This window comes from Magallana gigas, chromosome 10 (genome assembly GCF_963853765.1).
Source record: "Magallana gigas chromosome 10, xbMagGiga1.1, whole genome shotgun sequence".
NCBI lineage: Eukaryota > Metazoa > Mollusca > Bivalvia > Ostreida > Ostreidae > Magallana > Magallana gigas.
Window position 1 is genome coordinate 10,608,837 of NC_088862.1, and position 60,948 is coordinate 10,669,784.

General features: G+C 33.2%; 4 protein-coding genes and 1 long non-coding RNA gene across 5 annotated transcripts in view; 3 read left to right on the forward strand and 2 right to left on the reverse strand.

Moving 5' to 3' along the window:
- The window catches only part of LOC105337038 (ficolin-2-like), a 7,298-nt gene extending 3,038 nt beyond the window's left edge, over nucleotides 1-4,260 (reverse strand). The window contains exons 1-3 of the mRNA XM_066073243.1: nucleotides 4,125-4,260; nucleotides 1,269-1,365; nucleotides 613-777 (exon numbers count right to left, since the gene is read on the reverse strand). Coding sequence (XP_065929315.1) covers nucleotides 613-777; nucleotides 1,269-1,365; nucleotides 4,125-4,253 — 391 coding nt within the window. The 5' untranslated portion in view covers nucleotides 4,254-4,260. The remainder of the gene's footprint in view (nucleotides 1-612; nucleotides 778-1,268; nucleotides 1,366-4,124) is intronic.
- Nucleotides 4,261-18,952: 14,692 nt separating this feature from the next.
- Nucleotides 18,953-39,322, forward strand: LOC105337026 (telomere-associated protein RIF1). Its single transcript, XM_066072770.1, has 28 exons — nucleotides 18,953-19,101; nucleotides 19,276-19,400; nucleotides 19,719-19,877; nucleotides 20,348-20,489; nucleotides 21,820-21,914; nucleotides 22,310-22,499; nucleotides 22,739-22,831; nucleotides 24,168-24,300; nucleotides 24,530-24,681; nucleotides 26,069-26,135; nucleotides 26,464-26,640; nucleotides 26,970-27,080; nucleotides 27,431-27,588; nucleotides 28,071-28,154; nucleotides 28,497-28,570; nucleotides 30,264-30,441; nucleotides 30,836-30,940; nucleotides 31,301-31,450; nucleotides 31,978-32,074; nucleotides 32,415-32,545; nucleotides 32,901-33,098; nucleotides 33,698-33,900; nucleotides 34,302-34,407; nucleotides 34,955-35,140; nucleotides 35,351-35,430; nucleotides 38,138-38,233; nucleotides 38,617-38,683; nucleotides 38,947-39,322. The coding sequence occupies exons 2-28, from the start codon at nucleotides 19,303-19,305 to the stop codon at nucleotides 39,301-39,303; spliced, it is 3,687 nt and encodes a 1,228-aa protein (XP_065928842.1). The 5' UTR covers nucleotides 18,953-19,101; nucleotides 19,276-19,302; the 3' UTR covers nucleotides 39,304-39,322.
- LOC117691678 (uncharacterized) lies at nucleotides 36,330-37,714 on the reverse strand. Its single transcript, XR_004603355.2, has 2 exons — nucleotides 37,007-37,714; nucleotides 36,330-36,913 (listed from the first exon to the last, which is right to left on the reverse strand). It is a non-coding gene; the product is annotated as an uncharacterized lncRNA (long non-coding RNA).
- A 205-nt stretch (nucleotides 39,323-39,527) lies between the features above and the next one.
- On the forward strand, nucleotides 39,528-47,347 carry LOC136272270 (telomere-associated protein RIF1-like). The gene is made up of 7 exons (XM_066073602.1): nucleotides 39,528-42,734; nucleotides 43,624-43,755; nucleotides 44,047-44,097; nucleotides 44,721-44,866; nucleotides 45,344-45,555; nucleotides 45,875-45,982; nucleotides 46,180-47,347. Exons 1-7 carry the CDS (start codon nucleotides 39,528-39,530, stop codon nucleotides 46,521-46,523), a joined length of 4,200 nt encoding a protein of 1,399 aa, XP_065929674.1. The 3' UTR covers nucleotides 46,524-47,347.
- Nucleotides 47,348-47,629: 282 nt separating this feature from the next.
- LOC105337025 (protein Abitram) lies at nucleotides 47,630-59,705 on the forward strand. Its single transcript, XM_011441580.4, has 5 exons — nucleotides 47,630-47,788; nucleotides 48,096-48,147; nucleotides 51,975-52,101; nucleotides 54,330-54,476; nucleotides 59,506-59,705. The coding sequence occupies exons 1-5, from the start codon at nucleotides 47,683-47,685 to the stop codon at nucleotides 59,620-59,622; spliced, it is 549 nt and encodes a 182-aa protein (XP_011439882.3). The 5' UTR covers nucleotides 47,630-47,682; the 3' UTR covers nucleotides 59,623-59,705.
- The last annotated feature ends 1,243 nt before the right edge of the window (nucleotides 59,706-60,948 follow it).

Here is a 60,948-nt window from a genome sequence, read left to right on the forward strand (position 1 = left end):
TTTAATAAAATTACACATACCTGTGAAAGAAATACAGTTGAAATCGATGAAAGGGAATATATCCAAGATATCTTCATTGAACAATTATCCCTTTTCACTCATAAAATTTCACAGGAACGAAAACAAATATCTTACGGAGATTTATATTAATGGGAAATGTTTACATCTTTTCTCCATTCGGAATACACTCGGAATACATCGCGCAATATTTTAACGTTATCATCCGGGCTTAATAATGGCTGATGCAATGCAAAATCTCCGTAGACTTTCAATTTTGGGATGTGTATTGAAACCTGAAGCGGTAGAGGGGGCGTTTCAAAACAGATAATCTGGACATTTTTCATATTAGTGGATGAACGTAGTTTGAACACAAAGGTATTTACTATTATTGAAATATCAAGCAAAAAGTGGTGGAAGCAAAAACTCGGGACAGAGTATAGAAGAAAAAATAATAAGAAGAAATCTGAAAATTTTTCAGAATAGTAGTAAGGTCTTCCGTTTCCGAGCGGAAGACCTTAATAAGGGAAGTGTTATTTATGATCTTACTAACATTTCCAAAATATCTTGATATGCCTATTGTGGATTTGCTTAAAGTATTATTAATCATATTACCAACATTTCCAGAATATCCTGATATGCTTATGGTGTATTTGCTGGATTCGTCCATCACATCTACATGTGTATATTTGACATAGCGAGTCTGGTCTGTAAAATCACTCATGTCCATCCGCAGTTCAAATGATCCTTGACTTAGAAGATGATGGAGCTTCTCATTGCCTTGTATCAAAAAGAAATTATATCTCATCAACCTTATCAAATCAAGTAATAATTTAATAATTAAAGTTATTTCAGTCAAAGGGTAAATATCAGAATACACCCAGCCTTAAATTCACCCACTTCTAACGAAGGAGAAAGAGTTGAAAATAAAACGGGGCAATATTTATCTGCATAAAGTATAACTAGTGTTGTGGGTATCATAGGTTGTATTTTTTAGTTTTAGTTCTATATATCCTGAATACAACCCGACATTGTGAGGCATACAAGTTGTAATCATTTTAATAAAGTGATTTGCAAAATCATTTAATTTGAATACTACTTTGTATTTAAATTATATGTTTTAGTTCATTTGCCAATTTAACATAATTGAGTCACGGGATCCTTTACAAAAAGGACAAATTATGATATATTTATGACAGATAACTGAGTAAGATTGTTTCTGCAAAAAAAAAATTGAAAACATTTATTAAAACTGTTTATGTGTTTTATACCAAACCAAAATTCAGCCGTTAGATTCCCAAAGCCGTTTTTATACTCCGCCCATGATCGATAGAAATCTTCTGAGCCGTCAAATCTACGCTGGAAAACCTATTTGAAATAATCAAAGTTATTTTCAATTCATATGCACATTCAGAATTTTTTTCGAGAAAAGGGGGATCCGAGAGATCTGTTGATTTGCAAGGTCGGTCCGAGATATATTTTCCAGAATTTCAACTTGAAAATTTTGGTAATTTGAAATTTCCCAATGAAGGACCGGGATATATATATAACAGTCCTGGGGCGAGGGGTTAAAAGGCATACTCTTGATAATTTCACTTTATAAATTAGAAAAGGAATTAAAATATCCGAAGGAAGGTGGCGATAATATGGACTCCTTACGTTTCCTTTTGTAGATTTGTGTGGAATGAATTTTCTTTGAAAGTAAGGTTTTATTGAGACGTAGATTCGGTTAAACATTTATTGAGTCTTGTGTCTGCAAATTATCAGTCTTGTTCTCTACTCATTTATGAATTATTTAAAAAATATATAAGTGCATCATATGCATTAAAAATAAGGATTTCCTTTTCAATTTAATATATGTTAATATACCAACTATCAGATTTAAAGAAACACATCAACTTTTATATAAAAACCCTAACATTTAACTAGTCTTCTTTAATATGAATTCTTTGTTTTATCATATTTTGGTTTATATTCGGTTAAAGTGATCACCAGTCCTCTTTAATTATGACTTATCACAAGCAACGTCTATCAACTGATTGACACAGAAAACAGAATCAATTATCACTGGTCTGATACAATATACAGGTGTCTGCAAGTTGTTTCACTTTTACTTTCCTGATGACAAAATGTTTGACAATTTCAAAACTTGCAATCTTATAAGAAAAGAGGAAGAAACTCCGAAAATTCCAAACTAAGCTCAACATTTCTGCTAAATTTCGAAAAAAAAAGTAACAATAAAAGTTTGCACTTTAAACAAGCTGGTTACCTTTTATGCATTCTTGCACTCTTATTGGAGCATTATACTTTTGATATTTTATAAGATAAAAGTACCAATAAAGTTTGTAATTTCAGAAAGCTTGATAGGGTATATTGATTGAATAATGATTAATTCAGACACTTTAAAAATTTATGTTATCATTCTTCGGTGTATCAGAACAATTATGCCTGATGCATATTAATTGCTACTGAAATATTAATTTGATGCATTTTGTATCATATTCACACCAATTAAAAATGGTCACTCACATCATGTTTTTAACAATTTTACTTTCGTACAATTGATTTCAAATTAGTTTTAATATGTTAACTTTTCTATCACTTTTTGTCCGGCGTCCGTATGTCTGTCTGTGCGTCTGTCCGGCCATCCGTCTGTTATTATTCACGGATGTACATATCCTCCTGTGCGTCTGTCCGGCCGGCCGACTGTTAACTTTCCACAGATTTTTAGTATCCAAACTTGAGACGAAATATCGCGAGTTTAAGGGGATACAGGTTTGTTTAAATAAAGGGCCATACCCTTTTCACAGGGACACAATTCAAAATTATTAAATATTTTTTAGCATTTTTATTTTAAGGAAGCAGTCTTCTCGTTATCAAACATAGTTCTTATAATAAGAAATTCATGAAATTTTGACACAGTCAAACGGATCATATTACCGAATGATTCTATCAGTTTAATCAAATTTGACCTTTTTGTTTTTGCTTAAAGGTCAGGTCAAGGTCACTACCATTTTCCTCAACGTAAAGGATGATAAAAATAAGTGTAGCTCTTAGTAGTTCTGTAGACATTTGTTTAAGATTTGAAGATTCTATTCATATGAAATGATAGAATATAAGAATGTCTATCAGCTTATACTACGAAATTGGAATATTTATACTAAAATTGATATTGCTTAGCCTGAATTTCCTCTAATTTTCTTAAATTTTGAAGAAATTTTGATTATTTTTTTATGCTTCCAATGATAAAATATTTCTGATTTTTTATGTATAATGAAGACTTTATATAAAGATATAAACTGACAGAAAATCTAATATATTGACCATTTGATAAGAGAGAAAAACTGATTTTAGTGATTTTTTTCACAAAAATCAATGCACAGAATGGGCACTTTAAAAAGCTTAGAAAAATGTAATTTGATAGGCAAATCATATTTTAAAAACATATTCTGAAACCCAAGTATCATATCATTAGTTCACATGAGTAAAAAAAATTCAACATTAATGTTATTGTTTTTAAAATGCTAAAACAGACTCTTTAATCTGCAGCAATTCTGAATTGCGAAACACGTGATATTTTCCAACGCCAATATTACGCCAAAAATATAGTCCTTGTTAGATTCTAAACATTGATTACTTTTTCTATGCCAAGATGTATGATAATAAAAAGAAAGAAAAATATACTATTTTAATTTCCTTTCATCTTGATTTAATGAACAATTAATCAAATTTACGTTTGTTGGTTACAAGTATCATTTACATTACTTATTCATGTAAAAAAGTTGTGAGTACAATACTTATTTCTTTTCAATGAAGCTTGCTTACAAGCTTTTTAAAAATCAAATTTTTCTGACATTTTGTGGCAGTTGTGCTTAACATCAGTTCATAATTGTTTGCAAATTAAAAACAAAAAAGCATATGCCTTATATGTACATTGTAGTCAAATTTTAAAAATTCAAAAATGACCTTTCAAAAACTCAAGATTGAATTTATTTGTCAAACAATTGCAATTTTCGTCCAATAAAGTTTTTAAAAGTGAAAGGAATCAAAAATTAAATGGACAAATAAAAAATAAGGTGGATCTATTAAATACATGTAAATGCGCTATTTTAAATAAAAACACTTACAGTCCAACCTCCTCCATCAATGTCCATTACGCAAAATGCTGTCACGTGACCAACGACTGGAAGTTTAATTCTGTATAAACCATTCGGTAGAAATGGTGATATACTACTATAACCTGTGCAGTCGGTCATGTCAATATCGTCTAAATGTAATATAAAAAGACAAAATGTTCATAATTTACTATTAAAATATATACAATAAAATGGGTTTTATGTGATGCATACAAGAATAAACTGGAAAATTTCAAAAAAAAATGTTTACGCACACTAATTGATTTAAACAAGTATGATTGAGAAGTTATCTAATAGTTATATAAAACTTTCATTATAAATCGCCGGGAAAAACTGAATTTAAATATTCTTTTTGGGAATCTTTGTAATATAAAGAAAAATGCAAGTTTCACTAACTCATACTATCTACAGTTATTAAATAAAACTATTCAAAAGTTATGACACGTGCCTTTGATGCAGTATGAATGATTGCTTTTAAGCTGCACACACTTCTGATTCGCTGTACATGCACGACAACTATTGATCTCATCCATCTGAAAAATCAACAAACCCTAATAGCGGAGTTGATCATAAAAGGTTGACTTGAAAGTTGGGTTCAAACAAATGGCCACAAATCAACAGTTCTTTTTTTAACAAAAATATGTCAAGAATAAGTAGACATATCTTATTTAAATCGGAGTCAATGCTTTTCATTGAAATTATTGTACAATTACATGAACAAAACTGTGTAGGCTTTAAATATACATATGTATAATGTCATCTGTTTATGTATAAATAATATAGAGTCGTATAACTTTTTAAAATCTTTCTGTAATTTCAAAAAAAGAACCTCTGGTGTCTTATTGCCTTGTGAGCAGCTTGTTTTAAAAAGAGAATGAAATAATATCATGTGTGATCAACATTCTTCTTATAAAAAAAATCTTATGTTTGTCATCAATCCATTTTTGTTGTTTCATAGGATTACAGATTTTGAAGAGATTTTCAAAGATTTTCTCTAACCATTCCTATGTAACAACCCCTTCCCCTCCAATTGTGATATACCCTACCCCACCGGATCATAATTTTAACAAACCTGAATTTGCATCATCTCAGGATGCTTCAATACAAATTTCAATTATAATGCCCAAATATGTTATAAGAAAATGATTTCTTTTAAAAGCTAAGAAAATTTCAAATTATATGACTTAAAAAAGGAATTGACTTTTCATTTAAACAGCTTTAAACCCAAAAGGCTTTTAAAGATTTAGTTAAGAGGAAGTTAAAATAGGTAATTAAAAATTCCAACGGATGGACGGACAGTCAGACGGACGTCAGACAAAGAGTGAACAGAAAAGCTCACTTTATCTTTCATATGAGATGAGCTTATTAAACAATAAAGATAAAACAACTTACTGAATAATCGATCGGCAAGATTAATTTAAATAATCAGATATGTCTGCATGCAATATCGTTGGTGTTAATGACCACTAACTGATTAAAGAGTTTTGTTCATTGAAGATGGGTTTATGCTACACCAATATACTGCGTATTCTCTGATAAAATTATTATTAGTCATATACAATAGTTAATGAACCAGAGAATAATTTTGGTTATTCATTATTCATGGGATCTCAGGCCTGTAAAATTGTAAAAGCAGTTAAAAGTTTGTAATAGATCGGTTCATGATTGCAGCTGATTACATGATTATAATAAAACATAATTGTTGTTTCGGGAATAGTAGTTTTCATCAAACATTAATTCTGTTGCATCCACTCAATATATTTGTATATGAATGTACATGAAAGAATGCCCAAATCCAGTTCAATCAATGTCTTTTTAAAACATGTACAGAATGAAGGGAATTTTAAGGAGGCTGGGGGGTCAAAATATAATTTTATATAAAACCATCAGATTTATTTGAAAATTTTATATGCGATTTCTGAAACTATCAACTACTATTTGATAAAGAAAAATTTCATATATTTTAATATAAAATTTCATCATTTCCCATTATCTTTATATGGAGCTCTTCTTTTAAAGGAGATCAATATTGTCTAAAATGGCAGCCAGCCCCCTTAACATGCATTTTCCAGATATCTACATGAACTATCTTTTCCCTATTTTGACCAGATGCAAACACACCCAACAAATCACAAAGGATATCCTCGCTCATTATAATAATGGATTTGATAAAAGTAAGCTAGATGTAAAGGAGTAGTAAATAATCAATAAATTTTAAGAATAAAATCGCTTATATCGACAGAGTTCCCATCTAACATTCTAGAGCCTTTTATTAGATTCATGAATTTCACATTTTAAGTAAAGGTCTTCTTGCCTATCATCGGCTTTTACACGGTGTGTCTGCTTATAAAGTTTAAAGATGAAGAGCTTGAAGATACATGAAATATAATGTGAATTTCTATGTGGGGGGTTTTCTTCCAAAAATGATACTAACCATTAAAAGCAAATCGATTTTTATACTGCATACAATTACATATTTGAATTTTCTTTTAAAAAACTCTTTACATGATTTGCAGGGACAAAAATGCCACATGGTAACTGGCATAGTAACACAGCTCAATATTTAAGCTGTTTTTCTACATTTAATATAATGTTAAAGCTTTTTTTTCAAACTTATAAGATTATCATATGTTCTTACCTGCTCAATGCTTGCTTTAGCGTAATCTTGTGACGATTCTGATTTTTCTGTAGATGATACTACCTCGCACAACAAGTGCTTCCTTTGGTAATTTATCCCTTTACAAAGGTTTGGTCTAGCTAGACATTCTTTTACGCACTGTTTCTGACCAACAGTCGCTACAACTGTCACCACAGGTCCAGAAAACCGTTCTCCGTGTAGCATTTCGACAGTGGATCCATGGACATAGAATATAGTACATACTGTTAATATGAAAAATAACTTTCTTTTTACGTTCTGTAACATTATTTCAAGAAGGCTTAAAATAATGATTCTTGTCTTGTTTTTCTGTTTTATTAAGCAGCTATAGCTTTATAGATCCAATCAGATCAAATCATTTTTTTAGAAATTAGTTGACGTCATTGTTCCAGGAAAACTATGATTTATTAATCAGTGTAAAATTAATGTAATTCCAGATAATGAAGGCATATTTCTTTTACAAGTATTACTCGATGAAAGGACACACTATTTAAGCTACGTGGTGCAATTATTTTTAAGTACCAAGGATGGTGGAAAATCTAATATATTTCTGGGTCCCTTGACAGACACTGTTTTGATGATAACCATATGTATATCATCGAATAATGCATATACAGAGGATGGAGTGAAATACGGCCCTAGCTGCAGTAAATTAGCTTCGCCTCGTGAAATAGTTGCTCTCTTGGGGGACAGTAAACTTGATCAGTCTCTTCCTCATAGCCAGTAAATAGGTATATAATATTTGCATCCATTATGAGAGAGAATTACATCATGCAGGTTTAGGAAGCTAGGTGGTCACCAGCTTAGCCATTAGATCTGCCTTTAAAACGAGATGATTTTGGTCAATAACTATAATTTGATAAAAATCAAAATAGTTAAGCTTCACGTTTTGAACATTTGTAATATCTTATACAGAGATTTTCGTTAAAATGCCACGACAAACCAGTGGTGTGTATTTAATGGCCTAACCATGTTTTTGATTTACTAACGAGAATCTAGCAAGTATCATCATGATTATTTGAGGAAGGGGGGGGGGGGTAAAGAAATAATTTTTTTCACTGTAAACACTGTAATGCATTTTTTTATTCAAATATATTTATTAATAAATATCAACAGTCTCTTGACTATGAAAATGAAATTCCACACAATATATTTCAAGAAAATAAAATTGAATATATACATTTCCCAGTGTCTCTGTTTGCGATAACACTACGCGTATAATTTAATGGGAAACACATACTAGTTCGATACATTTTATCAATGATGTACTGTTTAGAAGTAAGGGAGGAAGTGGAGATCATAAAAGCAACGTAAACATGTCCATAATCAAATATTTAATGGTATATTTCTTGACTGAAAATCAAATATAAGTAATAAGATATCATTCATTGAACATTAGAGAAGATCAATGGTAAAGACATTAACCATCTAATCCGTCTAAACTTTTAAGATATGAGTTGTTTAGCTATAACAATTACTAAGTAAAAAAGAAATTCCTACATTTTACAATTCAAATTTGGGTATTTTCTATATTTTATATAAAGCTCTTTTTGAAAAGGAGATTAATACAATACAAGGCCACGACCATCGATCCCTATTAAGGTCGCATCGTGGTTGAATTTATCTTTCGGTCTTTATTGGATTTGATCACGCTTCGACGATAATGGTCACCCCATAATACTCAAAGAATGATTCTTTAATTTACAACGTTGAAAAGTGAACATTGCTAATGTAAACTCTTTGAGCCTGAAAGGCTGTAAAGTCAATGTCTTTCTTATTTTAAACAGAATCAACAGCAAAATAGATTTAAACACTAGAAGAGATTTGCGAAGAGAGAGAGAGAGAGAGAGAGAGAGAGAGAGAGAGAGAGAAAATTAATACAAATGTTAAGATATTGAATACATCTAAATGTTTAAATGGCATGGTTACATTCAATCCTAAAACTAAAACAATTTTCTTCTGAGATATATGTTTAAGAAAGAAGTATCATAATTACTGCCATTTGTTAGAGAAAGTATGAATCATATTGATCAGCAATATTTTGTGCCCTTAAAATTTGCAAAAACGACAATTGCACCCTACCGGTACCATTGCAAATACTGTTTTATGTTTTCTCTAAGCGTAAATGGATCTTCATTTACCCTATTAAAAAGATAGCCTAAGATTAAACTCTGAATTTCATTTATTTACTTAATTAAAGATTAATATGAAAAAATATATCAGAAAAATCTTCTTATTCAAAAATTTGTGGTAAACAAAATAATACCAAAAAATTTTGATTAATTTCCCGGTAGAAATTTAAACTTGTTTTTCCACAAGTTCATTTGACGCTATTGCGCCGATGTCAAATACTTTCATATTTTTGGACCCACTTTTCTTACCATTAATCGAACGGTTTTCAAGGAATAATAGTGGTCTAACCAGAGTTTATATGTAATTCCTTGCCCATATTTGTCGTTTGTTCCAGCTAGATATAATCCGTTTGGATTTGTGCAATGACATGTTCTGTGCCACCAGCCCGAGAAGAACTGAATCTCACAATTTTCATAGTTCAAGGTCATTATCTTGATCTTTTGTTGTAAACTTCATATTGTTGATGATCTATGTACCGGCGGTTAAACAGTCAGCTACCCCCCCCCCCCAAAAAAAAAATTGGATTGACTTACTGTTAGGAGATTGGGTAGTCAACAAGATGCTCATAAGATCATTCTTGATTAAAAGGGGCATCGTAACAATTTAAGTCAGTTTTTCTTTTTCTTTTTTCTTTTATACAATGATTTAACAATGCATTCCAAAATAAAAACCAAAATTTGATTGTCAGTTGTAGAGTTTTTAGCAATATACAGAGCTTATAATTCTAAGTACGTTGATTTAATTCACTGTTAAAAGTTTTCAAACTTACTAGACTTTTACCTGTGCGTGCACAGGTGGACATTGCATATGATATAGGGCATTTACAAAATATATACATCGTAACACCGTATATTGTTGACATTTGCATAACGAAACTTCAAGCCTACAATAACGCTATTAATTTCACTACACTAGCTCTGTTGAGTTGGAATAATCTAACTGTGTCTCGAGAAATGCCTTCATCACAGTCAAAATGCCTCCATCGTCGGAACCCACGAGTTTTCTATCCGTTAAACTGCAGTGTAACGGATAGGAAACCCGTGGGTTCCGACAATGAAATGCCTCCCATATACCCGTAATGTAGCAGAAAATTGCTGAATCGCTCCAAAACGATTTTGTAGAAAATTAAGTTGCATTGAATATAACAGTCAAATTATTTTGAAGCTGTAAATACCTTTCCTCGAAAAGTTTAAATCAATAATTGCAGAATCCAACATATTTCAACAACGTTTTTTTACACATCTTGTTGACATTCAAAACTCTCGGGATTTTTTCTAGTAAATGCACTGTCTTAAAGTTATCTCCCGTATTTTCTTTGATGAACAAAAAAAAAAATTTCCAATGAAAATTAACACACATTTGTTTTATCAATTTCAAGTTTATCCATGCAAATACGATATTGTGGAAACATAATATAAAGACCCTCTAATGGTTTAGCGTGAATGTAATGCGCATGCGCAAGGTTATAAAATCCAAAAAATTCAGATGATTTCCGGATTTGTTTGAGGAATTTTCGTTGATTATTAATTAAAGAAGCCTGATTGAGAAAAAATAAAAACAAATTGGTAATCTTCAAGTACCAATGATGTTTAAAATATATATATATAAAAAAAGACAGTACTCTTCCGATTTATCGGTATTTAAGCTAAAAAATTCGAGTCTATAATTTTAATATAGTAGTATAGATTTTTATATCTGCTAACTCATTTTCTTTATTATTAGTTGCTTTTCAAAATTTTTTTTTTAAATATATTATGTCGATAGGTCGAAATCAAATAATAAGAAAGGACAAATTTATAGATGCAATTTTCACATAACGCGCCACTTTTCGTCTTTAGCTCGAACAACAGACACACTGAATCGCCCTTCTTCTTTATACATCTAAACAGAAGAAGTTCTGTTGCGCGCAAATGACAACCATCAAATCCTTACTTTATCATGGTCAAAAATAGCATTTATAGTCAAACAATTGTCACAGCCACCTAGCTTTCTTAAAGAAGACATTTAAAACCCAACTGATTACTAAATTATTTCAAACAGGAGCCAGGATATCTAAAAGTTACCAGAAACATTCTGTATGTCGTGTGGTTGATGACCAAGATGTCATGGGGAAACATCGTGGTGTACAGAGGAGAAGGGGGAAGCTGGTGAAGATCTTGGCCAGTTCATAAGGTACCGTAGATACGAAAATATACTAATGCTAGTAACTGTGGAAACTTGGATTTATGAGGTCACACAGACCCACTGTTGTAAACAATGCATTAGAACCAGTGTAATTTTACTGCAGTTTATAAAGATAATTCCTAATTTTAGCTATTTCTTGCTTATATGAACGTGCCTTCATTTTCAGATGAACAGTATCTGATTTCGTAGTATAGACGACTTAGTTTAACTAGTCGTTAAGGAATAAAATTATCAGCTTTTCACCAAAGTGATATCAAGATGAATATCTTACGTTCTGCAGTGAAAATTTAACGAATGAAAATGTTACATTATTGTTCGATACGTATAATGATTGAGCAACATTAAAGAGAATATAATTTTTTTTACGTGTAGCTCTTCCTATATTCTCTGTTTTAAATGAAAAATAAAATGACGGAAAGGCAAGCACTAGGTCTACAAAGGTCAGTAGGGAAAAATCAAACATAACATTTACTTTGTGCAACCAAAAACGTGCGCGTCTTTTGATGGGGCCTCTTTGAAGTATATGATTTAAACATAATTAATTCATCCAATGTATAAGTTGCCTCATATTGGGGACAATTTTATCAAATACACGAGGGAAACGGGTTTTTGATGTCAAATGAGTGAAATGACAATGTTGAGAACCTTTGAACTACAATGCTACTCTGAGATATCTATAATTAATTCCAACACAAAAACTCGTAACGTAATTTTACCTAATGACGATGCAACTTTGCCCTATACCTGCAAAAATTATAATTATGCAAAATAAGAATAACTTAGTCTAATAAAAACAAAGCATTTCTAAGAACAGAGTGTAATTTAATGGACAAAAAAAGTCATAATATATCATTTCCTCTCTTTGAAGTATAATTTAAATTTAATTAATTCATTCCATGTATAAGTTGCCTCATACTGGGGACTATTAAATACACGACGGAAGTGTGTCCTTGAATCGATGGTAAATAATTCGGTTTGTTCTAGCTATATATTTTACAATATTATGAAAACAACTCTAAAAATAGCAGTTTATCAAAGGATAAGTTGACATTCGCCGTCTCTTTTGTATTCCTGCAGTTGTATAATTTTCCAAATTTATTTGGATTTTCTAGCCGCTGAATAAGGTCCACAAGTAGTTGAATGTGCTTGCCTTACCACCAAGTTTTATTTCATTTCAAAACAGAGAAATATAGATAATTCGATGACCTTAACCTTAAACATAGAAACTTTGTTCAAGGTCATTGCACACTCTTTACCCAAAAGCACTCTGTAGGTAAAGAATGAGCCAGATTGGGCCAAGATGAGATAAGATAAGCCCGTACAAGTGATATCTGACGATCATACAGACGAAAGTACGGACGGACAGACTGATCACTAAAGGACATCCGTAGAGTGGGGCCCTAATTATAATCCAAGTGATATTGAAAGATATTCGCAAACGTTTGAAATTAAAAAGTAAAATCCAAGTAATATGCACATCTCTGATATATGACCTAAGGAAAACTCGGTTAAAAAGCCTCACCAGTAACTGGTGTCTGGACTGGTTGTAAAATCAGATCACGAACTACATATTGTAAAATTCCTGCTGAAATGAGACACGTTTATATAGGGAAGAGTGAAAGCCGCTTGTGGGACAGAAGCTATCATGTTAACGTATGTACCAAATAGTGTGATAAGTAACATCACTTTCAATATTTCCATATTAGGCTAATTTTAGATCACATATGGGGATAATAACAATGTTGAAGATAGTATCTGTGAAGGTACGGCAAGCAAATTTAAATCAGACTGACGTGTTACTGAAATGAAATTGTAATGTACATTAGTTTGATATGAAGTTGTGAACCCAATACAGTTACACGGTTAGTTTGTTCAAACTGATTAAAAAAATCATTTTATCTAAAGGAAGTCAAGCATAAAAAACGATCTTTTCAGACCTAAGTCAGCCGCATGAATAAATTAATTTTGCACAATTACGGATATCCTATGGAATTGTAGCCCTCTCCAGTAAACATCAGATACACACAAAATCGGAGGAGGCTACATTATCGCAGCTAGGTAGACATGGATAGTGGCTATACATGTATCTTTTTATCATGTGTACCATGAAGTAGAGCAACAAGAATTTGCATTTCACACCATTTGAAAAAACAACAAAACAGTCCTTTCCATATAGGCATTGTCAAGTATATCTTTTTTTAATTTATCATGCATCGACTGGTTTCTAATACATGTCTTTTGCCAGATGCTCGCCTAATTGTCTACGGACTTTTCCAGGTTTTTTTCTAGATTACGACAAAGAGCACACGACGGGTGTGACCGGTCAGACCAAACACATTGCAGAGACAATCATAATAAAACTTAACATTATTAGAAACCATTAAATAAAAGAGACTTTCAAATTTAAGGACATTTATATGTTTATGGCGGTTCTGTATCGTGCCAACGCCTTCTAAAGCACAATAATATGGTTTGGCTTAAGACATTTCCATAAAAAATTACCTCAATGAAAAAATGACAATAACAAACCGTGAACCATCTCAAAAATCCATAAAACGAAATACAAATTCAAAGCAGAGCAACACGGACCTCCAAATAGATAGAGGTAGGATCAGGTGCCTAGGAGGAGTGGGCATCCTCTGGTTTGATTGTGCGGCTCGTTGGTCGGGACCATCTTTTGGACAATATTTTCCTTAGTTACTAGTAGTTTAAAGATATAAGAAACTTCATGCAATATTTAAAATTCAAGGTATTTGTTCTTCACCCAGCCTTCTTAATTAATTAATCCACACTTCATAAAAAGTAGTTTAAATGTCATTTGAAACGATCCTTAACACTACAACTCTTTTTCATAAATGTAAAGCTTCAAGTTGGTATAAATGAACGTAAAATCCGTGTAAAAAGATTGTTTTTTGCCTTACTGAGAAGTAACCGTGGACACTTGGATTTATGACGTCACACAGATCCACTGTTGTAAAAAATGCATTAGAACCAGTGTAATTTTACTATAGTTTATAAAGATGATTAATTTTAGCTATTTCTTGCTTATATGAACGTGCCTATATTTTCAGATGAACAGTATCTGATTTCGTAGTATAGACGACTTAGTTTAACTAGTCGTTAAGGAATAAAATTATCAGCTTTTCACCAGAGTTATATCAAGATGAATATCTTACGTTCTGCAGTGAAAATTTAACGAATGAAAATGTTACATTATTAATAAATAATCCTAAAACTTTTTGAAACAGAAACATCCTTTTCTTCTTAGATACGTATAATGATTGAGCAACATTAAAGAGAATTTATGCATTTTTGCGATTTTTTCTTTCGTGTAGCTCATCATATATTCTCTGTTTCAAAGCAATATAGGCTGTATTTTTAAAAATTTTATTTTGCTGCAAAAACCTGCTAGTATACTTAGTCTGCAGATAACTTAAACTTTTATGATAAATAAGATTTAAAAATCATTAATTTTTGTCAGAAGAAAGATATATCTTCTAAGGAATATATAGCAGTTTAATTTTTGTACAGGACGACAATAATTCAATTTTGCTTCTATTAAGGCTTCTTAACGACTCTCCCCACAAAAATAAGGCTAACAGAAATTTAAAAACCATGATTTTTTTTGGTCATTTTAGTAGAAAATAACATTTTCGTAAAATAAAATTTCAGTATGAAAGTTGCAGCTCATATTGCTGAAAAATGAAATGTTGGAAAGGCAAGCACTAGGTCTACAAAGGTCGGTAGGGAAAAATCAAACATAACATTTACTTTGTGCTACCAAAAACGTGCGCGTCCTTTGATTAAGCCTCTTTGAAGTATATAATTTAAAATTAATTAATTCATCCAATGTATAAGTTGCCTCATTCTGGGGACAATTTTATCAAATACACGAGGGAAACGAGTTTTTGATGTCAAATGAGTGAAATGACAATGTTGCGAACCGCTACTGTAAGAAATCTATGATTAATTTCCACACAAAACCTCGCAACGTAACTTTACCTAATGACGTTGCCACTTTGTCCTATACATGCAAAAATTATAATGCAAAATAAGAGTAACTTAGTCTAAGCAAAATAAGCATTTCTAAGAGCAGAGTGTAATTAAATGGACAAAAAAGACATAATATATCATTTCGGCTCTTTGAAGTATGATTTAAATTTAATTAATTCATTCGATGTGTAAGTTGCCTCACACTGGGGGCTATCAAATACACGAGGGAAATGTTTCCATGAATCAATGGTAAATAATTCAGTTTGTTCTAGCTATATATTTAATTACAATATTTATGAAAACAACTCTAAAATAGCAGTTTATCAAAGGATAAGTTCAAATTCACTGTCTCTAGTATTCCTACAGTTGTATAATTTTCCTAATTTATTTGAATTTTCTAAACGGTGAATAAGGTTCACAAATGGTTGAATGTGCTTGCCTTATCGCCAATTTTTATTTCATTTCAAACAGAGAAATATAGGATAAGCTAGTCGTCACAAAAATCGCATTTATTTTCCATTCATCATGTATTTGCCATATTCGTTTAATAATATCGATATGAAAAATCGAGTTACTAAAATATAACGGTAATATCAATACTTGTTTTGACCTTTATTTGATTTTTAAAAAAATTACCTTAATATAATTAATTATTTGGTATCACTGGTGTATAATTATGTACTGAGGGCCATTTTCTTATACACGTGGAGGTAATTATTCCTAAAAGAAATAAGAATACATAAAAATGTTAAAATATATATATAAATAATCACCAAAATACAGTTAAATGGTTTTATTCGTTTATCTATATCAATTTGCCCTAAACTTACAAAAATTATAATGCAAAACTAATGCAAAACTAGCATAACTAATTAAAATAAGCATTTCTAAGAGCAGAATGTAATTTAATGGACAAAAAGAAATTATATATAATTTCGTCACTTCTGTATCAAAGTATGCAATATGTGATAAATAAAATATTAAATTATGATCCAATCAAATGACAATGGTGTCCAGGTAAAGTTGATTATGTGTCCATATCACTGACCATACGACTGGAAAATCCCGTATGCTTACACAGACTACTCCCTCCATGATTGACCTTTCGAACCCAAAGCTGATCCCCTCTTTGGGCTCTGATTATTTGCGATGACGTACCGCGATAATTTTCCTCGATTGACGTCACAACGTCTCCATTATGCATGAGCTCCAACTTCATGGTCGTGCGGCGCTTGACTGTCATAGTAACAGTCACGTGGTAGATTCCAGGAAAAGGAAATGTATACATTCCGGATTCTGTATCGTATGATTTCGAGTTGTCGTGAAGAACATTGTCAAATATCAACGCTTGTCCTGGTCTCGGAGAAAACTCATCGCGGCTGAACTCGGCAAAGAAACTTGGCGCTTCTAAGTTTTCTTCCTTGTGTTCCATTTTCAAATGCCTTCGACTCTTTCAAATAAGATATATTTCGTCTTTAAGACAGAAGAAAAAAAAACCTAACCCACTCAAGTGTTATATGCGTCCCTCCGGCTCAATGCCTAATAAACACACTCAAATCCAATCAATCCAAATAGCACAGATATATGTCCAATAAATCTTACATATACCGAATACATTTACCTATGTCCACATCATTTCATATAATGAATCATGATTTAAGTCTTCGGAAAGAAAAATGTCGGTAAACAAAATGCTCTACCCCTATTTTCTTATCAGGTTGGTATTTTTATAATAATAGGCCAGGGTATATTGAACTGATTGACGAGACTGAATTATATATCATGACAAGGGGGTCTGTTTAATGGGTAAACCATGACAGTACTGCCATCTAAACACCATTGTAAGTTTTGTTACAGATTTAGGCCCCCTCAAGTTTATTTCTGTCAACAACGCTAGCTCGTAGTCCGGAAACATCGCCCTGATTTTTAACAACAGTGTTTGATCTATTGTTGAGTCCTTTATTGACATTAGGGGTATTTACGTAAAATCAACAACGGAAAGCGTTTGTTCGTCTTAGGTCGATTAAGTTAACTTAGTACACGAATTTTGCCGTTAGACGCTCAAGTGATCAATTTTCATACTCATTTTTTCACATTTTTCATTTGGGTAATTTTTGTTGGAATTCATGTACTTATCATTAATTTTCTTCAAGAGCAGTGCATATGGACACAGTTTAATATGTTTCGAGATGAGGGCATATTTAAATGAGACCGTGGATCTATAAGCATGCAGTTCTATCAATCTCTTTTGCTGATAATCAATTAAAGAAGAGGAATATATTTATTTTCGTAGATTTCAGGTGGAAAAGAAATATAATATACCAGGCAGTTCAATTTATCTAGCACTGAACATAAATATTAGTTAAACAACTCAATCCGCTTCGCGTGATATTTACTCCATCGTTCCTTCTCTTTTATGTATTTATAAAATTTTAAATAAAGAAATTGGAGTAACACGAGATTGAGTTGTTAAATAATTGAAATGTACCATGAAACTCAGGAAACTGTCGCCGTACGGTAAACTGATGTTTATATTTTTGTACATTGTGAACGGTATATGTTATTTCGAACAGTTTCGGATAGCAATCTTTAATTGTTAATCAATCCATATACAATACATTGGACCTTAATGAATAATGAAGGATTGTTGTGACTGTACTTTTTAAAGAGGAAGGGAGGGGATGAGAATAAAGTTAGTATTACGAAGTACGTGTACACAAGCAGTATTTTTTTTTTCAGAGGTGACCGCTTTTGGACCCCAACTGTCCAAGTAGGGTTAGGGCGAAATCCTGCATGGATGGGGTCCGGCTAGCCGGGGTGCGAAGGGAAGCTCGAGATCCTGAATTATTGAGATTTTAAAGAGAACTTGAAACGAAACCTTGAAATCAGCATCAATAATGATGTTCTTGTTAACTTATATTCAATAAATTTTGTATTGTTTTGAAGAAATATTTAGAAAGAAAATGCAATTAATCATTTTTTTTTTACTTTGTCAACTTCATCTTATATATATGGTTCGAAAGAAAAGTGGTTGAAAAAAGAGAAAAACAAAACAAAACACAAACCAACATATATCAAAGAATCAAGAAAATGCATCTGAAAAAATAAGCTAAAAACGGCGTTTTATATGAGGCAATGTTCAACGACTGGCATTACGGTGAAATTGGAACTATGGACTTCACCTGGGATTTTTCATTACTATAGTTATATATAACTGTTGTAGTATTTCTCAAGCAATTTTATACCTGATCTGCAATTAAAAGGAATAAAAGTTTTTAATTTACTGTTACCATTTGATGCAAACGTATTCATCATCTCTTTTAAATTTCAATTTAAAGAACTGTGGCTATTTACTTTCCCCTTTACTCAAACTGTGCTTTGTCAAGCAGTGTAACAGTTGCTTTTTTTTTTCATTTTGAAACCTATTGAAGCGCAGAGGCGATTGCTATTAAATGCCAATTTATTGATTAGTATTATACGAATCTAAATCTCGAGCTTTTGACTCGTTCAATATTTCAAAAAAAAAAATGTATTACGATAAGAAAAAGTAGCCTACTGGTACAAGTTTATCGGGATTTGCAAGGAAACAATTACAATGCTTTAAAAAATTGAGCTTCAGAAAAAAAAATTTTAAGCACGGGTTTACAGTGCTCCAGTGTAAATGTAGCTTTCTCACTGAATTGGCATTGCTGCATTCTCTATCCCATTCAATTTAGTTTTATTAAAACAAACATCCAAACCTGCAGTAGGAACGTTTAGTTTTAGGAACGAGCTAACAAAAGTTGTATATTTTCCGAATTGCTCCCCTTTGTGAGCTCTTTTATCAAAGAAGAATAAATATAATATTGACCAATCAGGAAATAGGGTTGAAGGTCCGCGGCATGACGATTTCGCGCGAAATGCTGATTAAGAAAAAATACTAAGAAAAGAAAACAATGAAGAATTAATTTAAATGTAATTACCATGAGCCAAATTACAAAGTGTTCGCAGTGATTTAATTTGGTAAGTTTTTATTTACTTCAAGTTGTGTGCCATTATCAATGTTCCATTGTGGTGCATGGTGTAAATATCCACAGCATGAACGAAATGTGCTGATCAACACAAAGTTCTCTGTCCTTGTTGTATATTTTATTTCATTTGTACTGGGAATACTTACAATACATCATTCTTTTGTAGTGGTAGTTGAAGTAATACACAATTAAAATGAGTGAGGATATCAACATATCAACTCTTTTACAAACTTTGGACTCGAAAGTAACCTCACAGGAAGAAAAGGATGCCGCTTATTTACAGCTAGCCAAGTAAGAAGTGTTGTTAATACAAGATTAATTCAGCAGGATGTTTTATTTTTGCCCTCATAATTAATGCACATACATATTGAGATATTTATTCAATTATTTTCATAATAATGTTGATTTGTCTGACAGCATATTTAGACTATTCTCATTCCCCAATAAAGTTTTGTATACAATAAATTTATGTATGTGTAATTAGAAGTGTTCAAAATATATCTTTTGGGAATTTGTTTAAAAAGATTTAAAACGACTTTATTTTAAATCAAGAGACAAGAAAGGAACATTTTTTTATGCGATACATATTTTCTTTAATACTTATAACAGTCAGTTGAAGGAAGACAGTTTGAGCTTAGTCAGTCTGGATGTTGGTAAAAACTCTCAGAAGTTCTGTGATTTCATCAAGATAGACCTGGAGAAGAACCGGGCTGATTCCAATGGACTTCAGATCCTGGGCTTCTGTCTGCATGACACGGAAGCTGTGGGGTAGGGAAATTGAAAACGTCTGTCATTACAAAATAAATTCATAGTCTACTAGATTTTGTTGGGATTTGATTCTTGAAATTATTTTTTTTCCCGTTGTCTATTACTAGTATAATATTTAACACAGTGACTGACATACAACAATTCTAGGTTCATGAGTACCAAAGAAGTTTTTGTACTTGGTGAAGAATAACATATAAATATATTGCATTTAACCACTATTTTTTGTCACAAATTCATCTAGTCAAGCACATAAGACTGTCAAATGTTTTGTTATGAAAAATGCATTGAGTGATAAACTTGTTAGTATGTTTATACATGCATTGAAACTAATTTAAATACAATTTTTGCAACTAAACTTAACACTAAGCTCTCCCTTGACAGTTCATACATCTGAATACAATTTAAAAGTTATTTTTACCGATGCATGCATACATGTATGAATTTTAAGTGCTGTTTGTTTTGTGTTTCAGCAACCTGTCTAAGGAGTTTTGTTCCCAGATTTTATCTTCTCTCTGCCAATGCATTGAAAAATCGGAGGACAAAAATGTTTGTGCGAAATCACTATGGTGTCTTCACCAACAAAACATTGGGAAGGATGTAGTTGGTCAAAAGGTGGGTGGATCATTTGTTGTGTTTTTGTCGTATTCTCTCTGACCTCGCCCCCACCATTTTCTGGTATCAAACTCGCAAAAACTTAATCGGCCGTAATGAATTCAGGTACATGTACACCATATAAAATGATGGGTTATTTTTAGGGATAGGCGGTTTAATCATGTAAGAAAAATTATAGAAATAAAGCAATTATTTGAAGCACCAATATTTGCTAGAACTTGTGAAATAGAAGTAAAAGCAGAGTTCTTGAAATCTTTTTTCCACTGTCAGTCATTTGGACTGACAACCATCAGAAGTTTGTCAGTCCAGACTGATTTCTATCAGTCCAAACATTTTCAATAGAAAGATGAAAAACTACAAGTATATTTGCCTTATAGTTTCTCTCATTTTACCTTAATTGATCTGATTTCTCCTAACTTTCACATTCTGGCTCCTGATATCATTCTTATTTATCACTTCATTAATTATTTTTATTTCCTTCCCTTTCTCATTATCAACTTTCTTCTTGTTCTCTTTCTCGTTCTCTTTCTGCACATCTCATATGTTACTATGGCTCGGTTGTCAGATAGCGGAGTTCTTATTTCTCGAAAAAGTTTATAAAATTTAATGATTACATTGGGATTTTTGTGTGTATTTCTGTGTATTGCAATGAAAACATTCACTGAAAACCCTGTTTCGGTGTATGCAATGTACATTGAAAAACGTAACGAGAAAACACTCGCCATCTTGGATTTATAGGGGTCCCTCAGTTCACGCTATGTTTAAAACAAGTTCTCCAATTTCTCCCATGATTTCTGATGACATCTAGGTTGGAAAATGATTGAAAGACTTATTCCTATTGTCTGACTACAGTACATGTGTTAGCTGCATTATAAACACACCGTATCAATACGTACGAAATACTCGCCAAACTTATCGAAAGCAACGGAAGTAATAATTACTGAGGTGTTCCGAAAATGTATAATAAGTCGAGAGAGAGCGAAAAAAAAACGCGAAAAACTCCTCTTGATTTATGCGTACGGATCTCCTTAGTGAGTATGAAAATTAGTTAAATTTTCGCAAGTTACTCTGTCTATATCTACCGGTCATTTGGACTGACAGGCAACCTCAAGTAATCGGTCCTTGGTTATTTTTATCGGTCTTGCCGACAGGACCGAAAGATTTCAAGAACTCTGTAAAAGTGAATTTTTTGATGTATAAAAATAATGAAACATGGATTAATGACAAAGATGTATAAACTATATTATTGGCTGAAAACTTGACAGTTTGATATTTCACTAACAGGTGTATGGAGGAGATAAAGTACTGTATATTAAGGTTTGGTTTGTAGGTGGAAACTATGCTGTCTGCAGTGGAACATGCACTGCTCAAGTGGAAGATGCAGTCCTCAGTAGTGGAGCATGAGGCTTCCCAGGTCATTTACAGGTATGGTTTTATGTTCTCATGACTTGATACCAAATGGCGAAAATGGCTGAATTCACATTTTGTGTTCTCGCTATTTGATACAAAAACTTTAGCATCTTTGAATTGAGTACTACTTTAAAATAAGAAATCCATGGTAGCAGAAAGTTAACACAAAATTTATTGTGGATGATGTATGTCCTTTTTCATACATTGCATGCTCATAAATGTGTGAAAGAGTAAATGTTTTACTTTTTATTGGTATCCGTATTACTTGGTTTTAATGTACACTTGTTTTATCAGCAATCAAAATGCTCACTCGGTTGATACTGTCAATTTCTCAATTTTTGCAATATATGAAATGTTACCAAATTAAATCATAAGTAAGTAAATATTAAGTACTATGTTTGTCTCTATAGGTTATTAAAAGACTACAGGAAGGAGATGGACAGCCTCACTCTGAGATGGGGGAAGCTGTTACTTCCCTTGATGGCTCACAGGGCCACCAAGATCCACGAAAAAGCTCTGGAGGTGGTCAAGACAGAGTTACCATCCCTGCTTCAGCACCAGAGGGAGCTTGTACAGGCTCTTATTCCAGAGTTCAAACTTGTAGGATTTTTTCCTCTTTATTCTTTCGAATACTGTGCATCTTTTCTTTGTTGTTGACCACTTGTAGAAAGAATTTATGCAGTCTGCTAGTTAAGTTGTATAAAATGGATTGATAGAGTACATTTCAGTTTTGGGTTGGTACATCATATAATGTATTGCTATGAAACAAAGCCTGTGTACAGAATAACATTAAATTTAGAAGAAAAGGGGATTTTGATGAATGTATATTATATTTTCAGAGGATAAGTTCTGAAATGAAATGGTTTTTCACCAGTCAACGGGAAATGCATGCTCTGGAATGCTGGGAAATTTATGTTCAGATATGTGGGAAGGTACGTTGATCATTAGAATTATACTGAGAAAATTGTTTTTACAAAAGAAGTTTTTTTTGGAAACAAATGACAAACTGATTCTGTGTACTTATTATTTGCTATATAACTGCAATTTTTGTTGAGCATCCAAAGTGTTTGGGTCTTTTTGGTGAGAAATTGTTTTAACTCCTAAGTTTGAACGAAGAGAACTCTTCATTTCGTTTTGCAGAAGATCTTTTATGTGGACTCAGTAAGACCATTCACTCATTTACATTCCTTTGTAATTTGAATGCAGTGTTAGTTCTCACTGAAATGAGTCATGTTATACAATTGGCCTTTGAGTCACTGAGGCCTTTACCATTTGATACTTTACATGACACAGATCTAGGCACAATGAAGATGATACAAAAAAGTACTACATGCTTGAATCAAAATCATATTTCCTGTTGGCAGGGATGACCTGATGACTTCTTTTCTTTCATTTTTTCAAGATTTCTGGATATTTTGGTTACTTTTGAGGAATTATTTTATAATGAATTTGCATGTTTTGAGCGAGCATGGCATATACAGTGGGGACTAAGATATCCGGACGCCAGATAACCGGACGCTTCAGTTTACGGACGATTTTATTTGGGAACAGATTTTTTTATATGTTATTTTGTCTCATTTATCTGGAATTCCGCGTTCCGGATTCAGAAGGTCTGATTTTACCACAAAACACTGATTTACTACTAATTTTGCTTCATTTAACCGGACGGTAAAATTTGATGACACTACTCAGTACAAAAGATTACCCCTGTCAATTAAGTTTCACACATTTTTTACGTGCTAGACCCTCATGAGTAGCTTGTATAAACACACTGACTTCCCAAATCACTTTTTAATAATTGGAAAATTGCGAACAACAGTGTATCACACACATATCACACTTGGACACAAAGAATTTAGCTAGACTCGGTTATCATTATTGTCCGGTTAATATTGTATGACAAAATAATAAAATAAAGCAGAGTTCCTTATATCTAAAAACGTTTATATCAACAGACAACTCTAGCATGTGTTGCTATATAGTATGAAAGGCAAAAAAACAAGTATCAACACTGGAAGCCATTGTATACAAATACAATATCATTCATGACAAGAATAGATACATTTGAGATATCCGGACACTTCACCTATCCGGACGATTGGACTTGGGAACGAAAGCGTCCGGTTAACTGAGGCTCCACTGTATATTTGAATTAACTTAAGTGTAAAGATTATTTTGTGGTAATCATTGTGTAAAACGAAAACTTTCATTGTTTCTTACAATACTTTGTTTATTAGAACTTGGTTTGCAGAAATGTTGCATTTTTAGGAACTGCATCATGGGAGTTTTATCAACATGCTGCTACCAATCATGGAGTTGGCTTTTAAGGGTTCAAATGAGGTCAAAATCCGTGCATTCCAAGCATGGCAAGTTTTGATTGACAACTTTGCCACAAACTATGGTGAGAGAATTATTAGATAATGTTAAAGAAACTTAAAGTTCATATCAGTTCTGTTGATGAAGTGCATGTTTTTATCTTTATAATTCTTTAAGTTGAAGAGATGAGGGTCATTCATCAATTTATATTCTGTACATGTTCGAGATTTAAATTTTGCTTCAGTAGAGAATACTTTCTATGTATCCCTCAAAAGATTCATTTTCTATGCACTGAACTTATATTTCTATTCCAGAAATTCTGACCTGTCCCAAGAGATGTAAACTGATTATGCAGGTTTTGAAAATAACCAATGCCAAGACAGAAGCAGTTGCCATGGCCAAATTACAGGTGTGGTGGCATTTTGTCTGGCTGCTAGGACCAAAGGCCTCTGCTAATTTTGAGCAGGTAAGTTTCCACACAACTTTTGAATACTCGGTGAGAGAATAACTTGTGTCCTGGTTCAATTCAATTTTATTGAATTTCAGGAACTTTTTGTTTCATATACTGTAATCCGGTGAATATAATACGCACTTTTTTCCCAGCATTTTTTACCGTAAGAAAGGGGTGCGTATTATACATCCCTATAGGATTTGGACATATTTTTTCCCTAGCTGAAGCACGGGGTATCATATTGTCGTATTACCTATGCTGTTCACAGACAGGACCGATAGCCCGCTTTACATCGTAACATTCCTTCATTTATCACATATATATTATTATTTAACCTTTAGGAAATCATTGTTATAGCATGTAATTAAAGAAAATGTATACTTGAAGTCTGTTAACAAATAAACTGTTTCAAAATGGCCTTTAAAAATTAATTTGAACTGCCTATTCTTTATCTCCGTGTACGCCGCCATTACAGATGTTATTAATAGAATGCGGACTTGGATGGCCACGTGCTATTTGTAACCGATCTTTGAAAACAGCTTACACATCATTTGGCTCATTTTTAACCATTTTCATGTAATGCTAACTGATTTATTGCAAATAATTATGAATATAAATAATTCTATAACCTATTCCGTTAATCGAAGCCATTGAAACAGTTGTGCTCCCCCACCGCTAACGCTTGACACCTTGGGTATCTCAGACACCCCCCTTAGGCTATAAGTGTACTATACACAACACAACTATTTGTGCACATATTTTATTATGTTCCAGACCTATAATTGATCACTTTGATCATCATCGGAATCATTTAAGAATTTAATTAGGTCCATTATCTCCATTCCTGTACATCGTCCGTTTTTCACTTCACATGGATTGTAATGACTAAACAATTATATAACGCTTGTTAAAAGTAGGTGATTTTATTTACGGTAGAATATTTAATACTAGGTCTTTTTAAAACATTGATTATGAATTAAAGATATTACCGCGATGTATTAGTTACAATAAATCCGTATCTAAGAAAATATTGTTTTTCTTACTTCCGGTAGCGTATTCCCGCGATGAAGTTGAGCGTGCATACAAAGTATAACTGCTTTATTGATACTCAGGATTACCGTTTGGTCATTTTTTTAATGCGTATTATACATCCAAACAAGCCTTTTTTCACCATTTTCAGGCCGAAAGTGGGGGTGCGTATTGTACACTACTGCGTATTATATTCACCGGATTACGGTACTCTCTAGTATTTCATAGTTTTCATAATTTTATATTTCTGTAACATTTTTTTTTCAATCCCATAATCAAATGATGATAGTAAATGATAAGATGCTGAGAATGTGCATACATTTCATTATCTAATACATGTAGCTCAGTGATGATTGTATTCTTGCTCTGCAAGGTGTGCTTGCCATTGCTGCAATTCTGTGTGGGAGGATTGAAGAATTGTAATGGATTTGGTACTCCAAGTAAGTTAGAGAGCTAATGATTTCTACATGAATATTTATGAAATATTAAAATGCAAAATGCATTTATGAGAATAAAAAAAACCCCCAGAATTTTAGTTCTATTAATTATTGTGTATACTTGTGTTTATTTGCTAACAGGATTTTACAATGCTATCAAAGCAATTTTAAAAAATAGGAGAAGAAATACAAATACATCTTAAACTGTAGGATTTAGCTCATTTAATTAATCTAGATAAATGTATGTAGTAAGGAATGTACATGTAAATCCATTTCAATGGATTTGCCATTCAAAAAATTGCTTATGAAAGTCTGCATAATCATTCACTAGGAACTCATACTAATGGCCCCAGTCCCAAAACCCCTAGGATGAACCTGAGTGGGAGTGGTGTGGGGTCATCGTATCCCAGAATTCCAAGCCTGCAGCTTAAGGGATGTGAGGTTTTGGCTCATTTTCTTGGAAGTGTGCCAGAGGACTTGGATGTCCCCAAGTTCTCCTTCTCTCTGGGTAAGCAATCTTCAGTCACTTTTCTTTTCTATATGTATAGATTAAGGGAGATAGATTTTGCACTATAATGTCATATATTTTACAGGGAAAAAAATAATGTCCAAATAATGATTACAGAGACTTTTTAGATTTGAAATGCGTGCATAGAAATGGAAATAAAGATTTTTCCGTTGCTGCTAGATATGGATAAATTTTGAACAATAGAAGCATTGAACAATAGAAGCATTTTACACCATCCACATTAAAATTTACTGTGAATACGGTCTGACAGAGGTGTATAAATTGAATGCCATCTGACATAAATATATATGTTAAAATGGTCGTTACAGATCAGCTGACCCATGACCTGATTTCAGGACCAGGGTTCTTTGTTAAACAGGCCCCCGTCTTTATCCAGTGTACGGCTGATCTCATCTGTGAACTTGACTCTCAGATTCCAGGTTTGAATTTTGTGTTGCTGCACTTTATAGTGGTTATCATTGACAGGGTTTATATCTTTGTTAATATAAGGCAGTGGGCCACTCTTTTGTTTTGGTCTATGGTTTTGTCAAAAAAAAGTCCTCATGAATGGAAATGCAAAGTACATGTTAATCTTAAATTATTGTAAATGTTTTATTTACATGTATGTGGTTGTTAACATCGCCAAATTAATGATGCAGTGGTATTTACATCAAAGCACATTATTTGTATTACAAATTAAATTAGTGACATCCAACAAATATTTAGATATTTAGACTAGTGAATTAGAAATATTGTATTTGGAAGTATATTGTAACCCTCTCTGTCGCAGAGGAACTCCTACTTCACATCTGGTATTCTTTGATTGCTCACATGAGGAATGGCCTTGACAGTGGGTCAAGGTCAGAGATGAAGGACGCCTTCACCCTGTTCCTGACCCAGTTCCAAGTGATTGTGCTGAGCCAGGCTCTCCCGGTCAAGATCATCCTGGTAGGAATCCCCTGAACTCGTAGACTAATGATACATGTGTAGATCCTATTTCAATTTATTCATGTACTTATGCCAGGGCTTTTTAAAATTTTGAAGTCAAAAGGCAAAGTACTCATTTAAAGCTGCAATTTAAAATTTATTTTCAAGCTTATTTTGCCAACTTTGAAGTTTTTAGTATGTTATTCTAATTATTTAAGTGGTGATCAATATTCTCTCATGCTTTCCCCATTCATTGAATGCTCTTTATAACGTTTTATTTTAGCAATTGATTTATTGATTGTTGTTGATTTGTTGTAATTTATAATTAGCTGCACATCAATACAACTGTGAATAGTATAATGGTGAATTTGCATGTTGTTTATTTGCATACATGTAAATGTACAGTCATTTTCTTACCCCTTCAAGACTCTAATTGATTAATAAATTGAACTAAATTGTCTTGTGTAATATTTCTCTGTACCTCATGGACTTGTTCATTTCAGAAACTGTTTAATGCTGTTGGCTGCCTCCCAAGTAAGGCGCTGATATCTACAGCCTATAATGTGAACTGTGGAGAAAAACTGCATGTAAGTTAGTGAATGTTCAAGTAAGTTGGTGAATGTTCATGTAAGTAAGTTTTAGAAATGTAAGTCAGTGCAAGCTATTACCTTAAGACATCAAGGTGTCAGTACTTCTACAGGGTTGTGAAATTTTTTTGATTGATGACGTGTAGAAATGTTTATGGATATGGTATAAACATTGGGAAACTGCACATAAAAGAATCACAATGCTTCAAAATTAGAGTTTACATGTAAGAGAATTTATTGTAAACACTTAAAAGAAATGTTTTGAAGCATTATTGACTATCTTTGTGATTGGAACAAAAAGTTTATAAATGTCTTGTATCCTGGTTATCCTCTTTATGACAGGGGACCCCAGCTCTCTTCCTTGTCCAGCTATTACTAACTCCAAACCTGATCAAAGACTGTGCCTCCATGGAAAGGTAAAATTAGCTTTGTTCTGAAATGGACTTAAATCTTTATATACAGTCAATCTTTGCTATCTTGAACTAGATGGGACTGTTTAAAAACTTCAAGATATCCGAATATTCGAGATACTGAGGGTAAAATTCTTAAAAAAATAAGTGGTTGGACTTACAAAACACTTTGACATATCCATTGTATTTGAGATATCAGTGTTCGAGATATCAGAAGTTCAACTGTACATGTAGATTTTGATTAAAAAAGGTAACACAAAATCTGTGACATGTTTAAGAGAGCTATGTGTGGACATTTAAATGTGAAAATTTATGTGAACCATATTTGGTAACTTTCTTTGTACTGTTAATCAGAGTTTTTGAAATCTTTTTTTCACTGTCAGTCATTTGGACTGACAACCATCAGAAGTTTGTCAGTCCAGACTGATTTCTATCAGTCCAAACATTTTCAATAGAAAGATGAAAAACTACAAGTATATTTGCCTTCTAATTTCTCTCTTTTTTCCTTAATTGATCTGATTTTTCCTAACTTTCACATTCTGGCTCCTGATAACATTCTTATTTATCACTTCATTATAATTATTTTTATTTCCTTCCCTCTCTCATTATCAACTTTTTTCTTGTTCTCTTTCTGCACATCTCATATGTAACTAGGGCTCGGTTGTCAGATAGCGGAGTTCTTATTTCCCGAAAAAATTTATAAATGATTACATTGGGATTTTTGTGTGTATTTCTGTGTATTGCACTAAAATCATTCACTGAAAACCCTGTTTCGATGTATGCAATGTACATTGAAAAAACGTAACGAGGCAACACTCGCCATGTCGGATTTACAGGGGGCCCTCAGTTCACGCTATGTTTAAAACAAGTTCTCCAATTTCTCCCATGATTTCTGACGACAGCTAGGTTGGAAAATGATTGAAAGACTTATTCCTATTGTCTGACTACATATGTTAGCTGCATTATAAACACACCGTATCAATATGTACGAAATTATCGCCAAACTTATCGAAAGCAACGGAAGTAATAATTACTGAGGTGTTCCGAAAATGTATAATAAGTCTAGAGAGAGCGAAAAAAACCGCGAAAAACTCCCCTAGATTTATCGTATGCGTTCGGATCTCCTCAGTGAGTATGAAAATAAGTTATATTTTCGCAAGTCACTCTGTCCATATCTACCGGTCATTTGGACTGACAGGCAACCTCAAGTAATCGGTCCTTGGTTATTTTTATCGGTCTTGCCGACAGGACCGAAAGATTTCAAGAACTCTGGTTAATACAGCACTTGTACTTTGGTTTTGAAAGCTTCTGGCAGGCCTTAAAACAGTTCTTGAAGATAACCCAAAAGATATATTTATGAAATTGAAAAATGCTTGTATTTTACTATTCCGTTATTTTCTATATTCCACCTACAGTGCCCCTTATGCTGTATACAGGGTTATTTTTGCCCCGTGTAATTTTCGGCCTTCTATAATTCCAAAAGTTTCTCCCAGTCTTGAATTTGCCAAGATACGGTTGTTTTTAAAGAGAAATAATATGAGACATTTTAATTTGCCCAGTCTTAAAAATTTGCCAACTGATAACGAGGGCAAAAGGGGCAAAAATAAAACTGGGGCAAATACTTCCTGGTATACATTAGTAACCTAGTGAACATTTGCATTCATGTTTCTATTATTTCCATTTTTTTCTGTAATTTCAGCTACAGTGCCTTGTATGGTAAGCTAGTCAACATAGGTATCGGTGGGCCTGGGTCACTTGAGTTTGCCCAGGCGGTGCTACATCTACTGGACGTCAGTGAAGTGTTCGTGGACAGCCCAGACTGGCTCTGGAGACTGTGGAGTACTGTGGTCAACCCACTACATGAGTACATTCTTAAGGTACTTTATCATGTTAACAGGCAGATCATAGTTTATATTTATGAGATTCGTCTTGATTTTGTAATGTCTTTAACCTTAATTTCAAGATAATTGAGAAAAAAAAAATTATGTTTCATATTCTTCATTTCTCTATCAATTCCTATAAAAACTGCCTTGACATTGAAAAAGAAAACCAACAATGACTACAAAGAAATGTATGAATATATTCTGCACATTTTGGACTTTGCTTACCTCAAGTTCATAACTTTGTTTTGTTTAAATTTTTGTGTAGAATTATGTTATTATTGTTCAGATTATGGTAGTTCTCAATAAAATTCTAATTTGTGAAATTGTAAATGTGAGGAGAAATATTGCTTTGCTTAGGAAGAATTTATTTAACTGTGATTTATTCCAGACAAATGAAGTGAATCAGGGTGATGCATTGGAGCACGACTTCAGCTGTCTGTATGCTGCCCTCTTATTTCCAATCAAGCACCAACTACCAGAGAAATTAGCTCAGGTGAGTTTATAAAATAGAAGCTTTTGTTTGTTGTAGAAAGTAAGACAAGCAGCTGCATTGCTGAAAAAAAGATCGATTAAACATGTTAAGTTTATTTCATGTACAGTTCACACATATACAGAGATCTTAGTGATACTTTGTAATTGTAAGCCCAAGTCATGATTTTATGAAGGACGGAATTCCACTTGTTATCTTATCAAGGTACTGGGAGACAGGGTCAGATATTGAGATGTAACAATGCACAACATATCAAATTGTTTAGCCTACAGTGATTAATCGGTACTACTTAAAATTTAACTAGAAATTTTTTTTAAAAATTATGTATAATGATTTAAAATAAAATCTTTTTTTGATTTTTAGATGTCGGTGAAGACCTTGCAAAAGACATGGTCAGAGATTTACCAGACTTTTGCCCGATTGTCTGCTCTTGTCACTAATGCCCAGGCCAACATCTGTTGTGAGGATTTGTGTCATCAGATCCACAAACATCTAAAGGAGCTGGATTTACCTGTAAGTTTTTACAGTAAAAGCTTAACACTAAAGACAAATGATTTCTGCACTGATATAGCCATAGTTTGCCACATAATTTACACACCTTTTGTTTATACAGGTATTATAAATGCAATGTAAAAATTAGGAGATTGAATCTGATTTTGTTTTTGTGAATTCATTAAATTTATCCCAGTGTCTCATTCAACAACTGAGTCTTTAAGTAATCATATGGTGTACATGACGTATGGCATTTATTTTTAAATGAGACATTTTTAAATTTGTACATGTAGATGCATGCTATGACTACCATCATTTACATTCTTTGATTTTAGTTTTCTTACTTGTGTAATTATGGGGAAATCAGAACAAACCTGTACACAAGTTTATTCTAGTAATGATATAAGTTTAAATTGAGCATAAGACAAAAAATGACTCTGATTTGAAGTCTGTAAATTGTTATGAGGTGTGTTTTGATATTAATGTTAACTGTAGAATGATAAATTTGAAAGTATCATTAAATAAATTAACATTTATTTATTTTCCAGAGCTTTTCCATGATCGATTTCCTAATCCAGACATCACAAGCAGTGATCAGTTCCTTTGATTTTTCATCGCTTTGTTCAGTCGGTGCCTTTGGCATCCGTAAGTACTTGCACTATAGAACCAGTATTTGTTAGATTAATCTTCTTACTCATATTTAGAAATTCAAACACGACGGTTTACTAGGGCTGCATTTTATTAACTGAGAATATTTTACTGCAGAAATTCATCACAAGAAGTATCACAGCCTGATATCAAAAATTAAGCAGAGCCAGCTCATATGATATATTCAATAAACAATAGAGCTACCCATTATTAAACACCTGAATCAATTATTGCCCTAACATTGTTTTATTTTTTGCAAAAAATGCTGGAGCTTAAAATTTTATTAATATTAACATGACAGTACAAATATTTTTACTTTTGTTGATTCTTTTTCCAGACAGTATTAGTGTAAGTCCAGCGAAATGGACCAAGAAGAAGCACAAACCGATGGAGAACCTGCAGTCTTATGTTGTACTGCTGAGACAACTAATGGAAGCCCTTAACACTTACATTAAGCAGGCAGATAAGGTGATTTGAATATAAACCTTGATTTATATATATGTTTGTATATGTGTTAGATTTTGATAGGTACTGAAATGTAGATGTATAGCAGATTTTATCATAGCTAGTGAACGGGCTGTGTAAAACTTTGTTCTTTATGATGAATGTGTAAAAAAAAAAAACTAGATGGAAGTTCATTGAACCATTAAAGCATTCATTTATAACATATATGTCATCATGCAGTAAATCTATGCTACGTGTTTGTACACTTTAATTTTACGAATTTAAAGAATAGAGACATTTCTGTGTACATTAAAACTGAACACTCAAGATTTTCCACATTAAAGTGAAATTTCAGTTGTGTTAATGGTATATTTTGCAGGAAGCTTCAAACTCTGTTTCTCCTCAGGGACCAGCTAGTGGAATAATAGAATGTCTGAGTACTCTCTTCACCCACATATCATCGTCTGGTGTGTTAAGTGCTGTGATTGGTCAATTGTCACAGCCAATCGGGGACCTGTATCAGGAATCTATCAAAAAAACCTGTGCCAAACTTTTCAACAATAACTTTATGCAAAAGGTATCAACATTTGCATGTGTATTTATATTAAATTCTGTTAACCAGTATGCCTATTTAGTGGACCAAAGTTTGTCCCTTTTGTTTTTTTGGAGGATGGTTGGTACATTTTATTCACTGTTTTAATAAAGTATTATAGCCTTCATTTTGTACCAATAAACTTACATGTTGTCTCAGGGCTTTCAATTAAGAAGGGGGGGGGGGGGGGGCGGGGGGGGCGGTAAGTGGCGATTTCTCACTTCTTCAATGATCAAAATGAGTCACTTTAATTGTCTTTAAACTTAAAAATGAATTAAATAATAAAAATCTTATTAAATAATATGTAATCTTACAAAAAAGCCACTTCAAATAAGTGATAAACCTCTCATATTAAAAACTGAAGAAGCCCTGCAAATGGTACATTAATTTCATTGTCTTCCTTGTTTTGATAAACGGTTGGAAAAACCCCAGGAATGAAATTTGAACAGATATTAATCTTATTTATTTTCAATACCAATTGGTGAATAAGTTCTCTTTTGGAAAAAAAATAATGAGGAAACTGTCTAGTAGTGCTAACACATCATTTTGTAGTGCTTTTAGTTTACATAATTTTTAATTTACAGTTGGAGAAGCTTTGGAATGAAATCTGTTCAGCTCTCCAGACAAAATACTCGGGGACATACGACTCCGACCTCTTGTCCAAGTTGTCTCCCCTGTTAGAGGCAACGTTCCTACACTCACGGCGAGCCATCAAGAACCAGACGGCCTTACTGTGGAGTGCTACATTCAGCAAGACGTCCCACCTCATCTACCCAGAGACGCTCAGGTAAGTGTACATGTGTTAGGAAATCATCCTGATATTGGAAAGAGAAAGTTAACTTTTATCCTATTTTTGAGGAGATAAAAAATAATTTATTGCTTGCAAGGATTTCTGTCTCCTGTTGGTAACATTTTTTAGAGACAATGGGTCTCCAATTAGGTTTTCTTGATCTTCTTTTCATTGATTCAATCATTTAAGCTACATGTATTTTGATATAAATGAAAGGTATAAAGATGTACTATTTTCATGTCATTCCTCAACAAAAATGTACTTACATGTATGTTTGCACAGATGTTATTTGTATTTTGCTTATGTTTGATAATGAAGAATATATCGTTCTCAACATAATTTTGTTATAGTAATGTTATCTTTTATTGCATTAATTTTTATCTTCACCCTTTGAACAGACCAGTGTTGAGCAAGGTGAGGGAGAAGTCGTCGGTCCTCCTGCCAGGCTGGGTGTCTGTACCGGTCACTGTGGTGGAGGAGACCCCGGTCAGTCAGATGAGTCAGGTAAATATATAGTTGGGTGAATATAGTCAGTGTACAGTATGAGTAAATGTTACAGTAGTGAAGAGATGCCGGTCAGTCAAATGATACAGGTAAATATATAGGCAGGTATAAAATATAGTTTGTTCTAACATCTAAATAGATGAGCACAAGAAAACTCTTGTTAGTCAGACAGTGTACATGTTTATGAAAAGTTAGTTATAATATATGTTGGCTAACACGTAATTGTGTTGGCTTAAGAAATAATTTCTCTTCTCAATGACCACGAATGATATTCTTACTAACTATTTTTGAAAGATATTTATAAGTGTTGTTAAAATGGAAGGTATGATTAGGAAATATTGTTTAGTTAATCAAAGCAAACGCTTAGATCAAAAAATTCCATTGTGCTTTGCATTTATCTCGCTATTTCGTTGTTTTGTTGTTGTCAAAGAGACAACCTCCTTTCTCACCACTTTCTCCCCTCTTCCTTAAAAAAAAAGAAAACGGCAAGCATTATTATCACACGATCAGTTGTAAGACATCTACATGTATGTGTTACTGATTTCAGGCAGATTCTCAGGCCCCTGAGCCCCACCTTCCTGGAATGCCTTCTCCAAGAAAAATCCATGGCAGCTTTCTCAATAAGGCAGTCTCTCCCAACGTCAAAAAATCCCCATCGCGCCCCACCGAAAAAGTCACTCGATCTCCTGGGGCCACCAGAAAAAACTTGACTATCAACGAATTACAGAAAGAGGTAAAGGAAATTTGGGCAGAAAAATACACTGTACATTTGTTTTATTTTTGTGTGCACATTAATAAGTTCATATTTCTTACATCAAACAGGCAATGAGACATTTAATATCTTTTACATACATGTACATGAATATGTAGTAATTTGTAATTGGTAGGTTTCATTATGACTATGTATATTTTGTTTAATATAAGTACTTTTTGGTGCTTGTAGGATTTTGTAGTGATCAAATCACCACCAAAAAAGAAAAGAATTTTAACAGAGCACCAGAAAGAGGTTCTCAAAGAGAAAAGGTAAGGATGTTTTTTTTTTATCAATAAATTGAATAGCATGTTGTACATGTATATGTATGTGCTGTTGTAACTAAATCTTGTAGTGATAGGCAATGAAATGATTCCTGAGTAAATCATTTCACAACTGAAAAGCCAAGCAGGGGTTTGAAATGGACTGACTTGATGGATGCTTGTATACCAATTATTAAAGAACATGTACAAAAGGACATGTAATATTTTATTGAAGTATATTTTTAACACTACTCAGCTATACAGAATTCACACTTACCAAATACGAGTTTTAAAAACCTTATACAGATATAGTTTACATGTATTTATAGAATACATATATGTACGTACATATCTAACCAGTTGCATTTGATTTTAATGTAATCCTTACCATGCATACTGTGATTTCGTTGTAATCCTAACCATGCACAACATACTAGGAAAACCTGCTGATGATATAATGTAAAATTATATCAACATGTAAGTCACTATAGAATACATAGATGTGTATGTACAGTAACCAGTGGTCTGTGATTTCAGAGTCACTATAGAACACACAGCTGTATATGTAAGGCCACATAAAATTAATTCTCTGGTTCTCAGGCAAAATTTTCCAAAATTAGATGAGGGAGGGAGGCTTTTTTTTTTTCTTTTTTATTGTTAAAAAAACAGATGAGGGAGGCTTTTTTTTATTTGGGAAAGAAATTAACTACCTACAATTTAAAAAAAAAACAAGATTTTCTTTATTCAAGCAGCTGTTTTATTATTTAATAAGGATAGCTATTAAATATTTTAACAGATAAAAACACCCCAAAGTATGTTTGAAAATACAGTCCAACTTTCAAAGTACAACAATGATATTTAATATTTAGATCAAATGAAAAAAACATTTATTTTTTTTATAAGTGAACTATTTGTTTTCATTTTGTCTGCTTCTTTGCTCTGGAGCTTTGAACATCCTTCCGCTTTTACAAAGCTGTCGTTGTGAAACAACACAATCATGACATATAGGGTATTGTCCATCTTCTGTATCTGTGTCTTGTGTCCAACAGTGATAGCATATTGGGGGAAATACATCAGAACTGTACATGTAGTAGGGGGTCTCAATTGGAGATGCACAGGCTAAATTTGATCTCATATAAACTTTCTACAATGGGGCGCATATTGAGGGTGCTTTCTCAGGATTATTAGGTTCTAATTCCTGAAGTTCAGATCAACATGAAAACTGAGAAAGTCCAATGATTTTTGAAAGCAAGGTACTTTCTTGGGCACCAAGTTTAGTAGCACTATATAACTTATAAGACTCTGGGTTTCGGGCAATCTATGCAGGTTCCCATATGTTTCACTGTTTTTGGCAGTCTGAGCAGATAGACTAAATTGAATTCCATGTCTGCTTGCAGTTGATTGTGCTCATTTTGATGATAAAGAAGGACAGTGTTCCTCTGTAGTTTTGGTTCAAAAACCTCACTGAACTCCTTGTAGTGTCCTTCTTCTCCTTTAATAAATGACAGTCATTTAAAAATAAAGAAAAATATCAATCCACTTTACAAAACGTAAAATGACATATATGATGTTTACTCTAAAATACCTGGCACTGGATCAGGAAAGTTGTGTAACTGGCTAGAGATATCATTATGCAATCTCGGGGCCAATCATATCCAACAGTTACTGGGACCACATTTCTTCACAGTTAACTTGAGTTAAGAAGTAAGTCCTGAATACACAGTAGATACCGTTAAACCCCGCAAGTTTATAATGGTTAAAATCACGGCGTCCAAACTGTTCTTGTGTTTGCCAACTGACAAAGAAACGAAGGCACCAAGTAATTTTTCTGGGGACGTCCAACTTTTCCAATCGAATTTTATCGATTTCACGCCCTCGTACAGGTTTAACAGACAACATCCATCGGAAAAACTCTCAATTATATTCCTCGGTAGAATTAACAGGGTTCCATGGCGGATACAAATCGAAACAGCAGACATTTTGATTCGTTTTAAGTCCAAAATTTCCATCGACCCCATTTTTACTAGTATCGTCTATATCATCGGGAGGTTTGGATCATAAAGTTTTTACTTACAAAAATAAGCGACTTAATGATTAAGACTACACCGGAAGCTGCGTATTAGAAACGAAAGTAGAACTAAATGCAAACCGAAAGCGGAAACTTTTTTTTCCGGATAGGTCTCCGCATTATCAACTTTTTATTTTATTGAAAATGCAATAAAATTTGCAATGCGGCACCCTCAAAACGGATGCGCGCAGGCCTGAGAACCGTAATTTCAATTTTATTTAGCCTAACTAACCAGTGGTCTGTGATTTCAGAGTCACTATAGAATACATAGATGTATATGTACAGTAACCAGTGGTCTGTGATTTCAGAGTCACTATAGAATACATAGATGTGTATGTACAGTAACCAGTGGTCTGTGATTTCAGAGTCACTATAGAATACACAGCTGTATATGTACAGTAACCAGTGGTCTGTGATTTCAGAGTCACTATAGAATACACAGCTGTATATGTACAGTAACCAGTGGTCTGTGATTTCAGAGTCACTATAGAATACACAGCTGTGTATGTAACTAACAAGTGGTCTGTGATTTCAGAGTCACTATAGAACACACAGCTGTATATGTACAGTAACCAGTAGTCTGTGATTTCAGAGTCACTATAGAATACATAGATGTATATATAACTAACCAGTGGTCTGTGATTTCAGAGTGATCCCCACCATGTACAACACACTGGACAACTCTCAGGACGTCTCCATCATGTTTGGCTCCGACTCCCACTTTGGTTCTGATACACAGTCACAGTAAGTGTGCGCATGCACCAATAGTCAACAAACATTTTACATTACTGTTGTTTGTGGGGGACTAATGTTTGTGACTTTCGTGGGTAACCCTTGCCCACAAATTTACACTACCAACAAAATTTAATCCCCACGAATTGGGAAAATTTTGGCTACCCACGAACATTGATCCCCATAAATAAAAGTGATTCCACAGTAGTCAAAATTTCTGTGGAACTGTGTAATTATTGGGGCTTGGATAGGATAGGATGGCATGGGCAGCTTCTTGGTTTTAATTTTCATAAACGAATACATTTTGGTAGATAAGCAATCATCCATTTAAAAGGTTACGGTGACGTTTCATTAATTTAAAGAGTTTGTTGTATAATTTTTGTGTATTATTTCAGACCACCTACTCCTGCTGCTGACTCTCTCATCATCATCAATTCTAGTTTCTCTCAGAATTTGTCACAGGTTTGATGAACTTTCCACACATTCATGGAAATTTGTATCCAAAAACATTTTACATTTTGGCTACAAGATTTATAATTGAAGCAAACCTCAATATATTTAAAAAACAATTTTGGCAAATTTTAGAACAGATGCAATTTCCTGAATACGTTAAATATGAATTTAATCAATATATGTGATTTAGTAAATACTTATTATGTATGATATGCATTTAATCACTATTAATACCTATTTCATATCTGTAAGTATATTTGTTTGGCATGCAGAAAAAAGATAAACCTGCCACAGTCAGAGCAAGTAGAAGATCGTCATCAGAGGCAAGTGACAGGGAAGACTCCCAGAATGCAAAGCGAGAACCAGGAACAGGAAGGAGGCGGAGGTCAGTCAGGTTCAAGGACACACAGGAGGAGGAGCCACAGAAGTCAGATGAGGCCAATCAGGGGGAAAACAAGTTGATAAAGGCCCAGGAAGAGGAGAGTAGATTGACAGGGGCTCAAGAAGGGGAAAATAAGTTGACACCTCGGGACAAGTCTGAGGGGGCTGGAGATGAGATATCAGGGCATGATGAATTTGAAGCAGTCTGGGACCAAGCCTTGTCCAAGATGGTGGATGAAGGCAAGTAGTCGGAGAGTCTTTTTTAGTTCGTATCAATGAATTCCCAATCTTAAGTACAATAAATTTAAAATTCATCATACACCTAATTGTTTGTAAATTGGAGAAAAAAACTGTGCAGTGATCATTATCTCATTATGCAGATGGAACAAAGTTTAAAAATGAACAGAGAAGCCATGTTCATGCTTCTACAATTAATTTGTTTAATTGAAAGAAAACAGACTTTCTTTTTTTGATGATTGTTTTTATTGCAGTGGAGAAGAGCAGTATTGAGCATTTTGTTGTTATAAAGGACACCATCAGCAGTTCACAGGAGCAGAGACAGTCCTCAGGTGAAAGTATGCCCAACTCTACCGAGTCGGAAAGGTCCACCCCCAGTAGTGGCTCCAAGTCTTCTGGTTCAATGGACAGTACTCCCTCTGAAGAAGCAGAAGTGGAGTCTCTGAAGAATCCCAGCAGTGAGGAGAAAGAAATGGAAACCTCGAAAAAGTCATCTAGTTCATCTGGTGAGGTGTTCGTAGCTCCAGCCAATGTGATGGAGGCGGTGGATATGGATTTTCTGACGTACAAGTCGACATCTTCTTCCAATAAGTCAGCGGGCGATGATGGAAGCAAGAATGAGGAGAAGGGTGACTCGCAGTCATTGTTGACGTGGACGAGTCAGTTGAAAAGTACGAAGCAGCTTTCTCCAGGAAAGGTGAAATCACCACTGAAAAAAATCAGTATTGAGAGCTCTCCAGCTAGATCATCTAGACGTTTTGCCTCTCCTGCTAAAAGGGGTAGGAGTAAAGCGTTGGAGAATTCCAGTAAGGGGTCTCAGAAACTTGATGAATGGTTGATAAAATCTCCAGAAAAGTTATCTCAGGAGAGTGGAATATCGTCACAGGGTTCAATGAAATCATCTGGATCGTCATCCAATGCAAACCATCCTGCTGAAGTGACAGTAGTAGAAGAAACACAGTCTCCTAAAGCTTTAAAGTCCAGAGTATCTCCAAATTCTGAACCAATTCAAGAAACCCCTCCCCCACCCACTAGTAAAGATCCTGTAAAGTTTGGCAATACAAGAGGCAGCACTAGAAAGCTGTTCACCAAAGGAACAGAGGCGGACTCTAATTTGGATATTTCTGAAGATTCCAACATTATCCCAGCTTCACCGGAATCCAAAACTGGTTCCTTGCCTCTCCGAGTGGGTACACCAGTATTGAAGCTGAAGAGGCTTACAGAAGACGAAATCAAGCACTTCAGTCCTAGAAAAGGAGATGTTGGGTTTGGTACTCCTAAAGGAGACGGAGTGTCACAGGGAAGTAGTTCGCTTGAAAAGAGTTCACAGGATGTAAATCATGAGCATGATGACTTTTCCGATGTGTTGCCTTTAGAAGAGGTACCATTGTCTTCATCACAGGGATTTGAAACCCAGGGGAATGCAAAAAGCATTGACGGTCAAGCTGAAGTTAAAATGACAAGTACTGAAAACTTGTTCACGCAGAAAGAAGATACACAAGAGAGCTCCTGCTATAATCCTCAATCACAGTCCACCTTTAAATCAAACTGTGAAGGAAAGGATGTCCTGGGAACAGAGAATTTAATACTTAGTCAGCAGTCAAACCAAGCAGAAACATCAGTTGAAGGACAGTCACAAGAGGCTGAAGCAATGGAATCTGGTCAAGTGTATGATCCCAAGCTTGAATCAACACTGGCTCAAGATACACCCAGGAGAGGAAGAAAGAGAAAGCAAGACACTCCCAAGAAACTGTCACCTGAGAGCAGTCGACCAAAGCGAACCAGACAGAGCAAAGGAGAGGATGTTAAAACTCCCAAAGGGAAAAGTGAGACAGGCAGCAAGAGAGGAAGGCCAAAAGAAGGGAAAGTTGAAGAGAAGAAAGGGAAAAATAGCACAAGTGCTGGTGCTAAATCAAATGGGAAGGAAAGGACTTCATCTCAACAGAATACTGAGGAAGACTTATTGGTGAAGGAGGCATCACAGGTGTCTAGTCAAGAGCCGGGAAGTGAAAATATGATAGCTAATGATGAAAGAGTAGTGGACAATAAAGAAGACACTGAAAGAGAAAATTCAGCTGTTGGGTATGAGAGGCAGTTTGATTCTGAGGGATTCTTTTTGGAGGATACCCAGAGAAAAGATGTGGAAAAGCAAGCTCCAAAAAAGGAAGAAGAGAAAAGGACTGAAATTTCAGAGGTAATAACTGCTGAAGAAAAGGGGGAGAAGACACCAACCAGTAGGAACTCTGCGGAAATCCCTGTAAGAAAAAGTACGACTAAAAAGAAGATTGAAGTTGCAAAAAAGAGATCGCAGAAGAAAGGAAAGAGTAAAACTGAAGATAAATCAATCTCAGATAGTTCTGAAGATGATGTGCCTCTGTCACAGACTGCAAAGAAAGCTGTTAAGTCTAAAGGTAACCTGGAGAACAAGATGAATGAAGTGACAGAGAAAAAAGAGAGTGAGGAGAAGTTGGATGAAAAATCTGAAGAAGGGGCAAAGAATTCTGAAAGTTCTGATGATAATGTTCCTCTGAATGAGATCTGTAGTAGTAATGCTGAAGAGATGGAGGTGGATGCACCAGGGGATGTGTTGACAGACAGCAAGAAAGACATATCAGGTGAAAATGTGGAAAAAGAGGAGAAAGATATTGAAAGTGATCAAAAAGGAAAGGAAAGCATCACAGAAGGAAAAGATGAAAGCAAGTCCAAAAGGATAGGAAAGAAAAAGTTTGCTCCAGCAAAAACTTCACCCCTCTCCAATAGATTGAGATCTTCTCATGGAACACTGAGGAGTGGTAAGCCAACAAGGAGGTCCCTCTCACCTAGACAGAGCCCAAAGTCGCTGTCCATGAAGAAGACTGTCAAACGGAAAAGTCTGGATCCAAGTCTGCTCACCACTGTAATTGAAGATTCAGAAGAACCTGTAGGGAAGCCTGCGAAAGAGGTGGACGGAAATGAAAGTTCTCTGCTACTGGGAGATAAAGAGTCATTGAAGGAAAAAGAAAACACGGAAGGTGAACAGAAAGAAACATCTCGAGAGAAACTAAATGAGACATCCCAAGACAAACAGAATGAGGCTTCCAAAGACAATGTGGATATTCAGAGCGAGTCCAAAAAAGTCACATTTGATGAAACTCCCACCAAGGTGCCTGAAAATGGAACAGAGGACGGTGGGTTTGCCATGTTTGAGAGAAATACCGACAGCAAACTGGTAGTGGTGCCCAGAAAGTTTGAGAAGAGAGCTGTGGCCCGAAGGAGCATCCTCAAGCCACCAAGTCCTGGCTCCCACTTATCAAAAGGTTCACCACTGAGAAAGGCAGCTCCTTTCCATCCCATCAAGCTGGGACAGATTTTCGCCCCCTCTGCTTCACCTAGTGCTAGCATTCTGAAGCGAAGACGACTGAGTGGAGATTTCCCAGCCAATTCACCTTCCCCTCCTTGCAAGGTAAGAACCATATCATTTCACATTTAGGTTTATCAGTATTATAATTCCCCTTACCTCTTAGCTAGAGAACATACCTTGAGTAAATGGGTTTGCTGTCAAATGTTTTTGCTGAAAAGAAATTGAATATTTCCTTCAGTCTATACCTTGATGTATATTTAAGAAATAAACAACGTTATTTAGTGAACATGGCGTTATGAATAGCAATTGCTCTGTTGGCATATTCCATGATGCGCGCTAGCGCATCATGGAAAATATGCCAGCAGAGCAGTTGCTATTCATAACGCCATGTTCACTAAATAATCGTTGTTTATTACTTATATTTGCATTTTACCACTCGCAAATACCCTGTATTAGCCTAGACCTTGACATTTAGCTATTACATCAAAAGTAAACATTCAGACTGTAATGTATCTTTTTAATTCACATAGATTTGTTAACAGAATCAATGATATGTTATAACAGTAATTCCTTTAAAATGTTATCAAAAACATGTTTTAATATTACATGTAAATACGTCAATTTTAATGGAGTTGGAGAAAAACACATGATGTATCGTATAGTGGTTTAAATCTATAACGTCATGGAAAAGTATATACATGTATAACGTAACACCTTTATGACGTCATAGTAAACTGACAGAGCAATTGCGATTATAGAGAAATAATTGCAGCTCCTCTGTATGGGCTTACAATGGAAAAGAACAATGGAAATGCAAATATAGTAAAATGTTCCTTTATCTACTTCTGTATGTTATATGAATGGCCTATGATTAACACAGTGCTTGTAGATTTCTGCTAAATTCTTTGATTTCTCAATAAAAAGAAGCAAAAATAGACCCTTGTATTTTTACTTTCTGTATAAATAAGTGGCCTATGATTTCTCTCTATAGAAGAAGCAGAGGCGGGTGTCCTTCGCTGACCCCGTGACCTGTACGGGTACCCCTCTGTCAGAAGCAGCTGCTTCTCCCACCCCCAGCACAGTGTCCATTTTCTCCAACCCAGACCCCAGCAGTAAGAGCTGTGTAAGTACTGGACAGTGCATGTGTACTGGGATGTTGTCATACATATACTTTTACTTCATCACAGTGAATTTTGGCTGGTTTTCTACAATATTTAATGACCTGATATCATGGATATAATGAAAAAAAAAGCAAATTACGGTAAATAGTTTAAATTATGACATTTAAGGAAAAAAAAAACAACTGTTAAGAATCAGAAAAGCAATTTGAAGGGGTGAGAGCTATTAAAGCAAATGGTTGAGGTTTCATTTTAGAAAGCTCTCAAAAATCTGTTTTTAAAAATTGTCATTTCAGCTGTTTTCCAACACATCTTCAGCAGCACAGGCCAATGAAGAAGTTAGCCAGGTATGTGCTCAGTTTAATATAATGAACTCTTTTAATTGTGGTTGTTGGTTTTAAGTTGGCCAAGTAGGCAAAATGCACGTACATTGTATACATCATATCACATGTGCAGTTTATATGAGCCCGTTCTATGATATCGCGGTAGTTAAATCATTTTGTCGAAAAATCTATCAATACGAAAATATTTCCAGAAACTAATGTTATTGTTAGATTCCTTTATGATATACCTCAGTGATGTTCAGCATGTCTCTGTTTACTATGTCTAAAAATATCCCGATGTCAAATGTCAATTTCAGCGCGTGCAACTATTCTTACACAGAAATACTGCGATACCATAGAACCCGCGATATGATAGGAAACGAGAATAAATTCACTAAGTGGCAGATTTTGAATTGCAAAAATATAATGATACTTCACCTTAAAAAACATGTAATTTGAACAAAACCCGGAGAACTAGATGAAATGCCATCAACATCACAGCCAAAATGCATTTCTCTACATTCCTGATGCATTAAAACTGCTATTGTTCTTTCCTTCATTGACTTTAAACACAACATTATGTACATGTGTTAGCTTTATTCAAATGATCAGCTTTTTCAAATTGTTTGTTTCTACATTTTTTCTAGACCCAGGAATCACAGGTGCCCTCCACCCTGGGTAGTTACGCCAGCGTGACTGAGTCTCAGCTCACCATGGAGCCTGTCTACCCCGAGCTGGTGGACTGCTCACAGACCGTGGACAGGGTGCTGCCCCAGCTGACCACCTCTATGTGGTGAGTGCTCTCACTTCATGAAACAGGGATGGAATTTTTCTGCGAAAAAAACCTCAAAGTTTAGATCAATATTTATACACTCCTGCATCAAATTGATGCAAATAAGTACTTGTATTTGTAAATAATGAACAGCAGTTTTTCATGTTAAAAACCTTCATTTCTGCAGATTTGAATGTCATAATGGTGCAGACTTTCTAAACTGATTTTATTTTCTTCCTCCTCCTCCTTTACCTATCGCATATCAGTCAGTATCTCCTAGTTCTTCAGGTTACATGTAGTTTTGATCACATGATTAACACACCTGGACCAATCTCAATTTCAATGGAAAATTCAAATTAAGATTTAACTAAAGGAATTTGATACACAGTTCAATAAACTTTCAAAATGGAATTTCATAGCATAAATAGGATATCTTGTCATATTTTACTTTTAAATGTTGATATTGAAGCATTGAACCATATATTGATGTTTATGCAGGTCGCGTGGTCTAGGACAACTTGTGAAGGCTCGTAATATCCACACGATAGGTGACTTATCTCGTCTCTCAGAAAAGGAAATAGACAACTTGCCAATCAAATCCCCAAAAGTTCCAACAGTCAGAAAAGTGCTCAGGACATTTGTATCTCATCAGGAAAGTCGAAAACCTACAATTAAACCCACAAAGGCTGATGACTCGAATGAGAAAACTGGTGAGTAATCGGGATCACAGCTTGAAATATTTCAAACCTCATGTGTTATATTATCACTTCTCTCTCTCAAAAAATTTTTTTTTGCACTTCTGAATTATTATAGTTAAAGCATCATAATCATGCATTGTATGTTTGCAGAATGTGAAATTAAATTAAAAAAAATATCACTTAAACATGTTTGGCTGTGCTGTGAATTTGTAAATTTTTCATGCTTTTCAAAGAAGTATTTAAATCAAATATTCTTTTACTCATTTTACTTTTATGTTAAAAAAATTAGGTTTTGGTTTGTTATTACACGTACATATGTTCTTTTCTGTAGGTGATAGATCTTCTGCAATTGTAGCGGAAAATAATCCTGGAAGAGGAGATGAAATGGAGGTGCTGCCCTCTATGGAAGAAGATCTAGGCAGATTATCTCCCATTAAGAGTAAGTCTGCTTTTATCTGCATGTACATTGAAGGTTTTTGTGAATCATGTATGGTATTTTGAAAGACAAGTTTGATGTAACTTGTATTACTTTACATTTTATACCTTAGGCATTTCTATTCTTAAGATAAACGATAATGATTTGCATTTATTAAGTTTGATTTTTTTTAATTTAAATTTTTCTGTTATTCAAATTAGAAAGTGCAAATGAAGACCTGAACAGGAGTATAGCGGATGAGATGGGTAGCACTGAAGATCTGTTGGAAAAAGAGAACCAATGGGGAACAGAGGAAGGGGAGAGTTCCATAGGATTTATTCCAAGCTCATCCGTCACTTCGGAACCAGTAGAGGAGCAGGCATTATCCGAGACCAAGGGATCCGTCACGGAAGATCTTGACAAGATGTCCGGATTGTTATCCATGGAGTCTCTGTCCTCACTGAGAACCAATGAACTGTTTGAGGCACATCAGAAACTTCTTAGCATGGCCAACACTGTTGCCACTGCCATGAAAAGACGGTGCTGTTCTCCCGATAAAAGTTGACATGTCTTTTACTATTGACAGTAATGTTAAATTCCATTGCGTAATATATACTGTCATGTACGTACCGTATGTGTTCTGGATTTATAATTTTTTTATGCAGACTTATAAATATTTACATGTAAATGTATAATTATATTCTATTGCTTGTAAACTGCATTAATAATTTGAATATGATGAATTGGTAGTTAATGCTTTTGTGACTATTCAGAAAGTTTCTTTCAAACTACTTCTTAGGGGCACATGTGCTGAGGTCAAAGTGAATAAATTCCATTCCACATGGAGATGTGTTGACTCCATTGTTTTAAGACTCCATGTATAGTTTTTGACATCTATTAGCTCATTTAAAACACAGAGAAGCTAAAACCATGATTTATATTTGAATGTTAATAATGTTGTAATTCAATGGAGTATTGAATAGAAATTGACTCTCTAATTCTGTATTTGAAATCAATATATAAATACATGAAAATATTTATTTCAATATAAGATAAAAATTGCATTTTTTATTGACATGTAAATATGATACATGTAATTTATTTTCTGGAAGTTAAAGAACTTTGCATGTGTATATCCACTGGTTTTGGGATTGTATGTAGAAAATCAAGTAATCACCCCTTGCAGTGAATGGCAGCAAAATCGTTTTATATTGCAAAAAGAATAAAAAAACAAGAGTGAAAGATGGAATAAAAGTGAGGAAATGCAGTCTGATGACATGTCTGATTAAAAAGGGTGTAAATTTATGTCTAATATAATTTATACATACATTTTTTTTTTAGAATGTCATGTTACAGAGATGTGATGAAATTAAATCTACTTGCATCTGATATATCTGTTTTTGTTGTTTTTCTAACATTGAGCTGAATAGAATGTATAAATAGGGCATTTTAATTGACTTGTTGTTTTATTATTGTGATGAAGATTTAAATATTGAAAGTTTTTGAAGGAACAAATTAAGTTTGTAGAGATTTCCTTGCATATTTGATACATGAGACAGGTATTGTTTAGTGCTGAAATTCTGTTAATTTCTGAAATATCGAGTAAAGGTGTTTTTTTTTCAATCTTCGTTGTTGAATTTTAATTCGCGCGTAAGTGAATATTAGTTATGACCAAATTATTCGAATAGTATTAGAACGAGTTACTTCAAACTTCGACTTCCGGAATGGCAGACGACAATCAACAACATGATTTTGAGGGAAGTAAGAGACTATTAGAGTCTGAACACCCGTCACTCGTGGATCGGTATTATCAATCTAGATATCTAATAGGTAAGTATTTTTTAGTTTCATGATTATACCGCAGATACGCATCGCGATTAAAACTGCAGAACTTGAAAAATGAAAAGGGATAGAGTAAATTCGAAATGATATCATTTCCATAGAAAAAATAATCTCGGTAAGATTGTTTCGACGAATTTCGGTGACATTAAAGAAAGAAGGCCGAACTTCATTTGAAATTTAAAGTTTATCTAAGACATATTCATAATCAACAAAATAGTGCAATCATGGTAATGTTGTGAAACATTGCCAAGCGAAAACATTTTTAAAAGAATTCATAGAAATGTCATCTCTTTAGATTCACAGTCCAAGAAAAATGAAGACATTTGTATTTTGACACATTCTAACAGGTTAGTATTATAGTATTGGTTTTATTTATGTGGCTATGGGTTTTGTTTTTAATAGCAAAAAAAAACCTCTTGTGATATATTTTGATTTTGTTTCGCTTGAATATGGGCTTACGCCTTTACTGATTCTCTATAGTCTGTCCCAAGTTATTGTTTCCATCACTTTTTGAGGATTTTTAATAAAAATACACACACCTGTAAAAGAAGTACAGTTGAAATCGATGAAATTGAAAATATCCAAGATATCTTTTTACATCCTTTCTCCATTCGGAAGTACTCGGCACATATCTGGCGCAATTTTTCAACGTTATCATCTGGGCCGATTAATGGCTGATGCAATTCAAAATCCCCGTAGACTTTTTATTTTGGGATGTTTATTGAAACATGAAGCAGTAAAGGGGGCATTTCAAAACAGATAATCTGGACATTTTTCATATGAGTGGATGAAAATAGTTTTAGCACAAAGGTATTTATCATTATCGAAATATCAAGCAAAAGTGGTGGAAACAAAAACTCGGGACATTTGGAGTGTAGACTGTCCTCAATATGCAGAGGTTTACTTTAGCCCATCATTGGTGAATTTGACATCCCCCCCCCCACCCCAATTTGTTGGTAAAACACCTTTCTGGTACCCTAATTATACGAATAACATATTTCTAAAAATTGGCAACATGTTTACCACATTGAACTATGATATCGCATGTTTAAACTTCATAATGAGCCGATTTACATGTTAGGGCATTTTCAAGGGTCAAAATCACATGTATCCCAGAAGTTGCACATAATCAATGTGTTTCTTTTAAGAAATAAAACAATTTTATTCTAAGTGAAATTGCTTGATTCATTTCTCAGACTCTCTACTTTTAATATACTTATCCATGAAAATAAAAAACAATTACAGCTTATGAAAACAATTAATGATATATCTCCTATAGGCCTCCATAAAATGTATGTTTTTCAAGGTCGTCATTATCTATTATCTGCAATTTTTTCCCCCACTTTCCTATCCATTTGCTAGACTTATTTTCATTCATAATATTTAATGAAAATTACGGTAATGTGAACAGATATAGAAATCATATATTTATCATACTGCTTTTAGTTTTGTCTTTTCTCTGAATGGTCTACATCTCAAGCCATAGTCTGAAGTCCACATAGCTCTCTCCTTCATGTACCAACTATGGCTGTTTGAACACATAGAGTGTTGTAAAGCTGAATATTCATGTGTCAATCAGCTGTCTAATTGTTTCATCATGTTTTAACCTGTCAAATATCTACATGCACTGTGAATTTGTTACCACATCAGCAGTTACATAATCTTTTATGTAAACTGCTACCAGAGGGGCTTGTGTAGAAAGAAAAAGCATTGTTGAAAAAGTTTTTAAATTAGTTTTATAAAATTTTAAAAATATTGTAAATTATTTTTTTCTCCAGAAGCCCCTGTGCTGCATTTGGATGATAAAAGGTCACATCAAATTAAATTAAGAACAACAAGGCATTATTCACATTTTTCCTAACAGTGAAAGTCTTACCACCACCATGACCGAAGATGGTCTTTCACAATTTATGGTTCAAATAAGTTTAATACTGTGGAATCATTAAATTTCGTGGGGGCCAATTTTCGTGGATGGCTTAAATTTTGTAGGTTTGTGGGGACGTAATTTCGTGTATTCTTAAGCCCCTTTCACAATTGGCGCATGACCACTTTACAACACTTTGCGACCAGAATTTTTTAGATTCGCACAAGCTCTCTCATACGTTGCATGAATCTCGCATTCGTTGCATGCGTTTTAGTGCTCGCATCAAGTCTCCTCAAAATAGTGGACATGCACACTATTCAGACGCGACCGAATGCAATCCAAATCACCGCAGTGCAACGCACGAACACTTTACAACGTTTTATGTACTTGCAAGAGTGATGCACTATTTTTAAAGGTCGTAAGATGAATCGCAGTTGTTAATGCGTTTATTGTGCGACCATGAGACTGCTCAACATGCTCGTGTTGTCTTGCAACGTTTTACTATCTTTGCACGACTTATCAGTAATATGCCATGCTTTGCTACTAGTATATATACCCTATAAGCATCTCTGTTTCAGACCACAATTCAACAATATACATTTATTGCATGATGATGAGGGAAATATGAAGATTTATTTCTCCAAGAAAAATCTTATTTTTCCAGGGCATCGCCCGCGGGAAATAAGTTTTTCTGGGGGAATAAATCTTCATATTCCCTGAACATTAATGCAATAAACGGACAACATATGATTATACAAATACGTTAATTTCTAAAAATTGTTTGATTTCCTCTGTTACTCTCATTTTTCTTTCATAATTTCGAATCATAGATAGGTAAGTTGGTTTTGTGATATATAGAGAATCAGAGTAATTTAAATATTTTTTATTTAATCATACTTGTCTACATCATGTGCTCATATCGGCTTTTTCATTCCTATGAAATCGCCATGTCACGTGACTTTCTAGACCAATCAAATATAATAGAATAATCATACTGAGGTATCATAATAAATGCTTCTGCATCTCTGTTTCTTCTTGGGCCGCATGTTCTCTCGCTTTCAACTATGTCTATTGAAGAGTGTCGGAAATGGGCGGTATTTATACCCCCTCTGACTCACACGAGCCTTCGTACCATGGAACACATGATAGCACGTCCAATCGCATTGGCGCACGTTCAATCGTCCGATCACCTGGTCTCTCGCGCGATCCTATATCGCATTATCTTTCAACAGTCACTTTCATTGTAAAACATATAGTAGATGCAAGATATATCGCAAGATTTAATGCGTTTACATCGCACAACTCTCACTTATATCATGCGAATTTCGTATGACTTCTTTTTTCAAAAGCAATTATTTCGGCAACAGTTTAGGATTCATATCTAATCTTATCGGTCGCACGAATATTCAGTCGCTTCTGCTCATGCACCAATTGTGAAAGGGGCTTTATATATATTAAAATCTACAAATTTAAAGGAAATATGACTTTATTACCCTAATTTATCAATTCGTGGAGGATGTTATGCCACCACGAAATCTAATGATTCCACAGTATATATTTTTGAGATTTTGTTCTGTAATTTATATTGTATTGGGACTTTGCTGCTTTGAATTTGTCAAGTTTGTTTGAACTCAGTTAATTAAAGGACATATTTTATGTGATAAAGGTTGTAATTATTTCTGTGAACTACCTTTTTTTCTGATTTAACAATCCATTTCAACTATATATGCAATGAATCATCCATTTTAATTCATTAATGATCAATATTTGATGAATTCATTTTATGTTAAATTGTTAATGACTCAAACAGTATGAACTACCTTTTTTCTGATTTAACAATCCATTTCAACTATATATGCAATGAATCATCCATTTTAATTCATTAATGATCAATATTTGATGAATTCATTTTATGTTAAATTGTTAATGACTCAAACAGTATGAACTACCTTTTTTCTGATTTAACAATCCATTTCAACTATATATGCAATGAATCATCCATTTTAATTCATTAATGATCAATATTTGATGAATTCATTTTATGTTAAATTGTTAATGACTCAAACAGTATGAACTTTACTGTTGTCTATTATGAAGTTACATCGATTTTATATACCGGGTACAAGTACCAATACTTGTAAATTACTTTGTTTCGTGAAGTCATATGTATACAAAAATTTCAGTGAACAACAGCAATACTTTAATGCAGACACAAAAATCTAATATTAGTATATAAAAAAATAATTTATGTATACTGATTATGACTTAAAATTCATTGCTGAACATATACTTTGACATGTTTGATTACAGAATATGTATAGTAACAGTGGCTGAATGGCATCCTTTATTGAGGGAAAAGAAGACAATATCTCAGATCAGTTATGATGTGGAGGGGGTAAACAGAATGGACAATAAGATATCTGGAAAAGGAAAGAGGGTATGATAGCAGTATCGTTTTTATTATGAATATAGTAAGTTGTTAAGTGCTACTGCAGGGGAAAGTCAGACAGCAATAGTTGGCAATCAGTTGAAGTATGGAAAAGGCCAGACAAAATCAGTATGTTGTCTGTAATAATAAAGATCTGTTAAGACAACAACAGTTAGATAATTATCAGCAGAAAATGAGGAGGGAGTGAAAACAACAGCTGTAAGTTATCATTAGAGATCCATAAATATATCAATATTTATATAATTATAAACAAGGAAAAGAGTAAGACAGCAGCAGTTATGGGTAAAATTAAAAAAGGTACCTGTATGTCTACTGCAGAAATTTATCAGTTACTTTTCAATGAAAAAAAAGGAAGTTATCTATTAATGAATGTGAGAAAACATTTGAAAACATTAGTACGTAGTACTACACTATCAGAAAAATCAGAAAATGGTAATTAAGACATATGTAGGCTAAAAAAAAAGAAATAAAGAAAAAACTAGTGTTTAATTTTCTGTTAATTAAAAAGGAAAAAACAGTAAAAGAGCAGTAATAAGTGTTTTGGGAAAAGAGAAATTGATAGGAGAACAGCAATATTTTATCATGATCGGTAAGAATAAATTAGAGGAAATGTGGCTGAAGTAAAAAAAAAAAAAAAACATGGAAGAAAAGAGCAACAGGCTATCAGTAAACATCTTAAAAAAATTAAGTTATTGAATTTTTCTTTCCATGATGAAAAAAGAATTCTTTTCCAATTCTTTGATTTAACCAAAACCATTATGCTAAATGAAAAAAATGGATTGAAAGCAATTATTTTGATAAACTATATGAACGAAGTAAAAGAAATTTACAAATCAAGGGCAAATTATAAACTGCCATTGACTTCACTTTGGTCATTTTCTTTAGAAAGAAGATTTGGAGACATTTCAAGGCCATCTGTCAGGCCCATTTAAAAATTGTTTTGGTCAGGTGTTGGTGGTGTCAAATTTTGAAGAAAAAAAGTTAAAATCCCATTCTTCTAACTGACTTTAAGCCTATATGTATCAGTGACAATGACTTGGCAATATTTCTCAATTTAGTACATGTACATTTAACAGCTATGTGACATGGCAGTCACATGTACTAGTATGAAAAAAGACAACATTTCTAAATCAACTTTAATCATCAGATTTCATCATTGTAATCTGTGTAAATAACTTGTCTAATGAGTGTAATTTAATTCATGTCACAGTATGAAGGGTGCCAAATAATTGTTTAAAGCATACAATTTGTTCTAATAATTGACCTCTGAAAGTACTCTTAAAGTACATGTACATATTAAACATAATTTACGATTATTCCTATGTGGTAATATTTTCAAAAATCTTACAGACAGAGTAATTGTTTACTGATTTTTACACACTATGATAAATTTTGCAAAATATTTATGAACCTGCTCTGGATGAAGAAATCAAAATGGGTGTTGGTTTTCAATTTTTTTTTCAAATAACTTTAATGTAATTGTAAATTTAGCAGTAAAACTTAAAATTCTGACATTAAGAGTAAACAAGTTTTTCTAAAATGTGAATATTATAGTATAGTAGTGTCATCCTGAGACAAACTGGGTTTTTTTTCTAGAATGTCTGCTTTGACAGGTTAAAAGTTCAACCTGACACGTGGATTCCAAATGTAACAGACAAGTGAACTTTGTCTTTTTTGAACCAAACTTTAAACTTTCACTGATAGTAAATCATACAATCTTCAATAGAGACAATGTGCTACACCTTTAGTAAAAACAGTCTGGGTCTGGTTGCATTTTCTAGATTTAGAATTATGCGATACATTGATTTGATATGAAGCCCAAAGATTTAATTGAATCAGATATTCTTAAGTGCTTTAAAAAACCTCAATTATGTATATAAGAAATCAATGTGAATAAGAAATCAATGTGAATATAGAATTCTTGAAAATAATAAAGTCAAACCATGATATCTTGAATGTTGATGTCTTGTTACTTGTAATATGAATATAAAAAGTTTGCTACATTGATAATAGTTATATCGTATCATTTATATAAATACATTTTTAAAAGTTTTTTTCTGGTCCCAATTAGTTTGAGATGATGACGTCTGGCTGTTATATTTTCTATCAAATACTCTGATAAATTAATTACATGGTTGAACGAGATTGATTATACATATTCTTTAAGCTTCACAAGATACAACAGGAGGACTAACATTTTGGTTTCTTTATTTCAGGGAGCACAACTCTTGACTCCTTCATCTCCGTTATGTGAGGTCACTTGTACTGACAGTTCTAAGTACATCATAACCTGTGGAGTACGAGGTCAGCTTATTGAAGTGAATGAAACTCTTCTTAAATCTCCAGATCTCTTGTCACTAAAGGTAAACTGGGATTAGTTCAATGTTTACTCATATAAAGTAACGTTTATAGAAAAATCAATTCACAATTTGCTCATATAAAGTAATGATGAAAAGAAAATCATTTCATAATTTGATCATATAAAGTAATGATGAAAAGAAAATCATTTCATAATTTGATCATGTAAAGTAATGATGAAAAGAAAATCTTTTCATAATTTAATCATGTAAAGTAATGATAAAATAAAAATCATTTCATAATTTAATCTGACATGAAAAGTAATGATAAAATAAAAAATCATTTCATAATTTCATTATAAAAAGTAATGATGAAAATAAAATCATTTCATAATTTGATCATATAAAGTAATGATGAAAAGAAAATCATTTCATAATTTAATCATGTAAAGTAATGATAAAATGAAAATCATTCCATAATTTGATCAATGACATATAAAGTCATAACTAGATAACATTAAGGTACCTCACTACACCTAGAGACTTATACTTTATAGGACACTCTGTCACAAGATGCTGATTTAAATGATCTGTTAAATTGTTGATACCAGTTGGTTTGTTGAATATCGCCATAGATCAGTGGTCAAAGTAGCTTGTGAACCACAGATCATGAGTTCGAATCTGCCTGGATGTTTTGTTCATATTTACCGCGTTAAATTTTTGAAAACAAAATTAGACATATTTTGCCTATCTGACATACATACTTCTTATCCATCATTCTATCTATCATATTCAAGTACTTTTTTGCTGATTTGAGAAACCACTACAAAGTGTAGTGAGCCACCTTAACAATATTACTTATTGGGTTTGTTACTGACTGTTTACAGAAATTTGTGGGGTTGGTAAAGTCCATTACCAGCACCACAAATTTCTGTAAACAGTCAGTAACAAACCTAGTAAGTGTTTTGTTTTGTTGAGGACCTAAAGTTTGATATGTAAACAAACAAGGGATAATATATATTAATTAAATTCATAGAGCAAATTTTTTACCTTCCTCGTCAGTCGTCTGTGCAAACCTGGATGCCATTGTAGGATCGTAATATTACGTCAAGGGCAAAGGGGGGTGGGGTGGGGGGGGGGGGGTCACTCTTAATATTTTAGGGCTTAAAAATTAAAGGTATGGTTGAACGTTTGTGTAAAAAAAATCAGCTCAAATTACGTTACATCCGCCATGTTGCCGTATAAATTTTGACGCCTGCCGTGTTAAGAAATTTATAAGGCAATCACGCGACATGATTCATCCAATGACTTCGGGACATTCTTGTTCGAGGCAAAACAATAAAGTATACATTACATAAATATGGTTGATATTTAACTTCCAAATTTTAACGGCATTTGTTGGAATTTATTAAAAAAAAATTATTTTTTTTGGGGGGGGGGGGGTCATTTTGTTAAAAGTTATGAACCAAATAGTATACATTTTAGCTTATATCTGAAGTCCTTTTAAAGGTACACAATCCTGTATGGTCATGAATGTACATCTAAGTGCAAAGTAATAATGTAAAACTAAAATAAAATTATTAAATGCAAAAACAGTATCTCAATTTTAAATTTGGCAATGAATGTATTGGTCTTGTGGTGAGATGTATGAAAATCTAAGTTGAATTCTGTTCATAATACCCATTATTTCATGTTTTTGATATAAATTTTTTGAATTAAATTCATTGAAATATTTAGAATGATTCTTTAAGAGAAAATTTTCCCATACATTAGATTTCTACATCAAATGAATTTGCATTACATATACATTTTTGATATTTGTCCTTGGCACCATGATATAGTACACTTTCACCAGGAAAGTAAAACGTCCCAGTTTTTATTTTCTTTAAGATTATGCATTTATAAATTAAATATTAATTGTTTACAAAAACTAGAATGATTTGAGTTCAGCGTATTTTCCACCACCGTTGGCAAAGATTTAAAAAAAATTAGATTGAAGATGAACATTTTCATTCTAAACACGACAAACAAGATTTTAAATTTTATTCAGAGGAAGAAAAAAAAATTGAAAATTGTGTCAATGTTTTTTTCCAAAGTCGCCACAAAGACCCAAGTTTTTTACAAACTGTATGTGACAAGAATCACGAAGCTTGTGTCTTAGAAGGATTTATAACGTTAGCTTGACCACAAAGGTTACACCTTTCTGTATGATTATGTGATAACAATCCAACAATCTGATTAATATCAGATCCTCGATGCTCCCGTTTAAATGATGTGTCGTAGCGACACATCATTAAAACGGGAGCATCGAGGATCTGATTTTAATCAGATTGAGAATCCAAATGCTCATATGCTTCTACAAAGCTTGCCTATCAAAATGTAGGCACCATTTGATATGCTAAATTTCTTGATTTCCTACATGAAATACGCATTACCTTTAATTTGAATCAATTTGGATTTTTTAATTTAAGAACATTTACTGTTATGATGGATGCAAAAGTTTTGTATCTTCAGTCTTACTAAAGTAATTAAATAAATGCAACATACTGTATCAACTCAACATTCTCAAAATGCCTTAATCATTTATTTCTAATCAATTATTTCTAATTCCCCTGTCCTATCAGTATATTTAGACCATGATATGATTTTGGCATTTCTTCATATTATTTGGAAAAGATTTTCAGAAAGCATTTTGGAAATAATCTAGGTTTCCAAAAGAAAGTGAATATATTTGTTTTGATTTAAAAAGTTTGTTTACTAAATTGATTTAAAAAACAATGTACAACATTATTATTGTTAAGTGAATGAGAATTTTGACGGATCGAAAAAGAAATTGGGTCATTGGAAACGTTAGAAATAATTTAAAGCTCTGGATCTTTCAACTCGCTGCATTCATTATTCAAATTAAATTAGGACTCCTATGGACCAATGTTTAAAAAAAACATAACTATGGTTGTTTCAGAGTACAAATGAAATCGTGCGTAATGCGAAATTGAATAGATAAAATTAGAAGTCCTATTTAATTAACGCTAATCGTCCATGTTAAGTTCTTGTTACTGCCAGTGGCGGAATTTTTTGTTATCAGCAAATACACTGGAACCTATTTCTGACAACAACGATGTCATTATGTTATTATTAGGAAGAAATTAAAACATCTTTGGCATAACAGCTATATACATTCGGGCTCAAGTAGCGTTTCGCACATTACTGTAGTGGCGATAAGTGGCACTTGTGTCAAATGCCTTGGATATATTTCTGACAAGACAGTAGGAGAAACCATGAGTGTCAAGATCGCTTAGCATTCACCACTTGTCTTGTTGCGGTTTCTGTAATTAATTATAGCATGTGAACAAGTGAGAACGGTCGTTAAATAAATATTTTAATCCGTCTTTGCTCCACTTGGAATGTACGTGTGCCAGAGATGTTATAATATGACATTTAAAGTCGCAGACCTGGTTTCAGATGAATAAAAAACTAAATATAACCCTTTGTAAATTTGTTCAATTGAAATTATAGACTTGTATGTAAAAGCTCAAATGTAACTCGTGTTTAAAGTTTCAATTTGAATAATTATATTTAATTAAAGGACTTTATATGATATGGGCCTAAAATGGCCCCCTAAAATAAACATCATCATTGTATTGTAATTCTGTGTTTTCTTTGTACAGATATATATGTGATGTTTTTACATAATGTTCATTTTGATTCAACTGCCCACAATTTAGTAATATGACATCGTAAAGACAACATTTTCCCGCCATTTATATATTTTAAGCATAAAACAGCTTGTTTTCAAGCAGTTTTTCTTTCAGAAAACATAGAGCACATGCTTGAACAAACAAAATATTTTAATCAGAAATGTATCTAGCCAAGGCTAATAAGTGACAAAAAAAATGTCCTTGTTCAAGCATGCGCTCTATATTTCCCAATCATAAAAAGATAAGAAAAATGTCAATTTTTTACTGATTTTGATTGAATTTTAGAAATAGCGTCACTTCTGACGTCATATACTGCCAGTGAGTGCAAATAAATCAAATAAATAGGTTAAATATATTTTACATTAACTCTTCTAAAATATAACATAACATTTTATTGTACCCGAAAAACTTTTAAAAATGTTGAATTATGGGGGCTAAGTTTAACTCTTATCATATATAGTTCTTTCATAGGAATTTTCATCAATAAATTAAAAAAACTAATAATTAGTATTTTGTGTTGAGATTAAAAAGTAGGATAAGTGTTTTTAATTTTTTTTTAGTTTTTACTTATATTGTTTAAAAGGATGAAGCTTAAAGAGCTTCTAGCCAGTTTTGATGTATCTGAGCGGTATGTTTTGTGTAAAGATGTATTACATATTTTAATGGGGTCACGGACAAAAGGCATTTTTTCCGTAGTATGTTTGCTGAACCTAGATAAAAGATGTAGGTGGAAAGAATTTGTTAATGACATCTAGGCTTTTTATTTAAAGAAAATTCTCCATACGGTTAGTTTAACTTTGGAAAATCTTCAAACGAATTCAAGGGAAAACTTCAATGTATGAAATCTAATAAGTGTCAAAATCTTATATAACAGATGCTAAGCTATTTCTGCCGATCTAGTTTTACCATCCATTGTTTAATGACTTCTGTATTTTGGTAATTGCTCATGACGTAAAGGTTTTTTGGATTATTTTTTGTTTCTTCGAATTTGTTTAATCTCTCTTTTGAAAAACCCAGATGCTGCAGATGAAGTCAAACAGTACTCGGATTTGGTGTCAAACATTCGATTAAATTGAGAAATCGCGTTGGAATTCGTGTAACGGTCTTTTTGCACTTTACAGAAAAGCATGCGGTATTTTTATACAGGTCGACCTTCAGTCTTTCATCAGTGTTATCATTATAGACAAGGGTAACACGAGGAAGCACCTGCTTTCTATTGATCGAGGCACACGACTTGTTAAACTTGGCGTTCATATAATAACAGATTGTTCATTAAATCTAGCAAATGACGAGAGAGATTCGACAGACACATCTAACGAAACGCAGAGTATGTTTAACGCAAAAAACATCCGTAAATCTAGTATAAGGATTATTTCGAATTTATTTCTTTTTTCTAGCCTCAAACAGAGGGATACATAGCCATTGTTCTTCCAAAGCTTGGGGATTTTGAAGGAACAACGAAAAATTTGTTGTCTAAGGATGAATATATCAAAATCCGTTCCTCAGGAACATGACGCATACATGGTGCTTACAAATATTTTTTTATTCATTTATCATTGTTTCTATAAACCACACAATAAAAACATTGTATAAATTTTCCAGATTTTATTTGTCTTTTATTTTTGAGTACTTCACAATAAAAACCTAATCAAATTTAAGTGAAGTACTTATTTTTCTTTTGAGGCAATTTATTGTAATTCGTAGCTTTTCAACTTTACTTTGCCCTTGGGTATAACTAGGTCACAGTTTAATTACCTGATAGAAATTAAGATATTTCATATAGTTTTGTAAAATATCATAATGACTAATGTAGATATAAGAATGGTATTCCATCGGTGAAGATTTAAGTGAAAAAATACAATTGTACGTAATATATTTCAATTGTGAATACTTTGATTCCGCCCAAAGAAGAATGAAATAGAAATAACATTTAGCTTTTGTTTTGTAAATAGTAGAACTAATGTCAATATACATGTAAGTGTTTTGTATGATATTCCCATTTGGTTGAAATTAAATGTTACATTTGTAAGTTTTTTTTACTAAAACTTATTTGATCCACACCACAGAAAAGCATATGGTATAATATACTGCACTATATTTCAAGGAATGTTGATAAAAGAATGCATAGAATATGCACATTTATACTTGTCTTCAAAATGAAAACATTATGCTTATAAAATACAAAATGCCTGTACCAGGATAACTGCATCCTTTTGGTATTTTAACACGTGTAAGATGATATCCATACAATATAATTGAATTTTACATGATAAGTAATTATTGTAAAATGAATTGAAAACCTACTCATTTTCGATAAACCAGCTCGAAATCGCAAAAATGAGAGTAAGATGGTAAACACCATTTGTCAGTGGAAAATTGCATCAAAATACATATACTTGCATTAAAATAATATTGAATGGTTACGAAAAGAGTGAACATCTTAACTGGGAACTTATTTAGAGTATACATGGAAATTAAGATTTGACAAATGTTGTGTAAAGGAACCAATTCGTTTCTTAAATGTTAATGAATATAACTTTCCAGAGCGGGGTAACATAGAGCGCTGGCTGACTAATTAACATCATAGCGGAAAATGTTGGACAAATCCATCGTGTATAAGGCAGATATATTGGATCAGTCAACGTTAATTAAGGACAAACGTTTTAGATGAATTTTTCTTGATAAATTATTTCTTCTTTATTTGCATTTAAACCTGTTAATGCCTAAAAATTCAGGATGCATTAACAGAGTATTTTCGGAGTAAAAATATATTTTTTGAAATATTCTTTTAATATCATGCAAAATACAATTGAATGATTATTAATGATTATTAATAGTCA

What these genes read in the sequence shown, in the direction of transcription:
- LOC105337026 (XM_066072770.1), top strand. Translation starts at nt 19,303, where the DNA reads ATGAGTGAGGATATCAACATATCAACTCTTTTACAAACTTTGGACTCG. An exon ending in CAAGTTCTCCTTCTCTCTGG is followed by an intron (nt 26,641 to 26,969) that starts GTAAGCAATCTT and finishes TGGTCGTTACAG; the next exon opens with ATCAGCTGACCCATGACCTG. An exon ending in TCAACGAATTACAGAAAGAG is followed by an intron (nt 35,141 to 35,350) that starts GTAAAGGAAATT and finishes TGGTGCTTGTAG; the next exon opens with GATTTTGTAGTGATCAAATC.
- LOC136272270 (XM_066073602.1), top strand. Translation starts at nt 39,528, where the DNA reads ATGATTGTTTTTATTGCAGTGGAGAAGAGCAGTATTGAGCATTTTGTT. An exon ending in CACCTTCCCCTCCTTGCAAG is followed by an intron (nt 42,735 to 43,623) that starts GTAAGAACCATA and finishes TTCTCTCTATAG; the next exon opens with AAGAAGCAGAGGCGGGTGTC. An exon ending in CAGATTATCTCCCATTAAGA is followed by an intron (nt 45,983 to 46,179) that starts GTAAGTCTGCTT and finishes TATTCAAATTAG; the next exon opens with AAAGTGCAAATGAAGACCTG.
- LOC105337025 (XM_011441580.4), top strand. Translation starts at nt 47,683, where the DNA reads ATGGCAGACGACAATCAACAACATGATTTTGAGGGAAGTAAGAGACTA. An exon ending in ATTTTGACACATTCTAACAG is followed by an intron (nt 48,148 to 51,974) that starts GTTAGTATTATA and finishes GTTTGATTACAG; the next exon opens with AATATGTATAGTAACAGTGG. An exon ending in CAGATCTCTTGTCACTAAAG is followed by an intron (nt 54,477 to 59,505) that starts GTAAACTGGGAT and finishes TCTTTTTTCTAG; the next exon opens with CCTCAAACAGAGGGATACAT.